This window comes from Bufo gargarizans, chromosome 2 (genome assembly GCF_014858855.1).
Source record: "Bufo gargarizans isolate SCDJY-AF-19 chromosome 2, ASM1485885v1, whole genome shotgun sequence".
Taxonomy (NCBI): Eukaryota; Metazoa; Chordata; class Amphibia; order Anura; family Bufonidae; genus Bufo; species Bufo gargarizans.
Genome location: NC_058081.1, coordinates 456,017,250 through 456,089,338, shown reverse-complemented (window position 1 = coordinate 456,089,338; position 72,089 = coordinate 456,017,250). Strand labels below are relative to the sequence as shown.

Genomic DNA, 72,089 nt, shown 5'->3' with positions numbered 1-72,089 from the left:
AGGTGAGAGAGGCAAAATGTTCTTTTATTCTCTCATTGAGACTCCTTATTGTTTTACCGATATAGAACCTGCCGCATGTGCACAGTATGAGGTAGACTACAAATCTACTTCTACAGGTGATCAGGGTGTCCACCGTATGTTGTAGACCCCCGAATATCAAAGTTTCCCACTGTGGATTAAACCTGCAGCAGGGGCAATTTCCAAAACGGCGGTTTCCCATGGGACGCCATCCCCGCAACCAGGTTTCAGTTTTTTTCTCTAGAAAACGGCTACGAACGAATCTGTCCTTTAGCATATGGCTCTTCCTAAATGTTACTATAGAACGAGTGCCTCTGATGTCCCAAAGACTCTCGTCATTCTCTAACAACTCTCAATTATCCTTTATGGTTTTCTTTATTTGATCAGCTAGAGGACTAAACTTAAAGCAAACCACAAGGATTTTTATTCTTCTGTGTTGTTATCTTTTCAGCCTGTTCTATTTTCAATTTCTTTCTAAAGTTTAGATAAGTGATCTCATAATTGCGTCGTTCAATAGACTACTAGGGTACCCTCTGGATAATAAGCAATTTCTCAAATCCATAGCCTACTTCCTGTAATATTCATCACTTTTGTTGATGCGTCTCAACCTGACAAATTGTCCATAAGGGACTGCTTTTTTCACACTTAGCGGATGGTAACTGGAGTAATGTAACAGCGAGTTGGTGGCTGTGGGTTTGCAATATCCCTCAGTCACCAACTCGCTATCCCTAGCAGATATGAGTACATCTAAAAATTCAAGCTGCAGGCCTCCAAACTTCTATGTAAACACCATATTCATATCATTCGTCTGGTTGAGATGCTCAACAAACTGTTTAAAGGTATTTTCCGTATCCGATCATGTTATGAATATGTCATCTACAAATCTGTGGTATGTTTGTATGTACGAGAGGAAGGGGTTTGTGACTGAATAGATGTATTTGTCCTTGAACCTAGCGAGATACAGATTTGCGAAAGTACATGCGACTGGCTGTGCCAAATTTTTGCCTGTACCACGCATCCCCAAACATGAAGGCATTATGTTTAAGAACTAGGCTAAGGGCATCACTGATGAAATCCCTAAAAGCCTCAACTTTTGTCTGTGTTACCCAGAACCTCTATAGCGGCTTATATGCCTTCATCCTGCGGGATGCACGTGTACAGGCTTTCAATGTCAAGGGACACTAGTCGAAAATTCCCCTGCCACTGCACGGACTGCAGTGCCACAAGTAAATCGGCAGTGTTCCTCAAATAAGACGGTGCATGCCGCACCATGGGTCTGAGCTGCCAGTCGAGGTACTTTGACAGTGGTTTAGTCACTGACTCAATCTCTGAGACAATAGGTCAGCAACTTATGCATGTTGGGCACAAAATACCAAGTGAGTTTCTTTGGAAAGAGGGGTATTAATATTTCAGCTACCGTTGCGTGACAAGACATTTCGCTCTACGTATTTAGCTAGGAGACTCCTTAAGAGGTCCCTGTATTTTAAACGTAGGGTCAGTTCTTCATATGTTTGCACATTCCCCAAGCCATGAGCTTCACCTAGGTAGTACTTCCTGGTCATGGGAACCACGTTATACCCCTTGTCCGCCGGTTCAACAACAATATTATTTTGGCTCTGTGATGTTTTGGGATTGAATGAAAAAATTGATATGGGAGTGTTTCTGTTTTTTGGTTTTAAGAAAATGCGGACAGTCTCTGTATGGTGAGCACACCTTTGACCCCAGTCTGACCTCACAGGTGAGCGCCGCATCTGAGCGCCATCCAGTGACGTCAGACAAGGGGTGTGCGCACAGGTATGTAAGCAGGCATCTTTTTACCGCTGATATGCTGGCCTGACGAAGCGCTGTATGCACAAAACGTCCGTCGCCGTAATTTCTTTGCACTGCAAGCACATTGTCCACCCGCTGCCGTCTGTGTTCTTTTACATTTCACTTCAACTGTGGAATAAATAATAAAGGAGAACTACAACTCATGGTGAGTGCCACTGGATTTTTTTGTTTTTCCTCAAAGCCGCATTAAATACAGCCTTCCCTGACGCATAGATAAATATTTTAATAAAATAACATCTATTTATCTATAAGCCATTTATTTAGCTATCATAGTGTTATATATCTATTTATCAGTGTTATCTAGCTATTTATCATATATATCTATCATATGCCGCTACTTCAACAGGGACGGATTTTTAAGTACACAGCTTTACCGATTACAGAAATTCACAGCCATGTCAGGGCATGTTTTAATATATTTATCTCTATCTATCTATCTATCTATCTATCTATCTACCATAATCTATGTATCACTCCATATATCTAAAAATCCTAATAAATTCCTATAAAATCCCTTTAAAATACCTATCAAGCTATTAACACAACAAATTCTAATAAATTCCTATAAAACCCCTATCAACCTATTAAAAACCTAATAAAAATCTAAATAAATTCCTAAAAAACTCCTATAAACTCCTATCAAGCTATTAAAAAACGAATTAAAAAAAACTAATAAATTCCTATAAAAATCCTATAAAATACCTATCAAGCTATTAAAACTAATAAAAATCCTAATAAATTATTATAAAAATTCTATAAAACTCCTATCAACTAGAGTTGAGCGAACACCTGGATGTTCGGGTTCGAGAAGTTCGGCCGAACATCCCGGAAATGTTCGGGTTCGGGATCCGAACCCGATCCGAACTTCGTCCCGAACCCGAACCCCATTGAAGTCAATGGGGACCCGAACTTTTCGGCACTAAAAAGGCTGTAAAACAGCCCAGGAAAGAGCTAGAGGGCTGCAAAAGGCAGCAACATGTAGGTAAATCCCCTGCAAACAAATGTGGATAGGGAAATGAATTAAAATAAAAATTAAATAAATAAAAATTAACCAAAATCAATTGGAGAGAGGTCCCATAGCAGAGAATCTGGCTTCACGTCACCCACCACTGTAAGAGTCCATTTTCATAAATTTAGGCCCAGCACCCAGGCAGAGGAGAGAGGTCCCGTAACAGAGAATCTGGCTTCATGTCAGCAGAGAATTAGTCTGCATGTCATAGCAGAGAATGAGGCTTCACGTCAGCCACCACTGCAACAGTCCATTGGCATATATTTAGGCCCAGCACCCAGGCAGAGGAGGGAGGTCCCGTAACAGAGAATCTGTCTTCATGTCAGCAGAGAATCAGTCTGCATGTCATAGCAGAGAATGAGGCTTCACGTCAGCCACCACTGCAACAGTCCATTGGCATATATTTAGGCCCAGCACCCAGGCAGAGGAGGGAGGTCCCGTAACAGAGAATCTGTCTTCATGTCAGCAGAGAATCAGTCTGCATGTCATAGCAGAGAATGAGGCTTCACGTCAGCCACCACTGCAACAGTCCATTGGCATATATTTAGGCCCAGCACACACACAGGCAGAGGAGAGAGGTCCCGTAACAGAGAATCTGTCTTCATGTCAGCAGAGAATTAGTCTGCATGTCATAGCAGAGAATGAGGCTTCACGTCAGCCACCACTGCAACAGTCCATTGGCATATATTTAGGCCCAGCACCCAGGCAGAGGAGGGAGGTCCCGTAACAGAGAATCTGGCTTCATGTCAGCAGAGAATGAGTCTGCATGTCATAGCAGAGAATGAGGCTTCACGTCAGCCACCACTGCAACAGTCCATTGGCATATATTTAGGCCCAGCACCCAGGCAGAGGAGGGAGGTCCCGTAACAGAGAATCTGGCTTCATGTCAGCAGAGAATCAGTCTGCATGTCATAGCAGAGAATGAGGCTTCACGTCAGCCACCACTGCAACAGTCCATTGGCATATATTTAGGCCCAGCACACAGGCAGAGGAGAGAGGTCCCGTAACAGAGAATCTGTCTTCATGTCAGCAGAGAATTAGTCTGCATGTCATAGCAGAGAATGAGGCTTCACGTCAGCCACCACTGCAACAGTCCATTGGCATATATTTAGGCCCAGCACACACAGGCAGAGGAGAGAGGTCCGTAACAGAGAATCTGTCTTCATGTCAGCAGAGAATTAGTCTGCATGTCATAGCAGAGAATGAGGCTTCACGTCAGCCACCACTGCAACAGTCCATTGGCATATATTTAGGCCCAGCACACACACAGGCAGAGGAGAGAGGTCCCGTAACAGAGAATCTGGCTTCATGTCAGCAGAGAATCAGTCTGCATGTCATAGCAGAGAATGAGGCTTCACGTCAGCCACCACTGCAACAGTCCATTGGCATATATTTAGGCCCAGCACACACACAGGCAGAGGAGAGAGGTCCCGTAACAGAGAATCTGTCTTCATGTCAGCAGAGAATTAGTCTGCATGTCATAGCAGAGAATGAGGCTTCACGTCAGCCACCACTGCAACAGTCCATTGGCATATATTTAGGCCCAGCACACCAGGCAGAGGAGGAGAGGTCCCGTAACAGAGAATCTGGCTTCATGTCAGCAGAGAATCAGTCTGCATGTCATAGCAGAGAATGAGGCTTCACGTCAGCCACCACTGCAACAGTCCATTGGCATATATTTAGGCCCAGCACACACACAGGCAGAGGAGAGAGGTCCCGTAACAGAGAATCTGTCTTCATGTCAGCAGAGAATTAGTCTGCATGTCATAGCAGAGAATGAGGCTTCACGTCAGCCACCACTGCAACAGTCCATTGGCATATATTTAGGCCCAGCACACACACAGGCAGAGGAGAGAGGTCCCGTAACAGAGAATCTGGCTTCATGTCAGCAGAGAATCAGTCTGCATGTCATAGCAGAGAATGAGGCTTCACGTCAGCCACCACTGCAACAGTCCATTGGCATATATTTAGGCCCAGCACACACACAGGCAGAGGAGAGAGGTCCCGTAACAGAGAATCTGTCTTCATGTCAGCAGAGAATTAGTCTGCATGTCATAGCAGAGAATGAGGCTTCACGTCAGCCACCACTGCAACAGTCCATTGGCATATATTTAGGCCCAGCACCCAGGCAGAGGAGGGAGGTCCCGTAACAGAGAATCTGGCTTCATGTCAGCAGAGAATCAGTCTGCATGTCATAGCAGAGAATGAGGCTTCACGTCAGCCACCACTGCAACAGTCCATTGGCATATATTTAGGCCCAGCACCCAGGCAGAGGAGAGAGGTCCCGTAACAGAGAATCTGTCTTCATGTCAGCAGAGAATTAGTCTGCATGTCATAGCAGAGAATGAGGCTTCACGTCAGCCACCACTGCAACAGTCCATTGGCATATATTTAGGCCCAGCACACAGGCAGAGGAGAGAGGTCCCGTAACAGACAATCTGGCTTCATGTCAGCAGAGAATCATTCTGCATGTCATAGCAGAGAATCAGGCTTCACGTCACCCAACATTGGAACAGTCCATTGGCATATATTTAGGCCCCGGCACCCAGACACAGGAGAGGTTCATTCAACTTTGGGTAGCCTCGCAATATAATGGTAAAATGAAAATAAAAATAGGATTGAATGAGGAAGTGCCCTGGAGTCCAATAATATATGGTTAAGGGGAGGTAGTTAATGTCTAATCTGGACAAGGGACGGACAGATCCTGTGGGATCCATGCCTGGTTCATTTTTATGAACGTCAGCTTGTCCACATTGGCTGTAGACAGGCGGCTGCGTTTGTCTGTAATGACGCCCCCTGCCGTGCTGAATACACGTTCAGACAAAACGCTGGCCGCCGGGCAGGCCAGCACCTCCAAGGCATAAAAGGCTAGCTCTGGCCACGTGGACAATTTAGAGACCCAGAAGTTGAATGGGGCCGAACCATCAGTCAGTACGTGGAGGGGTGTGCACACGTACTGTTCCACCATGTTAGTGAAATGTTGCCTCCTGCTAACACGTTGCGTATCAGGTGGTGGTGCAGTTAGCTGTGGCGTGTTGACAAAAGTTTTCCACATCTCTGCCATGCTAACCCTGCCCTCAAAGGAGCTGGCATTGACACAGCTGCCTTGGCGACCTCTTGCTCCTCCTCTGCCTTGGCCTTGGGCTTCCACTTGTTCCCCTGTGACATTTGGGAATGCTCTCAGTAGCGCGTCTACCAACGTGCGCTTGTACTCGCGCATCTTCCTATCACGCTCCAGTGCAGGAAGTAAGGTGGGCACATTGTCTTTGTAGCGTGGATCCAGCAGGGTGGCAACCCAGTAGTCCGCACAGGTTAAAATGTGGGCAACTCTGCTGTCGTTGCGCAGGCACTGCAGCATGTAGTCGCTCATGTGTGCCAGGCTGCCCAGGGGTAAGGACAAGCTGTCCTCTGTGGGAGGCGTATCGTCATCGTCCTGCCTTTCCCCCCAGCCACGCACCAGTGATGGACCCGAGCTGCGTTGGGTGCCACCCCGCTGTGACCATGCTTCATCCTCATCCTCCTCCACCTCCTCCTCATCCTCGTCCTCCTCGTCCTCCAGTAGTGGGCCCTGTCTGGCCACATTTGTACCTGGCCTCTGCTGTTGCCAAAAACCTCCCTCTGAGTCACTTCGAAGAGACTGGCCTGAAAGTGCTAAAAATGACCCCTCTTCCTCCTCCTCCTCCTCCTCCTCCTGGGCCACCTCCTCTTGCATCATCGCCCTAAGTGTTTTCTCAAGGAGACATAGAAGTGGTATTGTAACGCTGATAACGGCGTCATCGCCACTGGCCATGTTGGTGGAGTACTCGAAACAGCGCAACAGGGCACACAGGTCTCGCATGGAGGCCCAGTCATTGGTGGTGAAGTGGTGCTGTTCTGTAGTGCGACTGACCCGTGCGTGCTGCAGCTGAAACTCCACTATGGCCTGCTGCTGCTCGCACAGTCTGTCCAGCATGTGCAAGGTGGAGTTCCACCTGGTGGGCACGTCGCATATGAGGCGGTGAGCGGGAAGGCCGAAGTTACGCTGTAGCGCAGACAGGCGAGCAGCAGCAGGATGTGAACGCCGGAAGCGCGAACAGACGGCCCGCACTTTATGCAGCAGCTCTGACATGTCGGGGTAGTTGTGAATGAACTTCTGCACCACCAAATTCAGCACATGCGCCAAGCAAGGGATGTGCGTCAAATTGGCTAGTCCCAGAGCTGCAACGAGATTTCGCCCATTATCGCACACCACCAGGCCGGGCTTGAGGCTCACCGGCAGCAACCACTCGTCGGTCTGTTGTTCTATACCCCGCCACAACTCCTGTGCGGTGTGGGGCCTGTCCCCCAAACATATGAGTTTCAGAATGGCCTGCTGACGTTTACCCCGGGCTGTGCTGAAGTTGGTGGTGAAGGTGTGTGGCTGACTGGATGAGCAGGTGGAAGAAGAGGAGGAGGAAGCCGAGAAGGAGGAGGTGGCAACAGGAGGCAAAGAATGTTGCCCTGCGATCCTTGGCGGCGGAAGGACGTGCGCCAAACAGCTCTCCGCCTGGGGCCCAGCTGCCACTACATTTACCCAGTGTGCAGTTAGGGAGATATAGCGTCCCTGGCCGTGCTTACTGGTCCACGTATCTGTGGTTAGGTGGACCTTGCCACAGATGGCGTTGCGCAGTGCACACTTGATTTTATCGGATACTTGGTTGTGCAGGGAAGGCACGGCTCTCTTGGAGAAGTAGTGGCGGCTGGGAACAACATACTGTGGGACAGCAAGCGACATGAGCTGTTTGAAGCTGTCTGTGTCCACCAGCCTAAATGACAGCATTTCATAGGCCAGTAGTTTAGAAATGCTGGCATTCAGGGCCAGGGATCGAGGGTGGCTAGGTGGGAATTTACGCTTTCTCTCAAATGTTTGTGAGATGGAGAGCTGAACGCTGCCGTGTGACATGGTTGAGACGCTTGGTGACGGAGGTGGTGGTGGTGGTGTTGGTGGTACATCCCCTGTTTGCTGGGCGGCAGGTGCCAACGTTCCTCCAGAGGCGGAGGAAGAGGCCGAGGCGGCAGCAGCAGAAGAGGCCGAGGCGGCAGCAGCAGAAGAGGTAGCAGGGGGAGCCTGAGTGACTTCCTTGGTTTTAAGGTGTTTACTCCACTGCAGTTCATGCTTTGCATGCAGGTGCCTGGTCATGCAGGTTGTGCTCAGGTTCAGAACGTTAATGCCTCGCTTAAGGCTCTGATGGCACAGCGTGCAAACCACTCGGGTCTTGTCGTCAGCACATTGTTTGAAGAAGTGCCATGCCAGGGAACTCCTTGAAGCTGCCTTTGGGGTGCTCGGTCCCAGATGGCGGCGGGCAGTAGCAGGCGGAGTCTCTTGGCGGCGGGTGTTCTGCTTTTGCCCACTGCTCCCTCTTTTGCTACGCTGTTGGCTCGGTCTCACCACTGCCTCTTCCTCCGAACTGTGAAAGTCAGTGGCACGACCTTCATTCCATGTGGGGTCTAGGACCTCATCATCCCCTGCATCGTCTTCCACCCAGTCTTGATCCCTGACCTCCTGTTCAGTCTGCACACTGCAGAAAGACGCAGCAGTTGGCACCTGTGTTTCGTCATCATCAGAGACATGCTGAGGTGGTATTCCCATGTCCTCATCATCAGGAAACATAAGTGGTTGTGCGTCAGTGCATTCTATATCTTTCACCGCTGGGGAAGGGCTAGGTGGATGCCCTTGGGAAACCCTGCCAGCGGAGTCTTCAAACAGCATAAGAGACTGCTGCATAACTTGAGGCTGAGACAGTTTCCCTGGTATGCATGGGGGTGATGTGACAGACTGATGGGGTTGGTTTTCAGGCGCCATCTGTGCGCTTTCTGCAGAAGACTGGGTGGGAGATAATGTGAACGTGCTGGATCCACTGTCGGCCACCCAATTGACTAATGCCTGTACCTGCTCAGGCCTTACCATCCTTAGAACGGCATTGGGCCCCACCATATATCGCTGTAAATTCTGGCGGCTACTGGGACCTGAGGTAGTTGGTACACTAGGACGTGTGGATGTGGCAGAACGGCCACGTCCTCTCCCAGCACCAGAGGGTCCACTAACACCACCACGACCATGTCCACGTCCGCGTCCCTTACTAGATGTTTTTCTCATTGTTATGGTTCACCACAACAACAAAAATATTATTTGGCCCAATGTATTGTATTCAAATTCAGCGGGATATAAATTTGAGGCCTAGTATTTAGGCGCTGGGTGACCGGTATGGATTTACTAACAGAATTAGACTTGGAAATGCACAGTAGCGTGTGTGTGAAGTTATTCTGAATGACCCTATGTGCACCTTGAATATTATATACCCTTTTAGGGATAGATTTCAAATAGCTCTGATATAGCAGAAACCACTAAATTATGAAATTGCTAAATTGGGAATTGTATTTCAACCCAGAACAAAAAATGTGCTTTGACGGACACTAAATAACTTTCCCAGCCACAACAGGACAGCGGTAACGAGAGATTTAGCGGGATATAAATTTGAGGCCTAGTATTTAGGCGCTGGGTGACCGGTATGGATTTAGCGACAGAATTAGACTTGGAAATGCACAGTAGCGTGTGTGTGAAGTTATTCTGAATGACCCTATGTGCACCTTGAATATTATATACCCTTTTAGGGATAGATTTCAAATAGCTCTGATATAGCAGGAACCACTAAATTATGAAATTGCTAAATTGGGAATTGTACTTCAACCCAGAACAAAAAATGTGCTTTGACGGACACTAAATAACTTTCCCAGCCACAACAGGACAGCGGTAACGAGAGATTTAGCGGGATATAAATTTGAGGCCTAGTATTTAGGCGCTGGGTGACCGGTATGGATTTAGTGACAGAATTAGACTTGGAAATGCACAGTAGCGTGTGTGTGAAGTTATTCTGAATGACCCTATGTGCACCTTGAATATTATATACCCTTTTAGTGATAGATTTCAAATAGCTCTGATATAGCAGGAACCACTAAATTATGAAATTGCTAAATTGGGAATTGTATTTCAACCCAGAACAAAAAATGTGCTTTGACGGACACTAAATAACTTTCCCAGCCACAACAGGACAGCGGTAACGAGAGATTTAGCGGGATATAAATTTGAGGCCTAGTATTTAGGCGCTGGGTGACCGGTATGGATTTAGCGACAGAATTAGACTTGGAAATGCACAGTAGCGTGTGTGTGAAGTTATTCTGAATGACCCTATGTGCACCTTGAATATTATATACCCTTTTAGGGATAGATTTCAAATAGCTCTGATATAGCAGGAACCACTAAAATTATGAAATTGCTAAATTGGGAATTGTACTTCAACCCAGAACAAAAAATGTGCTTTGACGGACACTAAATAACTTTCCCAGCCACAACAGGACAGCGGTAACGAGAGATTTAGCGGGATATAAATTTGAGGCCTAGTATTTAGGCGCTGGGTGACCGGTATGGATTTAGTGACAGAATTAGACTGGGATATGGCCAAAAAATAACCACACTATTGCTGGTTAAATGCACTTGGTGACGGGCGCAGCTTGCCCCTGATGTAGTATATGGTCAAAAAATGAACAGACTATTGCTGGTTAAATGCACTTGGTGACGGGCGCAGCTTGCCCCTGATTTAGTATATGGCCAAAAAATGAACAGACTATTGCTGGTTAAATGCACTTGGTGTGATAGCTTGACCAACCACACTACTGAGGGTTAAATGCACTTGGTGACGGGCGCAGCTTGCCCCTGATGTAGTATATGGCCAAAAAATGAACAGACTATTGCTGGTTAAATGCACTTGGTGTCACAGCTTGACGAACCACACTACTGAGGGTTAAATGCACTTGGTGACGGGCGCAGCTTGCCCCTGATGTAGTATATGGCCAAAAAATAAACAGACTATTGCTGGTTAAATGCACTTGGTGTGACAGCTTCACCCTGATGTAGGCTTTAGCCAAAAAACAACCACACCATTGAGGGTTAAATGCACTTGGTGACAGGCGCAGCTTGCCCCTGATTTAGTATATGGCCAAAAAATGAACAGACTATTGCTGGTTAAATGCACTTGGTGTGACAGCTTCACCCTGATGTAGGCTTTAGCCAAAAAACAACCACACCATTGAGGGTTAAATGCACTTGGTCGCAGCTTGGATGCACTTGGTCGCAGCACCGCACAAGACACAAAATGGCCGCCGATCACCCCAGAAAAAAGTGACTGACAAACGGTCTGGGCAGCCTAAAAACAGTGAGTGAGCATTTGAATTTCAGCAGCTCAATGATGCACAGCTGCAGATCGATCGATTAATCAAGTGAAGTCCTTTGGAGGAGTTAATCTGCCTAATCTCGCCCTACTGTCGCATCCGCAACCTCTCCCTACGCTAATCAGAGCAGAGTGACGGGCGGCGCTATGTGACTCCAGCTTAAATAGAGGCTGGGTCACATGGTGCTCTGGCCAATCACAGCCATGCCAATAGTAGGCATGGCTGTGACGGCCTCTTGGGGCAAGTAGTATGACGCTTGTTGATTGGCTGCTTTGCAGCCTTTCAAAAAGCGCCAAGAAAGCGTCACAAAAGCGCCAAGAAAGCGACGAACACCGAACCCGGACTTTTACGAAAATGTCCGGGTTCGGGTCCGTGTCACGGACACCCCAAAATTCGGTACGAACCCGAACTATACAGTTCGAGTTCGCTCATCCCTACTATCAACCTATTAAAAACCTAATAAAAATCTTCATAAATTCCTATAAAAATCCTATAAAATACCTATCAAGCTATTAATACTAATAAAAATCCTAATAAATTACTATAAAAATTCTATAAAACCCTATCAACCTATTAAGAACCTAATAAGAATCTTAATAAAGTCCTATAAAAATCCTATAAAACTCCTATCAAGCTATTAAAAACCTAATGAAAAACCTAATAAATTCCTATAAAAATCCTATAAAACCGCTATGAAGCTACTAAAACTAGTTTCTATGGAAATCCTATAAAACTCCTATCAAGCTATTAAAACTAATAAAATCTTAATAAATTACAATAAAAATTCTATAAAACCCCTATCAAGATATTAAAAACCTAATAAAAATCCTAATAAATTCCTATAAAAATCCTATAAAGCTCCTATCAAGTTATTAAAAACCTTATAAAAAAACTAATAAATTCCTATAAAAATCCTATAAAACCACTATCAAGCTATTAAAACTAATAAAAATCCAAATAAATGCCTATCAAATCCTATAAAACCAGTATCAAGCTATTGAAAACTTAATAAAAAAAACTAATACATTCCTATAAAAATCCTATAAAACCGCTATCAAGCTTTTAAAACTAATAAAAATCATAATAAATTCCTATAAAAATCATATAAACTCCTATCAAACTATTAAAATCGTAATAAATCCTAATATCTATCTATGCATCTTTCTCTCTATCAATTATCTATCTATCTTAAGATACTTAGAAATGTTGCTAAAATGACGGCAAACACTAATTTGTGTTAATTGGCGCCGTCACGCAGAGCAATCATCACAACGGGCTCCATGGATGGCGTCGGTAGCATTGATCGCTCGGCGCTCGGGTGCGGTCAGTTTGGCTGGTGGGCGGTGCAGACGGTGTGTGATCATGCCGTCTGCATCACCCACCGCCCCCACCGACTGCACCCAAGGACCAATCGATCAACGCCGCCCACGCCGTTCATGGAGCGTGCTGTGATGATTGTTCTGCATGCCGGCCAATTCTAACATCCGTTATTGTGCCAGGCATAATGTCTAGTTATTTAAAAATATTTAATTGTAGGTACAAACAGCTAACATAAATATTCTTGTGTCAGCCTTGTTATTTCACAAGGAATACAAGTATTCAGTAAAATCTTCATGAGAGATAACAAGGCCTCTTTAACATAAATTCGCATTTGCCGTCATTTTAGCAACATTTTTAAGTATCTGCTATCAACGATATGTCCTAGCGGTTTACGTAATTTTAACTAATTAAGATAGCGTATTAATTGTCAAAAGAAAAACAGCCTACATTTTTATTTGTTTTACATATCTTTGTTACAAAAAGTTTGCTTAACGTTGTAACTTTACTTTGAAGTTTTACATATCTTTTCTACAGAATTCTGTTGTTTCTGTCGCATCTACCGCTGTTGTGATGGGTCAAAAGACGGATATGTCTGCTAGATGTTATCGGATCCCGGAAAAAGTTGTGTGCCGCTGGTCATTTAGTTTTAGGTAGTTAGACGTATCAATTATAAATGTTACATATCTGCTCTAGATGCGGTGATCAAATATTTTGCTTAAATCACTTACTCCTTAGATTTTTATTAAAACATAATTATATAACAATGTAAATTTCCTAATGCTGCAAAAATATTTAGACTGTCGCAGATTCTGTTGTTTATGTTGCAGTTGCTGCTGCTGTGACGGTACAAAAGACAGAGATATCTGCTAGATGTTATTCGATCCACCAAAAAAAGTTGTTTTCCAATGATCATTTAGTTTTAGGAAGTTAGTTGTTTCAATTATAAATGTTATGTATCTGCGGCGATCAAATATTTAGCTTAAATCGCGTACGCCTTCTATTTTTATTAAACATAATTACTTAATGAAGCAAATTTCCTAACGCAACAAAAATGCTTTCGGATCTCTTAAATAACCCTTAGGACATGCCAGAACATGCCTTCGACATGCTCGGCAATATGTAGATAGATAGATAGGTAGGTACGTGGCGCCCACTTATGCAAACATCTATATGGCCCACCTTGAGGATTTGTTGATTTATGGCAGCCACCACTTCAGACATGTTCTGGAGTGGTGGCGCTATATAGACGATATCTTCTTGGTGTGGATGGGCGACACGTTGGGCCTCCTGCGTTCCACGCATACCTCAACGAAGTTGATCCGACCGTGAAATTTACCGTGGTTTATTCCACGGAGAGGCTGCAGTTCCTTGACACCGAGGTCCGGATCATGGGACGAGGTTTGAGTACAGATCTATTTGTGAAACCCACTGATAAAAATACCTTGTTGCGATATGACAGCCATCACCCTTGTTCCATGATCCGGTCCTTGCCTTTCAGCCAGTTCCTCCGTGTTCAGCGGATTGTCAAGGATGAACAAATGAAACAAATTAGATTCAATGAAATGGGTCACAAACTCGAGGATACCCAAAAAAACTGGTCAAGGAATCCATGAACAAAGTGGAGAATTACTCCAATACTGTTAGACCGAAGGTTGCCTCCAAAAATCCTCGTATTTCCTTCATCTCTCATTTTTCCACTGACAGTCTGCAGATTACCACTGTCATTCGGAAACATTGGCGTCTCATAGGGAATAGCTTCCCTCATATTGTAGAATTCAATACACCCCCCTTGTTCTCTTATCGGAGAGGGCGAAATTTGGGAGATAGATTGGTCAGGGCGGATGTGGGTAGTGCCAAAACAAGTGTGAGAGCTATGTGTGGTTCCACTCGTACTGGGTGTTATCCCTGTTATCACTGCATAAACTGCAAACTTATGATTAAAGGAGACACGTTCCACAATCCGGCCACGAATGAAGTGATCAAAATCACTCAATTTCTGACCTGTGACTCATCCTACGTGGTCTACCAACTTGCCTGTCCTTGTGGGAAGTGGTATGTTGGTGAGACCACGTGGGATGTGAAAACACGGCTCAACCAACACCGTTATTCCATTAGGAAAGAGAAAATGGATTTGCCTGTATCCAAACATTTTAAAGAGGCAGGACACACACAGAATGACCTGAGATTCCGCATTTTGGAACAGATTAAGTTGGGGATACGGGGCGGAGATAGACTAGCTCTTCTAAAAAAACGTGAATTATATTGGATATATACTTTGAAAACATTAAGACCCGATGGGTTAAATGTGGATTTTAGGGTGGATTAGTACTGCCTCACTCCGTTATTTGCTTGATCCGTATTCCCTACTGTATGGTGATTGCACATGTATATACTTCAAAGCATTTAACCAAGCGTTATTTCATATGAGAGTTTTTCTAAATATTTCTCTCTCTTTTTGTTTTTAGATTTGTACCATTCTCACAGTCATGATTGTGGTGCTGTATGATATGAAGTTTATCGCAGTTCCAGTCGGCTACCCATATTCTGCATTTGTTATCCACATATACAATATCAATGTGGAGTTTTTCCTATGCTGTACTAGGGGCGTGCCCATACAGTCGTTATATTCATTGTTTTCTGTACCTTTTTAAGGAAGTAGGATCATTAATCTCAGTATTATCATTTTATATAGTCTTGGCCTATATATCACATGCTTGTAGCACATGTGCATTAGGCTTGATAAAGACAGCAATAAGCTGTTGAAACGTCGCTTCATTTTTGGGTCAATAAACCACACGTTTTCTTCAATAATCTGGAGTGCTGCTGGCTGTTTTTCTATTTCTAGGTAGGTAGGTAGATAGATAAATAGATAGCAGATGGATGTCTAGCTACATACAGGTCCTTCTAAAAAAATTTGCATATTGTGATAAAGTTCATTATTTTCTGTAATGTACTGATAAACATTAGACTTTCATATATTTTAGATTCATTACACACAACTGAAGTAGTTCAAGCCTTTTATTGTTTTAATATTGATGATTTTGGCATACAGCTCATGAAAACCCAAAATTCCTATCTAAAAAAATTAGCATATTTCATCCGACCAATAAAAGAAAAGTGTTTTTAATACAAAAAAAGTCAACCTTCAAATAATTATGTTCAGTTATGCACTCAATACTTGGTCGGGAATCCTTTTGCAGAAATGACTGCTTCAATGCGGCGTGGCATGGAGGCAATCAGCCTGTGGCACTGCTGAGGTGTTATGGAGGCCCAGGATGCTTCGATAGCGGCCTTAAGCTCATCCAGAGTGTTGGGTCTTGCGTCTCTCAACTTTCTCTTCCCAATATCCCACAGATTCTCTATGGGGTTCAGGTCAGGAGAGTTGGCAGGCCAATTGAGCACAGTAATGCCATGGTCAGTAAACCATTTACCAGTGGTTTTGGCACTGTGAGCAGGTGCCAGGTCGTGCTGAAAAATGAAATCTTTATCTCCATAAAGCTTTTCAGCAGATGGAAGCATGAAGTGCTCCAAAATCTCCTGATAGCTAGCTGCATTGACCCTGCCCTTGATAAAACACAGTGGACCAACACCAGCAGCTGACACGGCACCCCAGACCATCACTGACTGGATACTTGACACTGGACTTCAGGCATTTTGGCATTTCCCTCTCCCCAGTCTTTCTCCAGACTCTGGCACCTTGATTTCCGAATGACATGCAAAATTTGCTTTCATCTGAAAAAAGTATTTTGGACCACTGAGAAACAGTCCAGTGCTGCTTCTCTGTAGCCCAGGCGCTTTTGCCGCTGTTTCTGGTTCAAAGGTGGCTTGACCTGGGGAATGCAGCACCTGTAGCCCATTTCCTGCACACGCCTGTACACGGTGGCTCTGGATGTTTCTACTCCAGACTCAGTCCACTGCTTCCGCAGGTCCTCCAAGGTCTGTAATCGGTACTTCTCCACAATCTTCCTCCGGGTCCGGTCACCTCTTCTCGTTGTGCAGCGTTTTCTGCCACACTTTTTCCTTCCCACAGACTTCCCACTGAGGTGCCTTGATACAGCACTCTGGGAACAGCCTATTCGTTCAGAAATTTCTTTCTGTGTCTTACCCTCTTGCTTGAGGGTGTCAGTGATGGCCTTCTGGACAGCAGTCAGGTTGGCAGTCTTACCCATGATTGCGGTTTTGAGTAATGAACCAGGCTGGGAGTTTTTAAAAGCCTCAGGAATCTTTTGCAGGTGTTTAGAGTTAATTAGTTGATTCAGATGATTAGGTTAATAGCTCGTTTAGAGAACCTTTTCATGATATGCTAATTTTTTTAGATAGGAATTTTGGGTTTTCATGAGCTGTATGCCAAAATCATCAATATTGAAACAATAAAAGGCTTGAACTACTTCAGTTGTGTGTAATAAATCTAAAATATATGAAAGTCTAATGTTTATCAGCACATTACAGAAAATAATGAACTTTATCACAATATGCTAATTTTTTTAGAAGGACCTGTAGATAGATGGATAGATAGATTGATAGATAGTTGATAGATAGATAAATAGATAGAAAGATAGATAATTAATAGAAAGATAAATGATTGATAGAAAGATGTATAATTGTAGAAAAATATAGATAGATAATTGGGAGAGAGAAAGATAGATAATTGATAGATAGAAAGATAATTGATAGATAAAGATAGATAGAAAGATAGATAATTGTAGAAAAATATAGATAGATAATTGATAGAAAGATATATAGATAGATAGATATTAGGATTTATTAGGATTTTAATAGTTTGATAGGTGTTTTATAGGATTTTTATAGGAATTTATTAGGATTTTTATTAGGTTTTTAATATCTTGATAGGGGTTTTATATAATTTGTATTGTAATTTATTAAGATTTTATTAGTTGTAAAAGCTTGATAGGAGTTTTATAGGATTTTATAGGAATTTATTAGGATTGTAATTAGGTTTTTTAATATTTTGATATGGGTTTTATAGAATTTTTAATAGCTTGATCGGAGTTTTATAGGATTTATATAGTAATTATTTTTAGTAGCTTGATAACGGTTTTATAGGATTTTTATAGGTATTAAATAGATTTTTTTTATTAGTTTTGATAGCTTGATAGAAGTTTTATAGAATTTATATAGTAATTTATTAGGATTTTTATTAGGTTTTTAAAAGCTTGATAGGGGTTTTATAGAATTTTTATAGTAAGCTATTAGGATTTTTATTAGTTTTAATAGCTTAATAGTTTTTCTTAAGGATTTTTAAAGGAATTTATTAGGAATTGTTATTAGTTTTAATAGCTTGATATGAGTTTTATAGAATTTTTATAGGAATTTATTAGGATTTTTATTAGGTTTTAATATTTCAATAGAAGTTTTAGAGAATTTTTATAGTAATTTGTTAGGATTTTTATTAGTTTTAATGGCTTGATAGGTATTTTATAGGATTATTATAGTAATTTATTAGAATGTTTGTTATATTTTTTTAATATCTTGATGTATATAATTTTTATATTAATTTATTATGATTTTATTAGTTTTAATAGCTTGGTAGGAGTTTTATAGAATGTTTATAGCAATTTATTAGGATTTTTATTAGCTTTTTAATAGCTTGATAGGGGTTTTATAGAATGTTCATAGTAATTTATTAGGATTTTTATTAGTTTTAATAGCTTGATAGGTATTTTATAGAATTTTTATAGGAATTTATTAGGAGTTTTAGATAGATGGAGTGATACATACTCTGACACTTTATGTATTGATGTTAAGCTTAATATAAGCTTGATATCATTTATGATTTTATTTTTAAACATGTTAAAACTTATTTAAATTATAGTTATAAACTAAAGGGGAACGTCTGATTCTGTGAAAATCACAGAAAGTCATCTGACCGGCTGTGGCTCTGAACAGCTGCGCATACTGTATCCTAGCTATTTTAGGACCTGCCCGTGCTCTGTTTACACGGTAAACAATCGTCTTAGCTGTGGACTATTGACAAATCCTGGAGAACTCAGCTGTTCTAAACATGTGAAGTTCTACTTTAGTCAAATTAAAAACCTAAAATTAAATGCAGGAACAGATATTTAGATAGAAGCATGAATTAGCTATTGTAAATTAAAGAATGTGACCTGCTGATACAAGCTTAATATAAGCTTATTACTATTTTATTTTTAAACATGCTAAAATGTAGTTATATTACTGTTATAATCTGTAAGAGAATGGCTGATTCTGTGAAAATCACAGAAAGTCATTTGACCGGCTGTGGCTCTGAATAGCTGCGCATAAAGTATCCTAGCTATTTTAGGACCTGACCTAAGGTCACTGGGAACAGGTGTCAATGACTGAAAAGGGAACTTGGTATCTGTCACTTTTGAGTTTGACAAATGCTGTATACCCATACTACTACATTGAAAGGCAAAGCTAACATTTGCTACAACTGTATAACAATTTTTATTTTCGGTGCAGTAACATAAATATGGACATTGACTTTAAGCATTATTGTTTTGGCAGTACATGCTGATATTGAAAGTACACTAATCTTTATGTACTATAAATTGGAGATTGTAGTGGGATTACTAGGATGTTACACCGTTTTTTCTTAATGGCCAAAATAAAAGCCCATTTGGGTTTGCACTGCTATGGATGCAGCCAAGCTAAACTTGATGGTTGATGCATTAAGTAAAACAATTCACAAAAAGGTTACTAAATCTTTCAATGTATCTCAATGACTTTTGTTACAAGATGACATGATATAACACTGTGACTTGTATTGCCAAAGTTATCACAGTCAATTTTAGCTTGGCTATATGTGTATTTGCATTATGATCTACTGTAGTCAGAGTGCCATGGCTGTGTTAAACATTTGGTGCTTAGCTCACAGTTCTCAATTACTCATGCAAAGTGTAGATAATAAACAGTGGCACTCACCATATTAACGTTAAATGCTTTATTTAAAATGCGGCCTGAGGTGTGTGTCACATACACAGCTTGGCAACGGCTGGTTTGTGTGTACTGCTCTTCGTCAGGCCTCCCATGTTATGACGTCAGCATGCACACCAATATATGTCCCTTACACTGCTATCACCATATTTACAATATACAACTTAAAAACCAAATGCAAGTTATAGGAACATTGCTAGTTCATTCTTGTCATTTATGCCCATAGGACCCATAGCATTGGTCTTTATTATGCATTGCTAAACAACTTTTGTTTTAGTTGCAGTAACACAAAGATGGCATTGACTTTAAGCATTATTATTTTGGAAGTATATGTTGATATTGAAAGTACACTATGTATTAATACTCTTTAGGCACAGTAAATTGGAGATTGTAGTGGAATTACACTATATGTATATATACAAACCGGATTCCAAAAAAGTTGGGACACTAAACAAATTGTTAATAAAAACTGAATGCAATGATGTGGAGATGGCAAATGTCAATATTTTATTTGTAATAGAACGTAGATGACAGATCAAACGTTTAATCCGAGTAAATGTATCATTTTAAAGGAAAAATACGTTGATTCAAATTTTCACGGTGTCAACAAATCCCAAAAAAGTTGGGACAAGTAGCAATAATAGGCTGGAAAAAGTAAATTTGAGCATAACGAAGAGCTGGAAGACCAATTAACACTAATTAGGTCAATTGGCAATATGATTGGGTATAAAAAGAGCTTCTCAGAGTGGCAGTGTCTCTCAGAAGCCAAGATGGGTAGAGGATCACCAATTCCCACAATGTTGCGCAGAAAGATAGTGGAGCAATATCAGAAAGGTGTTACCCAGCGAAAAATTGCAAAGACTTTGCATCTATCATCATCAACTGTGCATAACATCATCCGAAGATTCAGAGAATCTGGAACAATCTCTGTGCGTAAGGGTCAATGCCGTAAAACCATACTGGATGCCCATGATCTCCGGGCCCTTAAACGACACTGCACCAGAAAACAGGAATGCTACTGTAAAGGAAATCACAGAATGGGCTCAGGAATACTTCCAGAAACCATTGTCAGTGAACACAATCCACCGTGCCATCCGGCGTTGCCAGCTGAAACTCTACAGTGCAAAGAAGAAGCCATTTCTAAGCAAAATCCACAAGCTCAGGTGTTTTCACTGTGCCAGGGATCATTTAAAATGGAGTGTGGCAAAATGGACTGTTCTGTGGTCAGACGAGTCACGATTCAAAGTTCTTTTTGGAAATCTGGGACGCCGTGTCATCCGGACCAAAGAGGACAAGGACAACCCAAGTTGTTATCAACGCTCAGTTCAGAAGCCTGCATCTCTGATGGTATGGAGTTGCATGAGTGCCTGTGGCATGGGCAGCTTGCATGTCTGGAAAGGCACCATCAATGCAGAAAAATATATTCAGGTTCTAGAACAACATATGCTCCCATCCAGACGTCATCTCTTTCAGGGAAGACCCTGCATTTTTCAACAAGATAATGCCAGACCACATTCTGCATCAATCACAACATCATGGCTGCGTAGGAGAAGGATCCAGGTACTGAAATGGCCAGTCTGCAGTCCAGATCTTTCACCTATAGAAAACATTTGGCGCATCATAAAGAGGAAGGTGCAACAAAGAAGGCCCAAGACGATTGAACAGTTAGAGGCCTGTATTAGACAAGAGAGGGAGAGCATTCCTATTTCTAAACTTGAGAAACTGGTCTCCTCGGTCCCCAGACGTCTGTTGAGTGTTGTAAGAAGAAGGGGAGATGCCACACAGTGGTGAAAATTGCCTTGTCCCAACTTTTTGGGGATTTGTTGACACCATGAAATTCTGATTCAACATATTTTTCCCTTAAAATGGTACATTTTCACAGTTTAAACTTTTGTTCTGTGATTTATGTTCTATTCTGAATAAAATATTAGAAGTTGGCACCTCCACATCATTGCATTCAGTTTTTAGTCACGATTTGTATAGTGTCCCAACTTTTTGGGAATCCGGTTTGTAGCTTGATAGTGGTTTAATAGGATTTTTATAGGAATTGAATTGATTTTTTATTAGTTTTAATAGCTTGATAGGAGTTTTATAGAATTTTATTGGAATTTATTAGGCTTTTTATTAGGTTTTTAAAAGCTTGATAGGGGTTTTATAGAATTTTTATAGTACTTTATTAGGATTTTTATTTGTTTTAATGGCTTGATAGGTATTTTATAGGATTTTTATAGCATTTTATTAGAATGTTTGTTATTTTTTTTAATATCTTGATAAGGATGTATATAATTTTTATATTAATTTATTAAGATTTTATTAGTTTTAATAGCTTGATAGGTATTTTATAGAATTTTTATAGAAATGTATTAGGATTTTTAGATATATGGAGTGATAGATTACAGTAGATAGATAGAGATAAATATATTAGAACATGACTTGACATGCCTGTGAACCTCTGTAATCAGTAAAGCTGTGTACTTAAAAATCCGTCGCTGTTGAAGTTGCGGCATTTGGTAGTATGCAAGTTATAGGAACATTGCTAGTTCATTCTTGTCATTTATGCCCATAGGACCCATAGCATTGGTCTTTATTATGCATTGCAAAACAACTTTTGTTTTAGTTGCAGTAACACAAAGATGGCATTGACTGTAAGCATTATTATTTTGGAAGTATATGTTGATATTCAAAGTACACTACGTATTAATATTCTTTAGGCACTGTAAATTGAAGATTGTAGTGGAATTACACTATATATATATATATATATATATATAGGTGAAACTCAAAAAATTTGAATATAATGCAAAAGTTCATTTATTTCAGTAATGCAACTTAAAAGGAGTTGCATTAATGCAACTTAAAATTAGAATATTGTGAAAAGGTTCAATATTCTAGGCTCAAAGTGTCACACTCTAGTCAGCTAATTAATCCATACCACCTGAGCAAAGGGTAACTGAGATTGTGACTTTGGGGTTTTTATCTAAATTATAACACATAAAGGCTTGAAATATCTTGCTTTGCATGTAATCTCATATATTAGTTTCACCTTTTAAGTTGCATTACTGAAATAAACATTATTGTTATGTATAGAATAGTTTTATTACAGATACATTGTAAAAATAATTGTCTGTATTAAAATATATTTAATTGATAATATAGTATAATAACAATGGGTGGCTCACCTGATTCAGAAAGGAAAAAAAAAAATTCAGATTGGAATGTGACTTAATTTTTATCATCTTTATTTTGTGTTACCTTATGGATTTGCACTACTAAAAATAAAGAACCACGAATGATACCAAAGAAAGAGACATCTGTTCTGAAGCCGGCAATCCATAGCACTATAAAGTACAGCATTGTGAGTTTGTAGTACTGCAAGTCACAGCTGACCTTCTGTGTTTGGCTCAAGTGGAATTACACTACAGGTGCAGGGGAGTACAGCGCCCCTGATGAGGCCGTAAGTGTGTATCGTCAATATTGCAGATCATGAAGCAGAGAACCGAGAGTGCACGACACAGCGGTAACTAAAAGCCGCATAAAGATCACGTGATATTTAATTCATCCACGGGGCTACCATTCTTGTATTTCTAGCCACCTGATATTTTTTATGTTATTGCGAGTCCAAAACTATTTGACATTATCGACTGCCTAAATACTGCACAATAATACTATACAACTATAAAGCTTTCTTTGGACTATGTATGAGCCATAGATTTGGTGTTTTATCGTTATGTTTTAACTGACATGCTGCATTTATTATTATATATAATTTTTGACACTCTTTCTGTCTGGATTGGAATAGTTAGATGAAATTCTGTTAATATCTTTATAATTTTACATTGATATTCTATGTATATTTATTGTAGTTTTTATTTTTATGTTCATTAAATGTAGTATAGAAATATTTGTTTGGAGCACCTGCTCATTATTATTCAATATAATTAATAATGTAGCTTTGATTTCCTTTATCATGTGATTGCATGTTAGCTGATAATATGATGAATTAAAAGAGTATGCTGAATATTGTAAGTATACTCTTGCAGTTCTTACATTTGTCCTCATGATGTCAGTGTTGGATAAGATGGTAGACAAGCTGAATATTGTGTGTGTATAGCTGGTGATACTTAGAATAACCAGATATTGGAGTTCTTCAAGAAGGATACCCTCCTCTTTGAATTTGTATAATTTTCCTGCTATGATTCAGGATCATACAGTATATTGCAGCTTTCTTTGGATTTTAAAGGACAATACAAGACCTTTCTTCTATAGACATCATGGCATGGCAAGTAATATTTTTGTGCTTTACTTTGTGTTCTGTGGCTGTTTCTAATCCACTTCATTATTCAATTCTAGAAGAGATGAAGATAAATGCTGTAGTTGGGAATTTGGTGAAGGATTTAGGATTGAATACTAATGAATTAGAAATAAGAAAATTAAGGATTGTCTCCCATGCCAGCAGGAATTATTTCAATGTAAGCACAGAAAATGGCAACTTATATGTCAGTGACAGGATAGATAGGGAAGAGCTTTGTGGATCAGAGCAGATCTGCTTTATGGACCTTGAGATTCTGGCTGAAAATCCTATGAATGTTTATCCTGTCAAGGTGGAAATCCAGGATATAAATGACAATTCACCAATATTTTTTCACACTATTTTTGAGCTAGGAATAAGTGAATCTGCTTCCCCAGGTGCACGTTTTATTCTGGGAAATGCACTTGATCTGGATATCGGGACTAATTCTTTACAAAGTTATACTTTGAGCCAAAATCCACATTTTACCTTAGGGGAAAAAACTGACAGTGAAGGGATAAAACATCCAGAGCTGATCTTGGAGCAAAGCCTAGATCGAGAGAAGCAACAAATATATACTTTAATTCTGACTGCATCTGATGGAGGAAATCCTCAGAGAATTGGAACTGCTGTTATCAAAATCTCAATTCAAGATGTCAATGACAATTATCCAGTATTTAGTCAGGACACCTATAGAATCAATTTAAATGAAAATTCACCAGTAGGTTCCCTTGTTCTTCAACTTAATGCTACTGACAAAGACGAAGGATCCAATGCCAAAGTTATATACTTATTTAGTCATATCCCAGAAAAAGCATATGATGTCTTTATTTTGGACTCTAAATCTGGAATTATTACAACAAAAGGAGAATTGGATTATGAGTTAACAAAAACATACCAGATGACTGTGAAAGCTACAGATGGTGGAGGTCTTGTTGCTAAATGTACTATAATAATACAAATAGAGGATGTCAATGATAATGCACCTGAAATAATGCTTGCTTCACTGACGACACCTATTCCAGAGGATTCTGCACCTGGGACACCTGTTGCATTAATTCATATAAAAGATTTAGATTCTGGGAAAAATGGTGAAGTTTCATGCCAAATATCAGAAACCAGTACATTTATATTAATTCCATCGTCTAACAATTACTACAAACTTGTGACTGCAAGTTACATGGATAGAGAGAAAAATTCTACTTATAATGTCACCATTATAGCTGAGGATGGAGGCATCCCTCAAATGGTTACTACGAAGGAAATTTATATAAGCATTTTTGATATAAACGACAATTGTCCACTGTTCAATAAGCCTATCTATGTTGCTTATATTCAAGAACATACTCCTGCTGGAACTTCATTGCACACTGTCCATGCCTCAGACCCAGATGATAATGAGAATGCTCAGATAATTTACTCTATAATAGGCTCAACTATTGACAATATTCCAGTCACATCATATATTTCCATTAATTCAATAAGTGGAGTGATCTATGCCCAGAGGTCATTTGACTATGAACAGTTGCGGGAATTTCAGTTCCAGGTGATGGCTAAAGACAGTGGATCTCCTCCTCTAAGCAGTAATGTCACAGTGAGGATATGTATCATTGATAAGAATGATAATGCTCCTAAGATTCTCTACCCATCACCAGACCCTGAGGGATCAGCATTATTTGAATTTATTCCTCACTTTGCTAAGAAAGGTTATCTAGTCACCAAAGTTATTGCAGTGGATGCTGACTCTGGACACAATGCCTGGCTCTCCTATCACTTTTTACAAGTTCAAGAACCATCTTTATTTACCATTGACCAATATACTGGAGAAATCAGAATAGGAAGAGATCTTCCAGATATGGAATCTTTGAGGCAAAAGATTGTGGTTCTGGTAAAAGATAATGGTGTCCCATCTTTGTCATCTACAGTCACAATAAATATGGTTGTAGCAGAAAACTTTCAGCAGGTTTTACCAGAGATAAAACACCATCCAAGTAAATCAGAAATTTCTTCTAATGCAACCTTTTACCTTGTAATCGCCATAGCTCTGATTTCCTTATTGTTCATTATAACAGTATTGATTACATTAATTTTTAAGTGCCAAAAGTCAAGTGTACCACCTTCTTTTGGAACATATAGTAGAAATATGTACCCTCAGTTCACCCTGGGATGTCCTTCTGAGATCAGTGATACAAGTTTACCTTTCCCATTCTCATATGATGTGTGTGTGACTCTGGACTCAAAGCAGAATGAAATTGCTTATCTGAAACCAATGCAGAATGTCCCCACAGAGAATCTCATAGACACCAGTGAGTCTGCTGTTGTTGACGAAAATGTGTCCACTGAACAAGTTACTCTGGTAAGGTGTACATTTCCATAGATTGTAAAAGCTATAGAATCTTTTTGTTCAGTATACAGAATGTTTTTTGAGAATGTGAGAAATTTATGATGCTGACAAATTGGGGGATATTTCTGAAAAGTAGTGAAAAGGAAAAGTACCGTAGCTTAGTTGCCAATCAGATTCTATCTCTTATTTTTCAGAGCTTCTTTGGAAAAAAATAAATAAATCATCTGATCGATTGCTATTGGGACCTAAGCCACTTTTCTTTTTCACCAGTTTTGATAAATTTACCACAACAGTTTTTTTTCCCATTGCAGCGTGTTATTGCAGCTTACATTTTTTTAAGTGGTCCTGGAAAATTAAATCTAAAATATAATTTGTTAACAACATATTTTTTTCTTTTGAACTTAAATATTTTTCAACGTGCTCATGAAATTTGTTATGACTGTACCGCTTATTAAAGTAGTTATATCCTTTTGAAAACCATTGTCATTAGAGATAAGTGAACCTTTCACGATTCATTTCATGATAAAAAAAAAATTTGGTTAAAAAGCTTTGTTGTCCTCACTGTTTACCTGCTTACTATGCTCAGGTATAAGCAGTGATTACCATTCTGCTGTCCCCATTTGCGTCAACTGCTTCTTATTCACCTTCCTATTCTGTACAGCAAATCAGACAATCCCTTTAAGAATTATTTATTCCATTTCACCATTTTAGATTAGCTTCAAATGAACAAGAGAAACCTTGAAGCAACAATTACATGAAAATAGAAGAGAAAGAGACTATCCCAAAATAAATTTGCCTTAGTTGGTTGACTGGCCTTGTGGGGTACTCTTCGGGGTGCTTTGTATCATTAGTGAGACCAAAAATATACATGAGTATTGTATGCCAGGCAACATTACTCTTGGTTTCTATAAAGAGTATATGCAGATTGCCTATCTTAAAGGGATTCTGTCACCTCCCCTAAGGCAAAAAACGATTTAAAACCAGCCATGCAGCACAGCTTACCTGGATTAGGCTGTGCTGTTCAATCTTGAAATCCGTCCAGCAGTTAGTTCAAAAAACGAGTTTGATCAATAAGGAAATGCGTCCTGAAGGTGCCCAGAGGGGCGTTTTTTTCTTCTGAGAGAGCCCAGTCCCGCCCCTTTTTCAGTGCCCAGCCCGCCTTCCTTTTACTTCCTAACCGCCGCCCCCAGCCTGCCACAGCCTCCCCTTCCTCTCCTCCCCCTCCCTCTTGCCGAACGAAGTCTCGCACAGGCGCAGTACCCACTGAGGGCTGCGCCTGTGCGATCATCAGGAGACTGAGGGCGGCAGCTTCATCTTCGTCACTGGGCATGCGCCGAGCCCAGTGACGTCCGATGCTCTCTCTTCCCTGCTGACTGAGGGAAGAGCGAGCATCGGACGTCACTGGGCTCGGCGCATGCCCAGTGACGAAGATGAAGCTGCCGCCCTCAGTCTCCTGATGATCGCACAGGCGCAGCCCTCAGTGGGTACTGCGCCTGTGCGAGACTTCGTTCGGCAAGAGGGAGGGGGAGGAGAGGAAGGGGAGGCTGTGGCAGGCTGGGGGCGGCGGTTAGGAAGTAAAAGGAAGGCGGGCTGGGCACTGAAAAAGGGGCGGGACTGGGCTCTCTCAGAAGAAAAAAACGCCCCTCTGGGCACCTTCAGGACGCATTTCCTTATTGATCAAACTCGTTTTTTGAACTAACTGCTGGACGGATTTCAAGATTGAACAGCACAGCCTAATCCAGGTAAGCTGTGCTGCATGGCTGGTTTTAAATCGTTTTTTGCCTTAGGGGAGGTGACAGAATCCCTTTAATTTGTCTGGCATGAGAAAAGATTAGCATTCTTTTCTATATTAGCATTCTTTTCTATTTAGGGAGAAAAGCCAATTTGAATATTTTTCCCAGAAAGCCAAAGGTATGCAAATTAGCTTGCCTGATAAAAAAAGAAAAGAGGTGATATCCTATCTATTGCCAGAAAAATTAAGATATGCGATTTGCATATACTCTTCCTAGAAACCAAGAGTAATGTCGCCTAGTATACAATACTTATGCATATTTTTTAGTCTCCCTTATGATAATGAGCACCCTTAAAAAATGTATCTTGTGGCCATACTAGAGAGCAGTTACAAAGAAAATCTTACTCTAGTGTGCCTGTTTTGTTCTGTATTGCTGTGTGTTGTACTAGGTAGGACTGGCCTTCCCCGCACCCTGCTCTGCACATCCTAACTTTGTATAAGAAAAACAGTCACATGACTATCTCCTAGCTCACACAGGCAGAAGATCTGCTAAGATCTAAGCTATATGACAGCTATATGTATCTAAGCTATATGACAGCTATGTCTATCTAAGCTATATGATGGCTATATGTATCTAAGCTCTATGGCAGCTATATGTATCTAAGCTATATGACAGCTACAGTTGCAAGAAAAAGTATGTGAACCCTTTGGAATTACAGGGAGTGCAGAATTATTAGGCAAGTTGTATTTTTGAGGATTGATTTTATTATTGAACAACAACCATGTTCTCAATGAACCCAAAAAACTCATTAATATCAAAGCTGAATATTTTTGGAAGTAGTTTTTAGTTTGTTTTTAGTTTTAGCTATTTTAGGGGGATATCTGTGTGTGCAGGTGACTATTACTGTACATAATTATTAGGCAACTTAACAAATAACAAATATATACCCATTTCAATTATTTATTTTTACCAGTGAAACCAATATAACATCTCAACATTCACAAATATACATTTCTGACATTCAAAAACAAAACAAAAACAAATCAGTGACCAATATAGCCACCTTTCTTTGCAAGGACACTCAAAAGCCTGCCATCCATGGATTCTGTCAGTGTTTTGATCTGTTCACTATCAACATTGCGTGCAGCAGCAACCACAGCCTCCCAGACACTGTTCAGAAAGGTGTACTGTTTTCCCTCCTTGTAAATCTCACATTTGATGATGGACCACAGGTTCTCAATGGGGTTCAGATCAGGTGAACAAGGAGGCCATGTCATTAGATTTTCTTCTTTTATACCCTTTCTTGCCAGCCATGCTGTGGAGTACTTGGACGCGTGTGATGGAGCATTGTCCTGCATGAAAATCATGTTTTTCTTGAAGGATGCAGACTTCTTCCTGTACCACTGCTTGAAGAAGGTGTCTTCCAGAAACTGGCAGTAGGACTGGGAGTTGAGCTTGACTCCGTCCTCAACCAGAAAAGACCCCACAAGCTCATCTTTAATGATACCAGCCCAAACCAGTACTCCACCTCCACCTTGCTGGCGTCTGAGTCGGACTGGAGCTCTCTGCCCTTTACCAATTCAGCCACGGGCCCATCCATCTGGCCCATCAAGACTCACTCTCATTTCATCAGTCCATAAAACCTTAGAAAAATCAGTCTTGAGATATTTCTTGGCCCAGTCTTGACGTTTCAGCTTGTGTGTCTTGTTCAGTGGTGGTCGTCTTTCAGCCTTTCTTACCTTGGCCATGTCTCTGAGTATTGCACACCTTGTGCTTTTGGGCACTCCAGTGATGTTGCAGCTCTGAAATATGGCCAAACTGGTGACTTTTCTCAGTTCATGGGCAGTTATTTTGCGCCTTGGTTTTTCCACACGCTTCTTGCGACCCTGTTGACTATTTTGAATGAAACGCTTGATTGTTCGATGATCACGCTTCAGAAGCTTTGCAATTTTAAGAGTGCTGCATCCCTCTGCAAGATATCTCACAATTTTTGACTTTTCTGAGCCTGTCAAGTCCTTCTTTTGACCCATTTTGCCAAAGGAAAGGAAGTTGCCTAATAATTATGCACACCTGATATAGGGTGTTGATGTCATTAGACCACACCCTTTCTCATTACAGAGATGCACATCACCTAATATGCTTAATTGGTAGTAGGCTTTCGAGCCTATACAGCTTGGAGTAAGACAACATGCATAAAGAGGATGATGTGGTCAAAATACTCATTTGCCTAATAATTCTGCACTCCCTGTATATGGATTTCTGCACAAATTGGTCATAAAATGTGATCTGATCTTCATCTAAGTCACAACAATAGACAATCACAGTCTGCTTGACCTAATAACAAACAAAGAATTAAATGTTACCATGTTTTTATAGAACACACCATGCAAACATTCACAGTGCATGTGGAAAAAGTATGTGAACCCTTGGATTTAATAACTGGTTGAACCTCCTTTGGCAGCAATAACTTCAACCAAACGTTTCCTGTATTTACAGATCAGACATGCACAACGGTCAGGAGTAATTCTTGACCATGCCTCTTTACAGAACTGTTTCAATTCAGCAATATTCTTGGGATGTCTGGTGTGAATTGCTTTCTTGAGGTCATGCCACAGCATCTAAATCAGGTTGAGGTCAGTACTCTGACTGGGCCGCTCCAGAAGGTGTATTTTCTTCTGTTTAAGCCATTCTGTTGTTGCTTTACTTCTATGCTTTGGGTCGTTGTCCTATTGCAACACCCATCTTCTGTTGAGCTTCAGCTAGTGGACAGATGGCCTTAAGTTCTCCTGCTAAATGTCTTGATAAACTTGGGAATTCATTTTTCCTTCGATGATAGCAATCCGTCCAGGCCCTGATGTAGCAAAGCAGCCCCAAACCATAATGCCCCCATCACCATACTTTACAGTTGGGATGAGGTTTTGATGTTGGTGTGCTGTGCCTCTTTTTCTCCACACAGTGTTGCGTGTTTCTTCCAAACAACTCAACTTTGGTTTCATCTGTCCACAGAATATTTTGCCAGTACTGCTGTGGAACATCCAGGTGCTCTTGTGCAAACTGTAAACGTGCAGCAATGTTTTTTTTGGACAGCAGTGGCTTCCTTTGTGGTATCCTCCCATGAAATCCATTCTTGTTTAGTGTTTTATGTATCGTAGACTCGCTAACAGGGATGTCAGCATATGCCAGAGACCTTTGTAAGTCTTTAGCTGACACTCTAGGATTCTTCCTCACCTCATTGAGCAGTCTGCGCTCTGCTCTTGCAGTCATCTTTACAGGATGGCCACTCCTAGGGAGAGTAGCAGCAGTGCTGAACTTTCTCCATTTATAGACAATTTGTCTTTCCGTGGACTGATGAACAGAAAGGCTTTTATGGATACTTTTATAACCCTTTCCAGCTTCATGCAAGTCAACAATTCTTAATCGTAGGTCTTCTGAGAGCTCTTTTGTGAGAGGCATCATTCACATCAGGCAATGCTTCTTGTGAAAAGCAAACCTAGAACTGGTGTGTGTTTTTTATAGGGCAGGGCAGCTGTAACTAACACCTCTAATCTCATCTCATTGATTGGACTTCAGTTGGCTGACACCTCACTCCAATTAGCTCTTGAGAAATAATTAGTCTAGGGGTTCACATACTTTTTCCACCTGCACTGTGACTATTTACATGGTGTGTCAATAAAAACCACATGGTAACATTTAATTCTTTGTGTGTTATTATTTAAGCAGACTGTGATTGTCTATTGTTATGACTTAGATGAAGATCAGATCACATTTTGATGACCAATTTGTGCAGAAATCCATATCATTCCAAAGGGTTCACATACTTTTTATTGCAACTGTATGTCTATCTAAGCTATATGACAGCTATATCTATCTAAGCTATATGATGGCTATATGTATCTAAGCCACATGGCAGCTATATGTTTCTAAGCTATATGACACCTATATGTATCTAAGCTCTATGGCAGCTACATGTATCTAAGCTATATGACAGCTGTATGTATCTAAGCTATATGAAAGCTATGTCTATCTAAGCTATATGATAGCTATGTCTATTGTCAGCACAATTCATGCGCTTCTCATCTTGTTTGTGTGGTGCCAAATCAATTAAAAGTATAAGCATGTACATATCATACTGCTTTCATAGTGAGACCAGACACACTAGGTGGTTTCATGAAAGCATCTTCTCAACCCCCTGAGCCATGGTAGAAGAAAGCTTTATTCACATTACAGTGACTTAAATAGCAGACATGACATCACAAAAGGGGTGTTCCTAAAGAAAATACTATTGGCTCCTTAACCTGATAGGAGTGGTTTCAGCAACTTCAACTATGAGTTCATAGGTATATTTGAAAACTGTAATGTAATCCCCATTTTCCCCCTCCCTTATTGACCTTCTAATACATATGGTTTGTGTACTACAGAATTTTCACACCACATTTTATAGAGATATAAAGCCCATCTCTCACACTATCTAAGCTATATGATGGCTATATGTATCTAAGCTATATGATGGCTATATGTATCTAATCTCTATGGCAGCTATATGTATCTAAGCTATATGACACCTATATCTATCTAAGCTATTTGATGGCTATATGTATCTAAGCCACATGACAGCTATATGCATTTAAGCTATATGACGGCTATATGTATCTAAGCTATATGACACCTATATGTATCTAAGCTCTATGGCAGCTATATGTATCTAAGCTATATGACAGCTGTATGTATCTAAGCTATATGGCAGCTATGTCTATCTAAGCTGTATGATGGTTATATGTATCTAAGCTATATGGCAGCTATGTATATCTAAGCTGTATGATGGCTATATGTATCTAAGCTATATGACGGCTATATGTATCTAAGCCACATGGCAAATGTGAAATGTGGAATCTGGTTGCTCTGGTCAACTAAGCTATTTCTACTTTATACCAGTTTGGTAAATCTCCCCCAGGTCTTTATATATGGCATCAGTTCATGAGCTCAACAAGCACCACAGCTGCAGTTTTTTTGCTTTTTTTTAAACAGCATACATCCAGGGCTAATGTCTAACCCCTCAGATATGATGAAAAATTGTGACCATGGCATCTAAGACAGCTTCATCTGGAAGCGCTAAGCTTCTGGGGCTTGAAAATAGCTTTTCCATGGGGAACGGGGAAGCCGCTCTTGGTGGTGGTAACTCCAAGCCTATTTGAGGTTATCACACCCGCCACAGGCATTTTTCTGTGGAAGCCTGGAGGAGGCAATGCTACATAGAAATATATTGAATCTCCCATAGGCTGCATTCTTAAATACATGAAGGCTATGAGAGAAGTGATTCAATGATCCAAGAGAAAAAAAAAAAGGAAAAATTAAATTAAATTTTAAACAAAAAACAAATCACCATGTTAAAAAAAGATACATTTCACTGCTGTGTCCAAAAATGCTATGTCTCAAAATGCTATATTATATAAACTATAAAATGCAATTATCCTGTATGGTGAACTACATAACGAAAAAATTTCAAAATGGCTGATTTGCTGTTTTTTTGCCACGTCACCTCCAAAACAAATGGTATAAAAAGTTATCATAAAGTCAACCACGTTCCAAAATGGTATGAATGAAAGTAGAGATTTCCCTGTAAAAAACTAACTATAATTTTTTTTCTAAAGTTTTAGTTTTTTTAATAGTAATAAAACACTCGAAAACAATATAAATATGGTATTGCTTTCATCATACTGACCCACAGAATTAAGCTGACATGTCAGTTTCACTGCATAGAGACTGCTATAAAAAGAAAACCTATAAAACTGTGAAGGAATTTTGTTTTGTTTTCCACCCCTTTAGCATTTTTTTTCCATTTTCCCACTACATTGTATGCAATAGTAAATGGTGCTATTAGAAAGTGCAATTTTTCCCACAAAAACAAGTCCTAATAAGCTATGTGAGTGAAAAAATATAATAGGATATGGGTTTGGGAAGGCAGGGAGTGACAAAAAAAAAAAAACGAATAAACTGAAAGTCACCTGGTGAACATTTTTCATAAAAAGCGATCAACATTCATACTTCAAAATTATATTAATAAATTCTACGGATCACATAGCTTCATAGAAAATTAAAAAGGTTATGGGGATACAAATAAAAAAGAAAAACGATATAAAGAAAACACAAGAAAAACTATATATATGTAGTATCACTGCAATTATATTGACTGGTGCAATGAAGGTAACAGAACATTTTTACCTCATAGTGACCCTAAACATATTTCTAAAGCTATACTAAAGTGGTGTAAGGAGAAAAATATAAATGTCTTGGAATGGCCTACTCATAGCTCAGAGCTCAATCCATTTGAGAATCTGGCATACGTTGAAGACTGCTGTACAGCAACGCAACTCATCTAATATAAAGGAGTTGGAGCAGTTTTGCCAAGATATATTGGAAGAAATTCCAATGTCTACATGTATGTACTAAGCAAATAGAGACATAGGTCTCTACAAAACATTGGCACATCCACCACCAGTCTGAATCTACAGCTGCATCCTTGCTGGTGTAGATTTAGAACCTTTCTATGGTTGTAAATAATGCAACTAAACAGGAAAACACTAAATGGGTGAAATTACTGTCTTTTTTGTAAGTTACTGCATTTTCTGAAGTGAAGCAGAAGCTTTAAAACTGTATGAAAGTAATTTATCAAAGTATTTATACCTGTTATGCATTGTAAATACCGTACATTGAGAGATATGGTGTCCCAAATCAGCTCTACAGAGCAGCTGTTCTACTTTAGCAACATAGATGTAGGATAAAGTGGCTAAGATGGAGATGTTTAAAATGGATGATTTTTTTTGCTAAGTTTTTTTACTACATAAAAAATCATACATTTATCAGAAATCTCATAGTGCAGGCCACCAACAGTCTTAACCAAAAGAAAAGCATACAGTAGCCTTCAGTAAAGCAAAAAAAAAGAAGCTGTGCAGTCCTTCAGGAGCTGTGTACCAATGACTCTTTAGTGGAGCAAAATAAAGACATGGAGGCAGCGCCAATAAAGTAGTGGAGGAAAAAAGGTTCTTTTAATCCATGTTGTGGCAGTGCAAACACATGCTTTTGAATCTCTTCTGTTAGCTATAGAATGACTGTAAGTCATTATTAGGCTTAGTTCACACTTAACGTATTTAGTCAGCAATTCTCATCAGTTATTGTCAGCCCAAAGCAGGTGCGGGTCAAAACCACAGAGCAGATGCAGATCTATTCATGATACTTAATCTGAGAGTAGGTTTGGATCCTGAATTTGGCTCACAATAAGTGATGGAAATAACTGACCAAATAACAGAAGTATAAACAGCATTACAGATAAATGTTAGCATCAGATCTAATTTATCAGCATGGACTTAACCACGCAGTTGCCAAAGAGTCTAGTAGTGGCCCCATGACAGTGGGAAGGGTGTCGACAGTAGGGCTCTGTTCACATTACTGTTTATTTTTCCATTCTTCTGATCCGTCAGAAGAACAACCCCAAAAAAGTTAATCCTGTATTTTGAGCATCTACCTTCAGACCATCTGTATTTGGTCAGTATTTGATCATTATATGTAAGGCATTTTGCATTGAAAGGCGAGTTCTCTTTGTGTATAACTATGCCACTCATCGTGCTAAACACACACTTTGATGCCATACTACTGACCGGGCAGGCTTTCCCAGGGGGAATTGAGCTAGTTGCAGCCACAATTCAAGGGCCTGAGAAAACAGTAGGTGTCACTAATGAGCTGCCACTGTCTAATGTCAAAGTTTCACCGGGGAGTAGTCCTGTCCATCTGCCTCATCAAGAAATCTGTCATGGGTTTCCTCTGCTCAAACAGTTGATCCAACATGTGGAGCATGGAGTTCCTACATGTGGAAACTTTGGATATGAGGCAATGTAGGGGAACACCATTCTGCCTTTTTAGGTCAAGGAGGGCATGTTTTGCGTAAAAGTGGCTGAAGTGCATACATAGTTTCCTTGATATTTTCAAGATGTTTTGCAGTTGGGTGGAAGACTTCAGGACTGAGGTGACAACCAGCTTAAAGACGTGAGCCATGCAGAGTGCATGGGTTAGCCCTCTCTGATACAGTGCAGAAAGAATAATCTTCCCATTGTTGGTGACCATGGTTCTAATCCTTAATTGATGAGGAGAGCCAGGAATTGATTTCTTGGTTGAGGAGAAGTTCCTCCCCGGTGTGACTCTAGACTACAGATCCACGTGACAATGCTGTGCTTTGCATAAGTGGTATGCTAGCGGACCACTCAGAACTGTGCCTATGGTGGAGGCTGAGGACAGGGTGGAGGATGAGGAGGCAGAGGAGGACATTGGCACAGAATTCACACAATTACAACCTTGAGGCGGCATTCCCATCACCTGACCAAGTTTCTGGTATGTCTGGGCCAGAACCACATATACCCAGTGGGCTGTAAAGAATAGTGATGAGCGGCAGGGGTCATATTTGAATTTGCGATATTTCGCGAATATTTTGTAGAATATTTGTAGAATATTGCGAATTTGAATATTACTTAAGCAGGGGGAAATCATGACTTCAGATGGAAAAAAATGACGAATATATTTATCGCCGCCCCCAAAAATTTGCATCATGAAAATTCGCATTATGAAAATTCGCAATCAACACTACTCCTAGTCAAAGATATTGCAGCCTTCTCATTGGCCCACAAGCTAGAAGCAGGGAGGGATCATGTGTGCTGATTTAAAAAATCTTGAATATTCAAAATTACGAATTTGTATCACTATATTCTAAAAATTTGCGAATTCTTAAAGTGCCGATATTCACGATAAAAATTCACAATTCTAATATTCGTAATCAACACTAGTAAAGAACATATATTGTCTTTAACCGTAGTTATAGCTCCACAAGTCAGCATTGGCATGAAGAGGCTCAAGGATTGGCCCACCTTCAGCACAACATATGTTTGCAGGGCTGGTACAGCTCTTTTAGGACTCTCCACCTTGGGTGTGCACAAGCCATCAGTTCTCTGAAATGTCCACAATATGGAAATTGGGGGACTGTAGTCCCATCAACTTGACCTGGTGCATGATCAGCTTCTGTGCCATTGGATGCGCAAACTGTTTTCTCTTTGCCTCGCTGATCGATTGCTGGTGAAACATGTGATAAGTAGTAGTAGGAGGAGCATCAGGAGCAATAGACTAAGGGAACGAACGAAAGTTTCTTTCTGCAGAGGTTGAGGAGCCCTGATTGCTGGAGAAGGTGTGTGGGCCACTGGGAGATGCAGTGGTTGCTGCATCAGGCTGTACCACTACATTTGTTTCCCAGTTTTCCCAGACCACTTTATGGTGAAACGCCATGGGCCAGATTTATCATTAGCTCAAGTCAAAATAATGGAGTGAAAAAGTCGCAAATGTTTGCGCAATCGCTAAAACTGCTAAAATGTGTGGCTTTTATTGACTCTGCGCTATACTTGCAAGTTTTCTGAAAGTGGGCGTGTTTTCTTATGTAAATTAATCTCTAGACAGATTTACTATAGCGATTATTTAAAAATTAAAAAAAATTGCGCAAGTTCACTCCAGCGAGGACCATAATTATTTTATGCGACTTTTTAATAGAACATGCAACTTTTTAATAGAACATGCGACTTTTTCATAAAGATGTGCGACTTTTGTAAAGCCGCTTACTGAAGGATAAATTGCTGCCGTCAAACCACATTTATCACAGTATTAAAGGACCATTAATAAATCTGACTTAACCAAAAGTGACTTTGGACATATGCAAAAGTGGAGTAAGATGTAAGTGTAATTATAAATCTGGCCCCATGTTTTGACGCATGGCCATGATGCCAACATTAGCACCCTGACCTTTCCTCAACTTCTGCCCACATATTCTGCATACCTCCATACTAACCTCCTCCAGTGACTTCATAAAAAATTCCCACACTGCCAAGTATGGCATTTTACCCCAACACTCGATGCTGACTGCCTGACACTAGCATTGAGCGCGAATATTCGAATTACGAATATTTATTCCGAATATCGCAACTTCGAGAATTTGAGAATATTTAGAATATAGTGCTTTTAACATCTATAGTGCTTTAACATCTGAAAACATGATTTTTGGTCACTTGTTAGCGGAAAATGATGATTTTTTTGTCTTTTTTTTCTTACAAAGTCTTATATTCCACTAACTTGTGACAAAAAATAAAAACTTCCATGAACTCACTATGCCCATCACGAAATACCTTGGGGTGTCTTCTTTCCAAAATGGGGTCACTTGTGGGGTATTTATACTGCCCTGGCATTTTAGGGGCCCTAATGTGTGAGAAGTAGTTTGAAATCCAAATGTGTAAAAAATGCCCTGTGAAATCCTAAAGGTGCTCTTTAGAATTTGGTCCCCTTTGCCCACCTAGGCTGCAAAAAAGTGTCACACATGTGGTATCACCGTACTCAGAAGAAGTAGGGAAATGTGTTTTGGGGTGTATTTTTACATATACCCATGCTGGGTGAGAGAAATATCCCTCTAAAAGTCAACTTTTCCCATTTTTTTATACAAATATCTCTCTAAAATGACAACTTTGTATAAAAAAATTGGAAAAGTTGACTTTTAGAGAGATATTTCTCTCACCCAGTATGGGTATATGTAAATATACACCCCAAAACACATTGCCCTACTTCTTCTGAGTACGGCGATACCACATGTGTGACACTTTTTTGCAGCCTAGGTGGGCAAAGGAGCCCAAATTCTAAAGAGCACCTTTAGGATTTCACAGGGTATTTTTTACACATTTGGATTTCAAACTACTTCTCACGCATTAGGGCCCCTAAAATGCCAGGGCAGTATAAATACCCCACAAGTGACCCCATTTTGGAAAGAAGACACCCCAAGGTATTCTGTGAGGGGCATACCCGTCCAAGTTTCCAAATTTAAAAATTTTTTGGGCCTTCTCCTCAACATGGGCCTGACAAAAAAGCATGAATTGGAAAAAGCATGAAAAGCATGAGTTCTGATCACTTATAGATACTATAAAAGTACCAATGCTGATTAGCGATACGCTAATCAGCGAATCAGTGACTGCGGTGCGGTGGGATGGGCGCTAACTGACGCTAACTACCTAAAAAAGGGGCCTAAACTAACCTAAAACCTAACTGTCAATACTAGTGAAAAAAAAGTGACAGTTTACACTGATCACTTTTTTTCCCTTTCACTTGTGATTAACAGGGGTGATCAAGGGGTTAATTGGGGTGATGGGGGCGTGATCTGGGGCTAAATATGTGGTGTTTGTGCACTTACAGTGATCTGTGCTCCTCTGCTGGGACCAACCGACGAAAAGGACCAGCAGAGGAGCACAGAAGCCATTTAACACATTATATTTATAAATATGTGTTAACTGGCTTGTGATTCATTTTTTTGAAAATCACCAGCCTGCCAGCGACGATCATTGGCTGGCAGGCTGGTGACGAACTCTTCCTGCGACTTTTGCCGGCCCACAATGCGCAATGCGCAGATGTTCAGAAAAAGCATGAATGATGCAGCAGATGAACTAGTTAAACACACCTATATATTAGACCGCCTGTTAATAGTGAATCTGATACACAGTAAGTCTATGTTTAACAAAACAGATTAACTATTAATGGTGCAGAAAATGTACTAGATAAACACGCCTATAAATTAGACCGCCTGTTGACAATGAGTCTGATTTACAGTAAGTCTATGTTTAACAAAACATATTAAAGAGGACCTTTCACCGATTATGACAATGTGAACTCACTATACAGACACGGAGAGCGGCGCCCGGGGATCTCACTGCACTTACTATTATCCCTGGGCGCCACTTCATTCTCCCGCTATGCCCTCTGGTATCTTCGCTCACTAAGTTATAGTAGGCGGAGATTTCAGTCACTAAGTTATGGTAGGTGGAATCTGCTGTAGCGCTGGCCAATTGCATTGCAGAGCTCAAAGCCTGGGAGAAAATAACCTCCCAGGCTGTGAGCTCTGCGCTGCGATTGGCCAGCGCTACAGCAGAACAAGAGCAGACTCCGCCTACCATAACTTTGTGACCGAAGATACCAGAGGGCATAGCGGGAGAATGAAGTGGCGCCCAGGGATAATAGTAAGTGCAGTGAGATCCCCGGGCGCCGCTCTCCGTGTCTGTATAGTGAGTTCACATTGTCATAATCAGTGAAAGGTCCTCTTTAAGTATTAATGGTGCAGCAAGTGTACCTGTTGACAATGATTCTGATGTATAGTTAGTGTATGTCTAACACAACAGATTAAGTACTAATGGTGCAGCAAGTGTACTAGATAAGCGTGCCTATATATTAGACCACCTGTTGACAGAGTCTGATATACAGTAAGTGTATGTATAACTGAACAGATTATTAATAGCAAAGTAGATGAACTAGGTAAATGAGCTTATATATTAGACTGCCTATGTAGACTAAGTTTGATGCACAGTAAGTTTATGTATCCCAGAACAGATAAAGTATGATAATGCAGCAGATGAACTATGAATAATAATAGTAATCTTTATTTATATAATGCCAACATATTCTGCAGCGCTTTACAGTTCAGGGAAAAATAACCTTGCTTATAAGAGCTTACAATCTATGAGGAGATAGGGGTGATACAAAAGGTAAAAGTGCTTGTTTTGTACAATGGTCCGCCCATCTTGGGAAAATAGGCGAGCAGATATAAAGCATGAGCCCATCAGCAGCCGATATGTGAACTGTTTCTGGGTGCATGTGTATGGTGGAGAGTTTGGTGGAGGATCAGGTTCAGGAAATGATAAATGGGCTATGTACGGAGACAAGTTAGATGAGGGGATGTAATAGGTTATGTATTTTTAGGGAGTGCCTAAAACTGTGTATATTGTAGTTTAACTTAATTTCTTGAGGTAGGGCATTCCAGAGTACTGGTGCAGCTCGGGAAAAGTCTTGGAGCCAGGAGTCAAATGTTTGAATTATGGTGGAAGTCAGTCGTAAGTCATTGGCTGAACAGAGAGCATGGGTAGGGTGGTAGAAAGAAATTAGGGAAGAGATATAGCACTGGTTTCAGCACTGTGGAGGGCTTTGTGGGTGAGGACAAGCAGTTTAAATTGGATTCTATACTGTATGGGCAACCAATGTAACGACTGACACAGAGTGGCATCGGAGTAGCGGTTGGACAGATAGGTGACCCTGGGTGCTGTGTTAAGAATAGATTAGAGAGGGGAAAGTCTGGTGAGGGGGTGGCCAATTAATAGTGAGTTACAGTAATTGAGCCGGGAATGGATAAGGGCAACAATTGGAGTTCTTGTTGTTACCATGGTGAGAAAGGGGCAGATTCTACAGATGTTTTTGAGGTGCAGGTGACATGAGCGGGTGAGAGAGTGAATATAGGGGGTGAAGGAAAGATCAGTGTCAAATGTCATCCCAAGACAGCAGGTGTGCTACCTAGCAGTGATGATGCTGTCACACACTGAAAGAGAGATATCAAGTTTGGGTAGGTTAGTAGATGGAGAGAAACACAAGAAGTTCCGTTTTTTAAAGATTCAGTTTTAGGTAGAGAGAGGACATGATGTTAGAGACAGCGGACGGACAGCCACTGGTGTTCTGTAGCACAGCAGGGGTGATGTCGGGGAATGAAGTGTATAGTTGTGTATCATCAGCATAGAGATGGTACTGGAAACCAAATGGGGCTGTGTAAAGAGAGAAGAGGACATGGCCTAGGACTAAACCCTGAGAAACCCCAACAGTGAGAGGGAGAGGTAAAGAAGTGGAGCATGGTGAGTAGGAGATGGTGGTCTACAGTGTCAAAAGCTTCAGAGAGTTCAAGGAGAATCAGCAGAGAGTAGTGATTGTTGTATGAACTAAATAAACACGCCTGTATTTTAGGCCACCTGTTGATAATAAGGGAGATTGCACTGAGTCTGCATTGTTCCTGCACTGTCTCTGCAGTCTCCCTATACTTTCCCTATAACGTCCAAACACTCCCCTATGATCTCCCTACACTGTCCCTGCACTGTCCCTATCCAGTCTTCTATAGTTTTCTAACACACTGTCCAGTTTACAGTGAAATTGCGGCAACTGTGCAGGATGAGGCTTTTATAGGGGGTGGCTATCTATTGATTGGCTGGCTGCACTGCATTATGGGTCATATAATTTCTGGGCTTCTTAATCTCGCTTTGTAACACATGTAGCCGCCATTTTGGGAAAAAATTTATTTGTTACCACGAAGCCCAAGGAAATTCAGATTCATGGCAAATCAAATCTTTCCTGAAATTCAGATCAAATTCAATTTGTTTAATTTCAATTCACTCAACACTAATATATATGACAATTGTTAACTTTGTATTAATAAACAAGTGCAGTAAACTTTAGCTCGACTTTTAAGTTTCAATTTAAAGTTTTCTAAATCATTAAGTTATAGAATACTAAAGAATGCTAAAAATGTTGAATCAACAAGTTACAGTTGAAATATATTCCAGCCCAAACTTGGTATAGATTTTAATATGTGGCATACAGCCAAATGTATATATTTGGTGAATTTTTCAATGACTAGCTGAAAGCTCTGAGTTAAAGAAATGTGACTGGTCATAGCAGTGACACTAGACTGTATGTCCCTGCACAGTATAATGCTCATTCCTATAGTTTTAGCTATTGTGTTACTAGCCATTTCTTTCTGTGAGTTCTGAACCTGAATGTGGGGTAGCAGTCTTATGACAGATCTGTCATCTGTAATTTAACACCTACTGTAGTCTTCTAATTAATTGTCCTGTTTATATATGAAATTGATAAATCAGCTGCTACAAACAGGATGGAAGCTTAGTGTGTATGCTACAGTAGGCAGTGTAAAAACTGGAATAATTTAGAATTCTTCATACATTTTTAGGACTATGGATTAATAAAGCTTTTTAAATTCATGTTTTTAATTAAAAAATCAAATTTCAATTTAATACAAAGCTAGAAGTATATTTAACTGTACAGTATAATGTCAATAAATTCTATTGTGCATCTGCAAAATATCTGTGTACCTATAAAATGTTTTTATGCTGTTTTATTCTATACCTTGTAGAGAATTCTAAAATCTGAGAAGTGACATATTACCATGAAAAACTTGTGAGTGAAATTATGCAATTTTTATTGATATCGGGCAATATCACAACAAGATCAGACTACACAAAGGTTGTGGTCTGTTATCATGGAGGCAGCAGTAGACACACGATCATTTGTATAATTGAATTGTTTTTATTTTATATACATTACAGTAAAATAAATATATGGTTGCAAATAGTGATCCTAATTCTGAAGTCGCTCGCTCAAAACTTTGAATTAATGTTGTGAGGAGATTTATCTCCATACAGTATTAAAAGGTTCGGCCTTCGATGAGGCGAAGTTAGATTTAAGATAGGCTTTGGTTCGGATTGGCACCTCGGAACCGAATTCGAGTTCCGTACCAAGTTTTAAAGTGATTTTTCACTTTAAAAATCAAACACCTAAAGTTATTCAACAAAGTTTTGCATGATTTCTACGAATAACTAACTTCACCTCATCGGAGGCCATACATTTTAATGCTATACGGAGACAGATCTCTGTACAGCATTAATCTAAAGTTTTGAGCAAAGCGACCGGATTTAAGATCCAAAGCTCAAAGCTCGCTTTGCTCATCACGAGTTACAAGGTTTGAGTGATCTTTTAAGACTTAAAATCTAAATATTTAGATTGCAATTTATATTTTATAATTTTGTAGTTTTATAAATGTTTGCTTTTTCAAAATAATACGTTTTCAAAAAAATCAAATACCAAACTTATTCACTGAAGTCTCCTGCGACTTTGCAAATAACTAACTTCACCTCATCGGAGGCTGTACATTTTAATGCTGTATGGAGAAGGATCTCCGTACAGCATTAATCCGACAGTTTTAAGCAAAGCGATTTCGGATCTAGGATCCAAAGTTCACTTGGCTTATCGCTAGTTACAAAGTTACAGTGACCTTTTTAGAATTAGAGGGCCATTTACTATACTGAAATAAGCCTAAATTAGACATATTTCAGGTGCAGATGATGGTGCAATGTTTAGTTGCGCTGCCATCTGTGACTTCGCCCTGTGCACACCAGTTCTAATATTGTGGGCGTGGTTTGGGCGGGGAAGGGCAGGCAAGGCTCATCTCATTCATCATTCTTGACACCTGTTTTATGCATAGAAAATGGGCTAAATGAAAGACAGCTCAGAAGCTGTCTTACATTTAGAACTGGCACTTGATGCACCGAAGTTATGGAGAAGCCAGTGCCTCTTTATAGCATCCAGCAGAACCGCTGGAGTCTCTTAAATTTAAATCTAAATAAATGTGTCTCTTAAAATCTAAATATTTACATTGCAATTTATATTAAATAATTTAGCAGTTTTATAAATGTGTTACTTTTTCAAAATAATATAAAGTAAGTTGTTTATTAAGTTGTATAAACTGCCTTCTTTTAAAATAAAGGAATACCTAAGAGAATTGAAGTAAGAATGTTTTAATAAGTTAGCTAAAACATGTATATATATGCAAAGCAAGCGGCTTTTCTTGATTTGAAATCAAAGGAAAAAAAATTAAGTTACAGCAATTTTTCTCCCTAACTTTGTAAAACCCTTTATTTACTATTTAAAGTTATACAATTTATTTCATTTCTTCTCTTTCTTTTTTATTTTATTTATATTTTAATTGTATATGTAATTTTTTTTTTTTTGTTAACATTGGATTAACCCCTTAGGAGATAAATGTGGTTATAAGATGTGATCAGCATTGAATGCTCATCTGAGGGGATAAATAATGGGGATGGTGCAAACGCCGTTCCCTGTCATTGCGCCTGTTCCATTCATGAAAAGATATTCATGACAAAGTAATTTGTAACTAATTGATTTTCTTGACAAAGTTTGGCAAAGCTGCCAAATCAATTTCTAAACATAGACTTTAGAAAATAATTGCAATATTTCAAAATTAAAAGTTTTCAGTGGGAAAACATTAACATTAGTCTTGAATAAATTGAGCTTTGGATAATGGAGCTGAAGCCTATGCGCAGCCTATAAATTTTGATGCTATAGGAAGATAGCATTAAAATTGAAGTTTCGGAATGAATTGACTTTGGATCTATGATCTGAAGCTCAATTAGCTTAAGGGTCCATTCACACGTCTGTAAGTGTTTTGCGGATCCGCACATCGCCGGCACTATAATAGAAAATGCCTAATCTTGTCCGCAATTGTGGACAAGAATAGGACATGTTCTATTTTTTTTTTTCGGAAATGGAAGCACGGATGTGCAAGTGTGGATGCGGACAGCACATTCCGGCCCCATTGAAAATTAATTGGTCTGCAGACGTGTGAATGGACCCTTAGACTAGTAATTATAATAAAATTATTATAAAAATGTTTAAAAATAATAATGTTTATTATGTATAGTTTGTCTGTGTCTTTATGTTTCTGTACATTTAAATAAGTGTCTTTGGGCATCCATAACTAATGCTTTAGTCTTGGGCCACATATATGTCTGAGCTTAAACCATATAATCAAAATGGAGTACAAAGTCATAAAAATTGATAAAATAAAATGTTCAAAACCATCTCCTATATTAAAGGGAAAAAATACATATTTATATAACTAAAATCAGAAAAGATTGCTTAAAAATATTTAGAATAAAGTTTTTTGTAGTACCTAAATTAGTCCTCATGATGGTGCTGTTACCTAATATAACAGAAAAGCTCTCTGAACAGCATGTGGAGCTAGTGATTTTTGCTTTATATACAGATATTTAAGATCTGAATAAGAAACCAGACTGTATTTCTGTATTCCTTCCTTACAATTCCTCAGTTTTTATCTGTTTTTGGATCCTAAAAGAACAGTTAGAAGCATTCAGCATTTTATTATACACAGGATACACAGGACATGGAATGGCAAGTATTATGTTTCTACTTTTCATTTTTTGCTATGGCTGCTTGTAATGAACTCCACTACTCCATTCTAGAGGAGCTGAAGCTAAATTCTGTTGTTGGGAATGTTGGTGAAGATTTAGGATTGAATGGCAGCAACCTAAAAATGAGAAAATTAAGGATTGTTTCTCAGCATAGCAGGAATTTATTCAATATCAGCACAGAAAATGGCAATTTATATGTCAGTGACCGGATAGACAGAGAGGAGATCTGTGGGCCAGAGCAAAACTGCCTTCTAGATCTTGAAATTTTGGCAGAAAATCCAGTAAATGTTTATTCAGTAAAAGTTGAAATCCAAGACATAAATGATAACCCACCAAGTTTTTCTAAAGATATTTTTTATATTGTGATTAGTGAATCCACTTTACCAGGAGCACGATTTGTTCTTGAGCATGCCAGAGATCCAGATTTAGGTATCAATTCTTTACAGAGTTATAGGCTAAGTCCCAACCCACATTTCTCTTTAGTGGAAAAACTTGATATTGGAGTGGAATATCCTGAACTCACTTTAGTGCAGTCTGTAGATCGTGAAAAGCAACAACAATATGAATTAATTTTGACTGCTTCTGATGGAGGAAAACCAATAAAAAGTGCAACTGCTATTATCATGATTGATGTTCAGGATGCTAATGACAACTATCCAGTATTTAGTCAAAAAACTTATAAAATTAGTTTAAATGAAAATTTGCCAATTGGAAATATAGCTTTACATTTGAATGCCAGCGATAAAGATGAAGGATCAAATTCAGAAATCTCATATTCATTTAGCCATATTCTTGAAAATGCAAAACAAGCATTTACTATTGATTCTCAGACAGGAGTCATTAAAACCATCGGAAAACTAGACTATGAAATAACTCAGGCTTATGAGATAACTGTCGAAGCAGTTGATGGTGGAGGCCTAGTTGCTAAATGTACTGTCTTCATACAAATTATGGATGTTAATGACAATGCTCCTGAGATAACAATTGCATCACTGTCTACACCAATTCCAGAGGATTCTGTTCCTGGGACTTCTTATAGCATTAATTAATGTAAAGGATTTGGATTCTGGGAAATATGGAGAAGTGAACTGCCACTTAACAGATATAAAGCCACTTAAATTAGTTCCATCATCTAATAATTATTACAAACTTGTAACTGTAGGTCCACTTGACAGAGAAACAACCCCAGCATATAACATCACAATCATAGCAGAAGATGAAGGCTCTCCTCCAATGGTAACTAAAAAAAACTGTTCATATTACTGTCTCAGATGTAAATGACAATATACCAGATTTTGGAAAACTTCTTTATATTTTCTATATTCCTGAAAATACCCCAACTGGAACATCAATACAGGGTGTCCACGCATCTGACCTGGATGAAAACTGAGAATGCTAGAGTCACTTATTCTATCATTAATGGAAATATTGATGACATTCCAGTCTCATCATATGTTTCCATAAATTCAGTGACTGGAGTTCTTTATGCCCAGAGATCTTTTGACTATGAACAGTTGCAGGAATTTAAGTTCCAGGTGATGGCTAAAGACAGTGGATCTCCTCCTCTAAGCAGTAATGTCACAGTGAGGATATGTATCATTGATAAGAATGATAATGCTCCTAAGATTCTCTACCCATCGCCAGACACTGAGGGATCAGCCTTATTTGAGTTTATTCCTCACTCTGCTGAGAAAGGCTATCTAGTCACCAAAGTCATTGCAGTGGATGCCGACTCTGGACACAATGCCTGGCTCACCTATCATTTACTACAAGTTCCTGAACCTTCTTTATTCACCATTGGCGAATATACTGGTGAAGTCAGAATTAGACGAGACCTTCCAGATATGGAATCTTTGAGACAAAAACTTGTGCTTCTAGTGAAGGATAATGGAGTCCCATCTCTGTCATCTACAGTTACATTGAACTTGGTTGTGGCTGAGAATTTTCAACAAGTTGCTCCAGAGATAACACGCCAACCCAATAACTCATCAACCTCTTCTAATGCAACATTCTACCTTATAGTAGCTATAGCATTCATCTCTCTGTTATTTATTGTGACAGTGCTAATCACTGTAATTTTTAAATGCAAGAAAAATCATAACCCAACATCTTTTGGAACTTATAATAGAAATGTGTATCCTCAGTTCACCCTGGGATGTCCTTCTGAGATCAGTGATACAAGTTTACCTTTCCCATTCTCATATGATGTGTGTGTGACTCTGGACTCAAAGCAGAATGAAATTGCTTATCTGAAGCCAGTACAGAATGTACCTACAGAGAACCTTATTGATACAGAAAATCCAACTGTTGCAGAGAATTCTATGATGGTTAACATGCCTACTGAGAGTAATACACAAGTAAGTAAAATATTGAACTGCTTGAATTTGAGTTCCACAAAAAGCTACTGCTAGGTGTCCAAACCAATAAGGCTACTTTCACACTAATGTTTTGGCTTTCCTGTTTCGTCATGGGCTCTCACAAGTGTTCCAAAACTGATCAGTTTTGCCCTAATGTATTCTGCATGGAAAATGATCCACTCAGAATGCATCAGTTTGCCTCCGTTCAGTCACCATTACGCTCTGGATGCGGACACCAAAACACTGCCTGCAGCGTTTTGCTGTCTGCTTGACGAAACTGAGCTGAACTGATGAGTTCTGGCACACAATGTACAGTAAGTCAATGGGGACGGATCCGTTTTCTCTGACAAAATCAGGCACAATATAAAACAGATCTGTCTCCCATTGACTTTCAGTGGAGTTCATGACGGATCCGTTTTGGATATGTTACAGATAATACAAACGGATCCGTTTATGATGGATGCATGTGGTTGTATTATTTTAACAGATCGGTTTTTGCAGATCCATGACGGATCCGCCCAAAACGCGAGTGTGAAATTAGCCTAACTCTTTCTATTTTTATTAGGTAAATAGTACAATCTACATTAGTGGCCCTATACTGGTAGGTAGGCTTCAGGTGATTACTGTGACTAACACTTTATACTCTATTGGTAGATTGCAGTGAAGCTGTATTGCCTTATAATTTAAAGCAACTTCCTTACTGTAATTACAATTCCTTTCTGCTTTTTCTTGTCTGAAATCATAAGCATTAGAGAATTATATAAAATGCACTACTTTGATGAAAGTACAGTTTTTAGCATAAATCAGTACCATATGTGACTAGAAGACATATTATATCATATATAGGGTCTTGATTAAATATTCTCTATTAATATTCAGAAACCTCACCAAAAATTTGAAGGGCGGGGGGGGGGGGGGGGTAGCAAGATTTGTATTTCAATGTCTGTGTGAGATATAGGCTGTGAGAGGAAAGAAAGAAAACCAAATTACAATTAGGGTACTTTCACACTTGCGTTTTTCTTTTCCGGCATAGGGTTCCGTAACAGGGGCTCTATACCAGAAAATAACTAATCAGGCATATCCCCATGCATTTTGAATGGAGAGTAATCTGTTCAGTTTGCATCAGGATGTCTTCAGTCGTTTTCACTGATCAGGCAAAAGATAAAACCGTAGCATGCTACGGTTTTATCTCCGGTGAAAAAAACTGAAGACATGCCTGAATGACATTTTTTCCCATAGAAATGTATTAGTGCCGGATCCGGCATTCAAAATACCAGAATGCCGGATCCGTCCTTCCGGCCTGCGCATGTGCAGACCGGTAAAAATGTAAAAAAATATACAAGACGGGTCCGTCTGTCCGCATGACAAGCGGAGAGACGGATCCGTCCTTGCAATGCATTTGTCAGACGGATCCGGATCCATCTCACAAATGCTTTCAGTCAGCTGCAGATCGGCGGATACGGTGGGCAGTTCCGACGCAAGTGTGAAAGTACCCTTACTCTGCCCAACCTGTGTTTGAGATTTCCGGCTGTGAGAGAGGAGATATACTGTAGATATGTTTGCTAAGGTTTGCTGATATCATCTAGACTGGGTAAGACAAAATGAAATTGCTTATCTGAAACCAGTGCAGAACGTCCCCACAGATAATATCATAGATACTGAGGATTCTATAATTGTGGATAAAACTGAGTCCATTGAAAAAACTACACAGTTCAGATACAGTTTGTTTCTTAGATTTTTAAAACTATTGGAATATATTTAGAGTAGAGAGGAGTGAATAGATAATAACAAATCAATTTGTCTCATCAGGAGGACTTCGATAAGGCCTAGTTCACATGAACGTATGGCTTTTATAGTTTTTTGCGGTCCGTTTTTCCCCGATACGTTGTTCCATTTTTGAGTTCTGTTGTGTTTCCGTTTCTGTTCAGTTTTTCCGGTCCGTTTTTCCATATGGCATATACAGTAATTACATACAATAAATACAGTAATTACATACAGTATTTATTGTATTTACTGTAATTACATACAGTAAATACAGTAATTGGGCTGGGCATAACATTTACAATAGATGGTTCAGCAAAAACGGAACAGATACGGAAGACATACGGATGCATTTCCGTATGTGTTCCATTTTTTTGCAGAACCATTGAAATTAATGGTTCCGTATACGGACCGTATACAGAACACAAAAAAACGGCACGTACACTCGCAAAAAAACGTTTGTGTGAACTTGTCACAACCAGACAGCTGAGAAGCTTTGACAGAAGCCTTTCAGAACCTCCTCCTTGAGTTTTCTTTGTTGTGGTGTTCAGTTCCTCATCTCGTTAGCCTCTCTCAGCTGTCATGTAGTTGGACTGATTGCTTCCCTTTAAATTTCTCCCCATAATGCATTACTGGGCGGCTTATACTTCTTCCTGGAGTGTGTGTGCATGCTGATCCTATTTCCCAGTCTGCTACTAAGTTAAGTGCTGTACATTTATCAGTTATTTTCTGTTTGCTGGCTCCCAGGTGACCCTGACTCCCTCCGTGTCTGGTGTAGGGAGCCGGTGGTCGTGTCCCCTCACTATTGTAGGGTGTTCAGGTGTTATATAGTCGAGGTACGTGGATATGCAACCATCCACCTTTGGGATTTTTGCATAGGCTGAGCAGCCACGGAAAGTGCCAGGTCTTGTGCAGGGGTCTCCCTTTTGGTTCCTTAGCTTTGGATCCAGTGAGTCATATATGCATGTTGCATTGTCTTGTTTCCTGAACACCGTCCGTGACAGAACTGGGCCTAACTATGGGAAGCTGCCCCGACTAGTGAAGAAGTGGCCACCTCCTGACAGATTGACAAGGCAGGACATTTAGCCCAGCCCTGACAATTTGCTACCTGGGCCGTTTTTCTGATTAGCAGAGTGAGGGCCCGGGCTCTGCTTTGGCTTCAGAGCCTGAAGAGTGTCAGAGAAGATATAATTTAAAAACTAGCCAGGAACATCAAGAACAAACCCAATATACTACCTGGCTGACCTGACATTTGATGGACCTGCCCAATGTACAAATAGAACAAGTTATGTCATTCACACAAGTATAATGGGGATGAGAATCTGGCAAGGACTCTCTTAACTCTTCTTTCCATTCTTGACTTATATTTTAAATGATGTTTTGAAATGTAGCATAATTTCAGAGCAAAACTATTGCTTTTTCTAACCAAGCTAAGATTAAGATAGTATGAAACTCCTGGTTAAGTATGTCTATCTATCTATTTATCTATTTATCTACGGATGTAGCAGGGTTAACACTCATGCTTTATGAGACATGTTATCTAAACTAAATGCAACTAAATGCGTTAAGCAATTGCTTTTCAATGGCTTTTGTTTCAAGATAATGCGATGAGTTAAGAAATTTGAGTTAAGAGTGTGAGTGTTACCCCTGCTACATCTGTATCTATCTATTATCAATCAATTATCTATCTATCTATCTATCTATCTATCTTTCTATTTATCTATCTTCATCATATTTGCTTTTAAGACAATAATAATTAGAGATTAACACATTTCTTAAAATCCAAATGAAAAGTGCTCTTATAGTCTGGAAAAGTCCCACTCTGTCTCTTTTTCTCTCTTTGATTCTCCCAAATGAAATCATGTAAAATGTATAATTATCAAAACTTTCAGGTTGATTTCAGATTTTTTAGAATCCATTCATTCATCTGTAGTAATAATGTTTTCTCATAGCAATGATCACCTTTATATAGTGATCTCGTTGGTAAACTAATTCAGACTTTAATTATGGTATAAATGTGCATTTATAGTCCTTTAACCACTTTCTGACCACTTTATGTAAGTATATGGCAGCTAGCCATGTGCAAATCTGCAAAGCTGCAAAATGTTTACTGTTCCAATATCCCTTAGGATTGCAAGGTTTCCTATCAGGTGGCATTCTGATCTGGTAGTAATTAACAGTCTTTAATATTGGTGTTTTATTTGGAATTGAGATGGAAATACCCCTTAATAGGGGTGTCCCATGTAAATATTTGCAGCATATTGCTAGACCTCTGGAACCTGCAAAGTGAAGGAGAGCACACATCACTATGTGCAACATGTTCTCTATTCACTGCTAAGGCTTCCAGAAGTAACCGAGCGAGCATGCTTAGCTATTTTAGGACATCCCATAGCAGTAAATGGAGAGCAAGCTGTGCAAACAAGATTACCTGTTCATTCACCATTACAGGACTGCTGAAAATAGCCAACCCTGCTCTTGGCTATTTTTGTTACTCTCACGGTAGTGAATGGAATCCCTGGATAGGAGTATGTCTCAAGGATGGGACCCATACCTATCTGACATTTGTGGCATTTCCTAGCAATATGGCAAAAATGTTTAGATAGGAATAGAACATGTCTGTAGATTAGAAACATCATTCGCTTTTGTATATATTATACCTCTATATTTAAAATTGTCATATATGTGTTATATATTATGAAAAACGTGGTATATTAGGAAACACTGATATTATGCAACAATTTCCCTCTACTGGTTTCTTAAAATGTACATTTTCTTTCATTATGCTTATTAAAGAAACACTCTAAAATGTTTTTTTTTATCTAAATAGTGGAACCTAAGGTATTATTGAAGAATATTATCAAGACGCTTGTTCATGCAATGTGTATATCTGTTTTAGCAACTGTAATTTATGGGTTGTCTTTGCCTACTTCTCCTATGGTATAGTATCAGTATTACCATTATGCTACTGGCTTTGCTAGGAAACAGTGGGGGAGTCTTATCATCCTATATAAGGGTTGCAAGTTATAGATACATTTCGTAGAAAGTTTGTCCCTTAAAGGGATTCTGTCACCACATTTTACCCTCTACAGTAAAACATAGCTACTTGTAGGTCTCCCTGAGCTGTATTAAATGATGCCCTTATTAACTAATAGTCTTGATTTATTTCTTCATAAAATCGATTTAAGTGATATGCTAATGACTTATATAAGGTGCCCAAGGGGATGTCATTCCCTAACTTGGTGCCCAGCCGCACCCCTCGGTCCGGTGCCCAGCGCCGCCTTCCTATTATATTAGAGGTGGCGCTGGACTCAGAAAGGCTGCGCTGGGCACCGGACCGAGGGGTGCGGCTGGGCACCAAGTTAGGAAAGGACATCCCCTTGGGCACCTTATCTAAGTCATTAGCATATCACTAAAATCGATTTTATAAAAAATAAATCAAGACTATTAGTTAATAAGGGCATCATTTAATAAGGCTCAGGGAGACCTACAAGTAGCTATGTTTCACTGTAGGGGGTAAAATGTAGTGACAGAATCCCTTTAAATCTAAAGAGTCTTAGTGCATTTATATGTGATGTAGCTTCAGGGGCGGACTGAGAGGTCGGGCACTTCGGACGTGGTCCGAGGGCCCAGCTGGGAAGGGGGCCCGCCAGCCGGCCTTTTGGGGTGTGCAGAGGGCGGAAAAAAAAGTGAATGACTACTTGAACCTGCCGCCCGCCCTGCGTGTGCCGGCCAGCGGCCGCGGCGCTCATCGTAGACTCGTAGACGTAGTCAGGGCAACAGTCACAGATACCTCCCGCCGTCTTGTTTAGCGAGCCGAAGGTAGAAGAAGATTCCGGCCCACTGCGCATGCGTGAAAAAGGACGGCTTGGCTCAGGCGCAGTAGCGCCGAGTCAGTTAACAATAAAGGTTAACAAAATGCTAATATCTAGACCTCTTCAGCACCTCTGTGACGTTTACTTGACAGTATTATGTCTATATTGTGGAAGATAGTTTTAAGGAAATGAAATAAAGATTTAAAATGTTATATTAGTCAGCACTTCAAGCTAGACATAATGTGGTCTGAGTGACCAATTAATAAAAATACTGTCAAGTAAACGTCACAGATGCTGAAGAGGTCTAGATATTAGCATTTTGTTAACCTTTATTGTTAACTGACTTGGCGCTACTGCGCCTGAGCCAAGCCGCCTTTTTTCGTGCATGCGCAGTAAGCCGGACTCTTCTGCTACCTTCGGCTCGCTAAACAAGACGGCTCGGCGCAGGCGCAGTAGGAGCCAAAGGTAGCAGAAAATAACGGTCCACTGCGCATGCGCGAGGCCGGAATTTTCTGCTACCTTCGGCCGTCTTCTTCGCGCATGCACAGTGGCCCGGAATTATATGCTACCTTCGGCGCGTTCACGCTATGGGTGAATCTTCCGCGCCTGCGCCGACAAACTCCCGGCAGAGCCAATGAGAATCCGAGGAGAGAGACACACCTCCCACGTCACTACCGGAAGTGACGTGGGTAGCAAAAAATTCCGGGTAGCAGAAAATTCCGGAACACCGGCCGTCGTAGTCAGGGCAACATAGCTAGGCAGAGTCTGAGATTTATTCATTGGCTCAGCCGGGGGTAACCGGGCACACTCAGTATAATGGGATCATATAGAATGGGATCAAATTCTATATGATCCCATTATACTGAGTGTGCCCGGTTACCTTACGACATTTTATTGCAGTGAATTGCTGGCATCCATATTGGCCTTGGGATGCCTGTATTAACCCGCAATCGCGTGCTTCCATGTTTCTCACTGTTTAGAGGTCGTGATCACACTTGATTATGGCATCTAAGGGCTGTATTAACCGTGACCTGCATTATTGCCAGTCGTGGCCATTAGACGCCGGTCTCTACTGTTTGAGCCAGCAGAGACCCACTGGCTATGGTGCCTGCTGCAGGTGCGAGCGGTCGTCATATTTACATATTGGTCCAGCACCCTAAATGTATGGTCCTGATAGTAAAAGGAAATTAGCATTTAAACAGTTATCCCTTAAAATAAGAATTAATAGTCTTTTAAAACCAGAAATTTTCCATGAAAACGTAACCCACAGGTCATTTACTGATCACAGATTCCTTTTAATGTTTTGGAGTAAAACAATTTGCATATTTTGGAATAATCTGAGAAATGTGAAATATGATCGAATTTTATGAAAAATTCTAAGACAAGGCAATATATCTGATTACTACACTCCTAAACATTGAGATTTTTACACTTCAGAAGGAAAAACCACAAGTAAAGTTGAGCGGACACCTGAGAGTTCGGGTTCGACGGTTCGGCCGAACTTCACAAAAAAGTTCGAGTTCGGGACCCCCACCAAGTCCAGCTACTTCACACTAGCGTAGAACAGTCGGGAGTCCTCACTAGATCACTGGAGGTCACAGAGCCATCAGAGTGACAAAGTCCTGACGCATGCGCAGTAGGATATTATAGTATGTCAATACACTATCACCCGACGCCAGCGCAGATTGGTAGGATTCCAACCAGAAAATATCTAAGTAGCCAGACATGCATGTCAGAGGCTATACAAAGCCATTTTACAATCATCCGACGCAAGCGCAGATCGGGAGGAACCCCCCCCGTCAGCACCTAAGTGTTTAGACATGCGCAGTGGAGGCTGACACTTAGCCATTTAACAAATTATAAGGCTTATGCACGCATGCGGGAGAGAAGATCCTAACTATAACCATTAACGCATGCGCAGTAATATTGATGACTGCTATGAGCATGAAGTGCCCAGACATGAGCAGTAGTGACCACTAATCCCGATATGCACTAAGTGCGAACGCAAGCGCAGTAGCATAGTCGACACTCATTGGATGATTTATATGTGGGAGGCACTAATCGTTAGCAAAATCCAAATAAGTGGAGATTGATTGGTCGAAATACATAGCTAGTAACAAAAGAGCTACACATTAGCCAACAGCATCATGATGCAGAAAGGCAGGTTTTAAAAGCCCGGTCCCGCCCCCTTCACAGTTCACTGCCCAAACCCCTGAACACGCCAAATGTTTGGCGAAACATGTCGGGGGCAGACTGTAATTAATACGTTTTAGCCAGCTAGTGTCCTGCCAAGCTATGACCAAGCAATGAGTAGTAGTGTATAGAGAGTGCTAGGAGGTGCACTCACCGATCTGAGGGTAGCGGTCTGTGAACAAACAGCAGGCACCACATTGTACACGGCTGATGCCGTGTGTTTACTGAGGAGACAATCAGGTAGATCTGGATGTAGTGCAGTCCTCCAGCCAGCTACATAGCCAAATTAAGCCATTTAAAGCGATAGTGCAGACGCAGCTGATAATTTTAACAAGTTTAGTTCTAGGTAGGTAATACATTTTACTAAATGTTATATTTTAAATAAATAGTCCTAACACGTGTCAACCCAGAGACAACCACTGGTCCCTAGTGACCAATTGTAAATAAATCGGGACCCGAACTTGACCCCGAACTCGAACCCCATTGAAGTCAATGGGGACCCAAACTTTTGAGCACTAAAATGGCTGTAAAAATGTCATGGAGGTCTGCAAATGGCATAAAAATGTGGTTAAGAGCATGGCAAGTGCTCTGCAAACAAATGTGGATAGGGAAATGACTTTAAATAACATAAAATACATAAAAATAAAAAATATGAATCTTGATTTAGGAGGACGAGGTCCATATGAAGTAGGAGGTTGAGGAGGCGGTGGATGTGGCAGTGTAGGTGGAAGCGGCAAGGAGGAGGAGGAGGTAGCTTACACTGCTTTTTGGTTTTAAATTTATTTATATATTTTTAAATTTGGGTACACCCCAAAACATTGGGAAATATAACCTGTGATAACCCCCTCCAGTTGTGCTAAACACACATTCAGACAATAAACTAGCTGTAGGGCAGGCCAGCACCTCCAAGGCGTAAAGGGCAAGCTCAGACCATGTGCCCAATTTGGAGACCCAGAAGTTGAAGGGGGCAGACCCATCATTCAGTATGTGTAGGCATGTGCACACATACTGCTCCACCATGTCGCACGTCCCGGTGATGTCCATGATCCACTCAACTTTCTATGTTATTTTATGCGCCTACCATGGTGATCACGGGTAGCTGGGAATAAGGGTTCATCACCAGAAATGGGTTAATGTCACCCACCAATAGAACAGATTATTTAAAAAAAATTCGGTCCCTGTCACCTATGCAGAGCAGGGGTTTATTCACGGCAAAAATTGTAAAATGTCAACCCAAGAATGTAACTGAAAAATTAGGGAAATGTATTAACATGTCTACTAGGTAGAGCAGGGGAATATCACAGCCAAAAATTGTTGAATGTCACCCGAAAATATAACAGACAAATTAGTGAATTTTTTTTAACCTGTCTACTAGGTATAGCAGTGGTATATCACACCCAAAAATTGGTGAAATTCACCAGAAAATGTAACAGACAAATTAGTGATTTTTTTTTTACCTGTCTACTAGGTATAGCAGTGGTATATTACACCAAAAAATTGGTGAATTTCACCCGAAAATGTAACAGACAAATTAGTGTTTTTTTTTACCTGTCTACTAGGTATAGGAGTGGTATATCACACCCAAAAATTGGTGAATTTCACCCAAAAATGTAACAAATTAGTGAAATGACATAAAATAAAATGCGTACAAATAAAATAAAATAAAAACTTGATTTATGAGATGGAGGTCCATATGGAGTAGGAGTTTGAGGAGGCGGTGGACGTAGCAATTTAGGTGGAAGCAGTGGTGAAGGAGGACGAGGTAGCCAACACTATTTTTTGGTTTTAATTTAAATGTTTATTTTTTTAATTAGGGTACACTCCAAAAGAGTGTGAAATATCCAAAATACAAGAATGAGCAATTGCGTTATACTGTACAGTCATGGCCAAAAGTTTTGAGAATTACATAAATATTGGAAATTGGAAAAGTTGCTGCTTAAGTTTTTATAATAGCAATTTGCATATACTCCAGATTGTTACGAAGAGTGATCAGATGAATTGCATAGTCCTTCTTTGCCATGAAAATTAACTTAATCCCCCAAAAAACTTTACACTGCATTTCATTGCTGTCATTAAAGGATCTGCTGAGATAATTTCAGTAATCGTCTTGTTAACTCAGGTGAGAATGTTGACGAGCACAAGGCTGGAGATCATTATGTCAGGCTGATTGGGTTAAAATGGCAGACTTGACCATCATGTTAACCATGATGACCTGCAAAGAAACGCGTGCAGCCATCATTGCGTTGCATAAAAATGGCTTCACAGGCAAGGATATTGTGGCTACTAAGTATGCACCTCAATCAACAATTTATAGGATCATCAAAAACTTCAAGGAAAGAGGTTAATTTCTTGTTAAGAAGGCTTCAGGGTGTCCAAGAAAGTCCAGCAAGCGCCAGGATCGTCTGAAAGGCGAAGACTTTTGGAAGATGGCCTGGTGTCAAGAAGTGCAGCAAAGAAGCCACTTCTCTAAAAAAAAAAAAAAAAACATCAGGGACAGATTGATCTTCTGCAGAAAATATGGTGAATGGACTGCTAAGGACTGGGGCAAAGTCATATTCTCCGATGAAGCCTCTTTCCGATTGTTTGGGGCATTAAGAAAAAGGATTGTCCGGAGAAGAAAAGGTGAGCGTGACCATCAGTCCTGTGTCATGCCAACAATAAAGCATCCTGAGACCATTCATGTGTGGGGTTGCTTCTCATCCAAGGGAGTGGGCTCACTCACAATTTTGGCCAAAAACACAGCAATGAATAAAGAATGGTACCAAAACACCCTCCAACAGCAACTTCTTCCAACAATCCAACAACAGTTTGGTGAAGAACAATGCATTTTCCAGCACGATGGAGCACTGCTAGCCGCCTGAGGCCCAGCTGCCACTGCATTTACCCAGTGTGCTGTTAGGGAGATATAACATCCCTGACCGTGCTTACTAGTCCACGTATCCGTAGTCAGGTGCACCTTGCCACAGATGGCATTGCGCAGTGCACACCTGAATTTGTCCCCCACTTGATTGTGCAGGGAAGGGATGGCATGCCTGGAAAAGTAGTGGCAGCTGGGCACGACGTACTGTGGGACAGCCATTGCCAAAAGGCTTTTAAAGCTCTCTGTCTTCACCAGACGGAATTACAGCATTTCGAAGGCCAGTCATTTAGAAATGCTGGCATTCAGGGCCAGAGATCGTGGGTGGGTGGGTAGGAGGGGGGGTACTTTCTCTTCCGCTCCAGTGTTTGGGAGATGGAGAGCTTAACGCTTCTGTAGGACATTGTAGAGATGCTTAGTGACCCAGGTGGTGGTGTTGCTGGCAGATCCTCTGTTTGTGGGGTGGCAGGTGGCACTGTCACTCCAGAGGTGGATGACTGCAGCAGAAGAGGAAGCAGGAGGAGTTTTTGAGGTATCTACTCCACTGCAACTCGTGCTTTGCACTTAGATGCCTAGTCATGCAGGTTGTGGTCAGGTTGAGAACGTTTATACCTCGCTTCAGGATCTGATTGCACAGCATGCAAACCACTTGTGTCTTGTCGTCAGCACATTGTATGAAAAACTGCCATGCTAGGGAATTCCTTGGAGCTGGCTTTGGTGTGCTCGGTCCTTTGCTGCGTTGGGCAGTAGCAGGCGTACTGTCTAGAGGTCGGCCACTATGCTTTTGCACCCTGCTCCCTCTTCTGCTGTGCTGGTGGCTCTGTGTGACCACCGCCTCTTCCTCCGAACTACACGGGTCACTTGCATGACCTTGATTCCATGTGGGGTCGAGGACCTGATCGTCCTCCTCATCATCTTCCACCCAGTCTTCACCCCTGCCCTCCTTGTCGGTCTGCACACTTTCAAAAGATTCAGCAGTTGGCATCTGTGTTTTCTCATCATCTGAGACGTGCTGCGATGGTCCTCCTATGTACTCATCTTAAAACATAAGTGGCTGGGCATCGGTGCACTCAATCTCTTCAACTTCTGGGGCAGGGCTAGGTGGATGGTCCTGGGAAACCCTGCTAACAGAGTCATCAAAAAGCAGAAGAGACTGCAGCATGACTTGGGGCTCAGACTGCTTGGCTGATTTGCAAGGGGTGAGGTGAAAGACTGATGGACATCGGCTGCAGGTGTTAACTGTGGTCTTTCAGCAGGAGACTGGGTGGGAGACAATGTGAAGGAACTGAATCCACTGTCAGCAACCCAATCTACTATCGCTTGTACTTGTTCAGGCCTCACCATTCGTAGAGCAGCATTAGGCCCGACCAAATACCGCTGCAGGTTTTGTCGCCTACTGGCACCTGAGGACGGTGTTTCACTTATGCCTGTAGCTGGCACAGATCGACCACGTCCTCTCCCTGCAACAGAAGCTCCACCAGCAGCACCACGACCGGGGCCACGTCCCTTATTTGATGCTCTTCACATATTTCTCAATATTGCTCAAAATGGGTGTTTTTTTAATAACAGAATAGAACAACAGTATCTAACACGTGTATCTCACAATGAAAGATGCCGCAAAGGCTGCAAAATTAAGTTTTTTGCCCTAAATGGGTGGTTTTTTTATACCAGAATAGCACAGTAGTATCTAAAGGGTGTATCTCACACGTACAGATGCAGACAAGGCCGTAAATTAAGATTTTAGCCCTAAATGGGTGTTTTTTTTAAATAGCAGAATAGAACAACAGTTTCTAAAGGGTGTATCTCACAATGACATATGCTGCAAAGGCTGAAAAATTTTGTTTTTTGCCCTAAATAGGTGTTTTTGTAATAGCAGAATAGAACAACAGTATCTGAAGGGTGTATCTCAACGCTTGAATTTCACATGTAAAGATGCAAACAAGGCCGCAAATTAAGTATTTTGCCCAAAATGGGTGTTTTTTGAATAACAGAATATGACAGCAGTATATAACGCTTGAATTGAATTGACCAAGCGTTTTTCTTCCTTTTTTCATGGTCTCGTTCCAAGAGCTATAACTTTTTTATTTTTTCATCTATATAGCTTTATGAGGGCTTTTTTTTACGGGACAAGTTGTACTTTTTAATGGCACTATTTTGGGGTACACATAACGTTCTGATTAACTTTTATTTAATGGGAGGGAGATGGGGAAAAATAGCAATACTGCCACTGCGTTTTTACATTATAAATTTTACGGCGTTCATTTTTCGGTACAAATAACATAATATCTTTATTCTCTTATAATTTCTTATAATATTTTTTAAGTTTTACTACTTTTTTATTCCAATAAAACTCCTTTTTTTAACCCAAAAAATAATTTTGCATTGCCACTTCACAAGACTCATAACTTTTTTTTTTTTTTTCTATGGAGTTGTGTGAGGGCTTGATTTTTGAGGGACAACTTGTATTTTTCATTGGTATCATTTTGGAGTATTTGCCGCTTTTTAATCGCTTGCTATTACGTTTTTTTCGGTTGAAGCTAAGAATAAATTAGTAATTCTGTCTTTTTTTATTTATTTTTTATGGCGTTCACCATAGGGGATAATTTATGTAATATTGATGTAGTATAAAGCAATACATTTCAATAGCAATGCTATTCAAAGATTGACCAACAGGCTGCGCCAGAGAGGCACAGCCTGCTGGAGATAACTGCAGACAGGCTTGGGGCCCTGATCAGAAGCAAGGTAAGCTTTCCAACACATCAGCACCCCGCAATCACATTTTGCTGATGGGAGACAGAGGGAGTCCGCTCCGTCTGTCACCACTTTACATGCAGCGGGCGCCACTTCTGCCGGTCAGGGCCGTTAGAGCAGGGCCCCGGCTCTCATGTGAGAGCCGGGTCCGCGCTCCCCTCAGCACGGTGGAGCCGCGCAGCGCTTAGACTGGGCTGCCATAAAAACACAGCGGCCCAGCCTAAGGCCCCTTAGTAACCGCCGTAAAAAGGCATATGGCTGGTCACTAAGGGGTTAAGCACTTTGCCCAAAAAGGGTGTTTTTTTAATAACAGAATATGACAGTGTCACGGAAGGTGTACAGTAAACAAGACGATGCAAAATGAATATATGACTCACTGGATCCAAAACTAAGGAACAAAAGGGAGACCCCTGCATGAGACCTGGCACTCTCCCTGACTGCTCAGCTTATGCGAACACCCCAATGGTGGATGATCTCATATCCTCGTACCTCGACTATATAACACCTGAACAACCTACAATAGTGGGGGACATGACCACCGGCTCCCTACACTAGACACGGAGGGAGTCAGGGTCACCTGGGATCCAGCAAACATAAAATCACAAATGAATGTACAACACTTATCTTGTAGAAGACTGGGAAATAGGATCAGCATGCACACACACTCCAGGAAGTTGTATAAACCGCACACTAATGCATTATGGGGAGGAATTTAAAGGGATGCAATCAGTCCAACTACAAGACAGCTGAAAGAGGCTAACGAGATGAGGAACTGAAAACCAAAGCAAAGCTCAAGGAGGAGGTTCTGAAAGGCATCTGTCAGAGCTTCTCAGATGTCTGGTTGTGACAGTACCCCTCCCTCTATGAGTGAACTCCGGACACTCAGAGCCCACCTTCTCAGGATGGGACCTATGGAAAGCCCTGATGAGACGAGTGGCCTTAATGTCCATCACTGGGACCCACATCCTCTCCTCAGGACCATAACCCTCCCAATGAACGAGGTACTGGAGAGAACCGCGGACAACACGAGAATCCACAATCCTAGAGACCTGAAATTCAAGATTACCATCAACCATAAAATCACAAATGAATGTACAACACTTATCTTGTAGAAGACTGGGAAATAGGATCAGCATGCACACACACTCCAGGAAGTTGTATAAACCGCACACTAATGCATTATGGGGAGGAATTTAAAGGGATGCAATCAGTCCAACTACAAGACAGCTGAAAGAGGCTAATGTGATGAGGAACTGAAAACCAAAACAACGCTCAAGGAGGAGGTTCTGAAAGGCATCTGTCAGAGCTTCTCAGATGTCTGGTTGTGACAGACAGCAGTATATAACACTTGTATTTCACACTGACAGATGCAGACAAGGCCGCAAAGTACCTGTAATTATTTTGCCCAAAATGGGTGTTTTTTTACTAACAGAATATGGCAGCAGTATATATCGCTTGAATTTCACACGTACAGATGCAGCAAGGGCTGTAAAATTAAGTATTTTGCCCAAAAAGGGTGTTTTTTAAAACCCAGAAAAATAAAACGGTATTTCTAGCCTAAATTGCACACTGACTAATGCGGCAGAGGCCCAAGATGGAGGGTATTGCCAAAAATTGGTGTTTTTTTAAAGCCTGAAAATTATTGAAGTATTTCAAGCTTGTTTTAACAATAACAGATGCAGCAAATACTGCAATATTAAGTACTTTGCCCAAAATTAGTGTTTTGTTTACTAACAGAATATGACTGCAGTATATAACGCTTGAATTTCACATCTACAGATGCAGCAAGGGCTGTAAAATTTAGTATTTTGCCCAAAAATGGTATTTTTAAAACCCAGAAAATTAGAGCTGTATGTCTAGCTTAAATTGCACACTGACTAATGCGGCAGAGGCCCAAGATGAAGGTTATTGCTAAAAATGGGTGTTTTTTTAAATCCAGAAAATTATTGAAGTATTTCAAGCTTCTTTTTAACAATCACAGATGCAGCAAAGGCTGCAATATAAAGTATTTTGCCCAAAATGGGTGTTTTTTTTACTAACAGAATATGACAGCAGTATATAACACTTGAATTTCACGCGTACAGATACAGCAATGGCTGTAAAATTGAGTATTTTGCCAAAAAAGGGTGTTTTTTAAAACCGACAAAATTATAGCTGTATTTCTAGCTTAAGTTGCACACTGACTAATGCTGCAAAGTCACTAGATGTAGGATATTGTCAAAAATTGGTGTTTTTTTAAACCCAGATTATTATTGCAGTATTTCAAGCTTGGATTTCAATGTCACAAAAGCACATATGCAGTGCTGGTGCACTGAGCTTGCATAAAATGGCCGCCGCCCTCGACCTAACTAACAGATGGATAAAAGTTATTTTTCTCTATCACTGGGCTCAGGGCAGGGTAAAAAGATTGTGCACTGCACCCACACAACTAAATCTATGTAGATCGCTGAGTTCAATTGCAGTTCTGATTAAAGTTTCTTTTCTAGTCTCTCTAAAATATCAACACCACTTACATAACGCATTTAAAATAAAATTAAAAATACATATCTAAAAATATTGTCAGACAAGTGCTAATTTTCTAAAAATATAGCAAAATATGAAACAATGTATCTTAGTAAACATAATTTGTAGTACTTAAATTATTCCTCATGATGGTGCTGTTGCCTAAAAATACAGATAGGCTCTTATAACAGCATGTGGAGCTGGTGATTCTTTAATGCATACAACCACAGATCTGGACAAGAAGCAGGCTATATTTCTGTAATTCTCCCTTAAACTGTGTTGCGGATATTACTCCAATTTTATCTTTACTTGAATGCTGCAAGGATTCAGCATTTTACTATACACAGGATATGGCATGGCAAGTACTATTTTTCTACTTTTCTTTATTTTCTATTGCTGCTTCCAATGAATTCCACTACTCAATTTTAGAGGAGCTGAAGCTAAATTCTGTTGTTGGTAATGTTGCAGAAGATTTGGGACTGAACAGCAGCAATCTCAAAATGAGAAAATTAAGAATTGTCTCTCAACACAATAGAAATTATTTTAATATAAGCATAGAAAATGGCAATTTATATGTCAATGAAAGGATAGACAGGGAGGAGATATGTGGGTCAGAGCAGAGTTGCTTTCTGGATCTTGAAATTTTGGCAGAAAATCCAGTTAACATTTATTCAGTAAAACTTGAAATCCAAGATATAAATGATAACCCACCAAATTTTCCAAATGAAGTAGTGAATATACAAGTAAGTGAATCCACTTTGCCTGGAGCACGATTTGTTCTTGAACATGCAAAAGATCTAGATTTAGGCATAAATTCTTTACAGAGTTATAATCTAAGCCCAAATCCATACTTCTCATTGGTGGAAAAAAATGAGATCAACATGGTATATCCTGAACTCACTTTAGTGCAGTCTTTGGATCGTGAAAAGCAACAAAAATATGAATTAATTTTGACTGCTTTTGATGGAGGAAAACCAATAAAAAGTGCAACTGCTATTATCAAAATTGATGTTCAGGATGCAAATGACAATTATCCAGAATTTAGTAAAACTATTTATAAAATTAGTTTAAATGAAAATGTACCAATTAATTCTGTAGTTATAAATTTGAATGCCAGTGATAACGATGAAGGATCCAATGCTAAAATTTCATATTCTTTTAGTCATATTACTGAAAATGCGAAACAAGTACTTAATATTGATTCTAAGAGTGGCGTTATTAAAACGATAGGAAAACTGGATTATGAAGCAACACAAACTTATGAGATGACTGTAAAATCTGCTGACGGTGGAGGCCTAGTCACACAATGTACTGTTTCAATACAAATTGTGGATGTTAATGACAACGCTCCTGAGATAACAATTGCATCACTGTATACACCAATTTCAGAGGATTCTACACCTGGAACTCTTGTGGCTTTAATTAACATAAAGGATTTGGATTCTGGGGAATATGGAGAAGTGAACTGCCAAATTACAGATATAAATCCACTTAAATTAATTCCATCATCCAATAATTATTACAAACTTGTAACTGCAGGTCCACTTGACAGAGAAACAACCCCAGAATATAACATCACAATCATAGCAGAAGATGAAGGCTCTCCTCCAATGATAACTAAGAAAACTATTTATATTATTGTTTCAGATATGAATGACAATGCACCAGATTTTGGAAAACCCTTTTATATTTCTTATATTCCTGAGCATACCCCAGCAGGAACGTCAATACAGAATGTCCACGCATCTGACATAGATCAAAATGAGAATGCTAGGGTCATTTATTCTATCATTACAGAAATATTGATGATATTCCAGTCACATCATATGTTTCCATAAACTCAATAAGTGGGGTGATCTATGCCCAGAGATCTTTTGACTATGAACAGTTGCGGGAATTTCAGTTCCAGGTGATGGCTAAAGACAGTGGATCTCCTCCTCTAAGCAGTAATGTCACAGTGAGGATATGTATCATTGATAAGAATGATAATGCTCCTAAGATTCTCTACCCATCACCAGCCTCTGAGGGATCAGCATTGTTTGAGTTTATTCCTCCTTCTGCTGAAAAAGGTAATCTAGTCACCAAAGTGATTGCAGTGGATGCTGACTCTGGCCACAATGCCTGGCTCTCCTATCACTTACTACAAGTTCCTGAACCATCATTATTCACCATTGGCCAGTATACTGGTGAAATTAGAATTGGAAGAGATCTTCCAGATATGGAATCTTTGAGACAAAAACTTGTGGTTCTAGTGAAGGATAATGGTGTCCCATCTCTGTCATCTACAGTTACTTTGAACTTGGTTGTGGCTGAGAATTTTCAACAAGTTGCTCCAAAAATAAGAAGACAACCCAGTAACCCATTACCTGCTTCTAATGCAACACTCTATCTTGTCACAGCTATAGCCCTCATCTCTTTTTTGTTTATTGTGACAGTTTTCATTGCAATGTTATATAAGTGCAGAAAACCAAGCACTGCAACACACTTTGAAGCTTTTAGTAGAAATGTGTATCCTCAGTTCACCTTAGGATGTCCTTCTGAGATCAGTGATACAAGTTTACCTTTCCCATTCTCATATGATGTTTGTGTGACTTTGGACTCAAAACAGAATGAAATTGCTTATTTGAAACCAGTGCAGAATGTCCCGACAGACAATCTTATAGACACTGAGGATTCTGCTGTTGGAACAGAGTTGACAAATGTTAACTTTAACACAAGCATCAATACACAGGTATGCAAGATATATTTGTAGTATTTTGATTATTAATTATATTAATGTTGTGAGTCACTAGATTATTAGCAGAAAATCGTTTTTTTTTTCGGCTTTTGTTTAAACATGCAAGTGCTATGTTTTTTAAATTTGTCATCTGGAAGCATTATCACATTGAGAAGAATATTGCTTTAACCCCTTGAGGACTTGGCCATTTTTTGCAAATCTGACCAGTGTCACTTTAAGTGCTGATAACTTTAAAACACTTTGACTTATCCAGGCCATTCTGAGATTGTTTTTTCGTCACATATTGTACTTCATGACACTGCTAAAATGAAGTAAAAAAAAAAAAAAAAAAGACCTAATTTACAAAAAATTTGCAAATTTCAAAGTTTCAGTTTCTCTACTTCTGTAATACATAGTAATACCCCCCAAAATTGTGATGACTTAACATTCCCCATATGTCTACTTCATGTTTGAATTATTTTGGGAATGATATTTTATTTTTTGGGGATGTTACAAGGCTTAGAAGTTTAGAAGCAAATCTTGAAATTTTTCCGAAATTTAAAAAAACCCAGTTTTTAGGGACCACTACAGGTCTGAGGTCAATTTGCGAGGCTTACATAATAGAAACCGCCCAAAAATATAATTCTATAAACTACACCCCTCAAGGTATTCAAAACTGATTTTACAAACTTCGTTAACCCTTTAGGTGTTGCACAAGAGTTATTGGCAAATGGGGATGAAATTAGAGAATTTCATTTTTTTGCCTAATTTTCCATTTTAACCCATTTTGTCTACTAACAAAGCAAGGGTTAACAGCCAAACAAGACTGTATCTTTATTGCCCTGACTCTGCCGTTTACAGAAACACCCAATATGTGGCCGTAAACTACTGTACGGCCACACAGCGGGGCGTAGAGTGAAAGGTGCGCTGTATGGTTTTTGGAAGCCAGATTTTGCTGGACTGGTTTTTTGACACCATGTCCCATTTGAAGCCCCCCTGATGCACCCCTAGAGTAGCAACTCCCTAAAAGTGACCCCATCTCAGAAACTACACCCCTCAAGGTATTCAAAACTGATTTTACAAAGTTTGTTAACCCTTTAGGTGTTGCACAAGATTTAATGGAAAATAAAGATACAGTTTCAAAATTTCACTTTTATGGCAGATTTTCCATTTTAATATTTTTTTTCCAGTTACAAAGCAAGGGTTAACAGCCAAACAAAACTCATTATTTATGGCCCTAATTCTGTAGTTTACAGAAACACCCCATTTGTGGTCGTAAACTGCTGTACGGGCACACGGCAGGGCGCAGAAGGAAAGAAATGCCATACGGTTTTTGGAAGGCAGATTTTGCTGGACTGTTTTTTTTGACACCATGTCCCATTTGAAGCCCCCCTGATGCACCCCTAGAGTAGAAACTCCAAAAAAGTGACCCCATTTTAGAAAGTACGGAATAGGGTGGCAGTATTGTTGGTACTAGTTTAGGGTACATATGATTTTTGGTTGCTCTATATTACACTTTTTGTGCGGCAAGGTAACAAGAAATAGCTTTTTTGGCATGTTTTTTTTTGTTATTTACAACATTCATCTGACAGGTTAGATCATGTGGTAATTTTATAGAGCAGGTTGTCACGGACGCGGCAATACCTAATATGTATACAATTTTTTTATTCATGTAAGTTTTATATAATAACTTTAAAACCCAAAACATGTTTTAGTGTCTCCATAGTCTAAGAGCCATAGTGTTTTCAGTTTTTGGGCGATTATCTTGAAGTAGGGTCTCATTTTTTGGGGTGCATATGACTTTTTGATCAGCTTGCTATTATACTTTTTGTGATTTTTTTTTTTTTTTTTTACGGTGGTCACCTGAGGGGTTAGGTCATGTGATATTTTTATATAGCCGGTCGATACGGACGCGGCGATACCTAATATGTATACTTTATTTTTATTTATGTAAGTTTTACACAAAGATTTCATTTTTGAAACAAAAAAAATCATGTTTTAGTGTTTCCATAGTCTAAGAGCCATAGTTTTTTCAGTTTTTGGGCGATTATCTTTAGTAGGGTCTCATTTTTTGCGGGATGAGATGATGGTATGATTGGTACTATTTTGGCGTACATGCAACATTTTTGATCACTTTTATTACCTTTTTTGGGAAGTAAGGTGGGCAAAATTTCAATTTTCTCATAGTTTTTATTTTTTTATTTTTATGTGTAGTGTATTTTTTATTTAATTTTTTTATTCAGTGCTAAATGTTTTTTTTTATCTTAACTTTTTTCACATTTATTTTTATTTTTTTGACCCAGACCCACTTGGTTCTTGAAGATCCAGTGGGTCTGATATCTACAGTACTCTATATAGTGTTTTGTACTGTATTTTACTTACACTTTGTCTGAACAGATCTATGCCTTTAGCACAGATCTGTTCAGCACCATGGACAGCAGGATGCCTGAGAAGGCGTCCTGTTGCCATGGGAACCTTCCCCATCTGCCACAACTTCGCAGACGGGGAAGGGTAAGCACAGGGCTGAGGGGGGCTGTCGGGGGGCTCTCTCCCTCTCCATTGGGAGGCTACAAAGGCACAGCAGCCCCCCGATGGGAGAGGGAGGGAGCTTTATGGACCGCGGTATAGAAAGGGTTAAACGGCTGACATCTGCACAGATGTCAGCCATTTATACCAGGGTGTCAGCAATGTGCTGACACCCTGATATGACCACTAGAAGCCAACGAATTTTCAAGGGGAGGTGGGCGGTGCGGCAGGCGGGATCGCGATCCCCCGCCCGCCTCCCCTTGAAAATTCGTTGGCTTCTAGTGGTCATATCAGGGTGTCAGCACATTGCTGACTCCCTGGTATAAACGGCTGACATCTGTGCAGATGTCAGCCGTTTAGCCCTTTCCATACCCGCAACGCCCCCACCGCCTGCGACCTCCCCTGCACCACCCGCCGGCATAAAATCATGCAGGGGTGCAGAGGGGGGTGAAAAATCTTTATTTTAGGCACTCAAAACTGCAAAAAGCGCAGCAAACCGCAGGTCTGAATTGACCTGCGGTTTGCTGCGATCGCCGACACGGGGGGGGTCACATGACCCCCCCCTGGCGTTGTGACAGGATGCCGGCTGAATGATTTCAGCCGGCATCCTGTTCAGATTAACCCCTGGGGCGCCGGAATGCCTATTTAAAGTTAGGACTCGGGAAATAGGGCGTACCGGTACGCCCTGCGTCCTTAAGGGGTTAAGTACATAACATAGTTTTCAAGTCACTCCTTGCTGTCACCACTTCGTTTTGCTGACACTTTTACTTGGCACTGTGGCAATAGAACTATATGTGTCTAGTAAGAACAGTAGTTAACTTTGATGAATCTGTGTACGTATGTACACTTTTTAATTAATTGGCCATTGTTGTAATGTATTTTGTTTGGTCTGCAGCCTACTCCCATAGGATGCAATGGAGTAGGCTGCACACGCGAGCATGTCTTTATTCTGTGATTGGAAAGTATAGCAACCGGCAACTGGTGAGCGATAATTAACAGAACCCAATTGTGCTGAAAAGGTGATGGTTCCAAAGGTTGGACTGCACTTATGAGGCATTTAATCATATCAAATGTCTAGCATCAGAATACCTTTATAGAATAATCTTTAGTACTAATTTTCTTTTTAAATAATGCTTTATTAGCCAACTTTGGACAGGACTTTGCAGTTCCAGAACATTTTTTGATCTTATTCCAGACATGTGAGGCTTAGTTTAATTCTATGCAAATGAGGTGGTAGCTTTTAAGTAACATGATGGGGCACATTTTTTAAGACGGGCGTTTTAGACATAATTCTTAAGAAATCCCTAAGCTGTCTGTGGTTCCGCCGAAGTTTTGAAGAGGCACCATTTCTCAATATAAGACACCTTCCTAGCTGTCTTACATTTAGATCTTTTTCTACTAACTTTTGCACCACAATCTGCGCCTGAATTATGCCTGATTAGGCATATTTCCGATTAATAAGTGACCACTGATGTTTGTAGAAAGCATTTTCCAAATATTTAATTTAATTTGATTAGGGTGTACTGACTTTAATTTTTTTTTTTTTTATATATCATATAGATATAACAAAAGTTTGAATTAGTGGAGGTCTGAGGACTGAGACCCCCATTGATTGCTAGAATGACATAGAAGAAGCGCTAACACATAACGTTGTCTCTCTTTGCTGCAGAAGATGAGCTTAATAGAAAGTCTATAGACTGATTTTGTCCTCTGCAGCAAGGAAAGACAGCACTATATGCGAGCATTTTTCATGTCTAATTCTATGATCAGTGGAGTCTCAGCACTCAGACCCCGACTGACCAAACTTTGAAAATCAGATACCCTTTAAAGAGTTCTATTTGAATCAGAAAATGTTTTTTTTTTATTTGAACCATCATTTTACATAGGACTCTGGGTAACACATAGAACATTTAGTAGTGTTTTTCCAGAACATACATTATGAATTACTAGCTTTTGGACACACTCTTGTAATTCTTTCTTTTTACTTGAATAGTATTTGTTATCACTAGTGTTGGGTGCGAATATTCGAATAGTGAATATTAATCACCAATATTGGCACTTCGAAAATTCTCAAAAATATTTAGAATATAGTGATATATATTCGTAATTTCGAATATTCTAGATTTTTTTTCATCAGTAACCTCCCTTCTTGCTTGTGGGCCAATGAGAAGGCTGCAATGTCTTTGTCTAAGGTTAGCAACATCCCTAGCAACCAATAGGGAAGTTGCCTGCAGCCTACCCCTTACTATATAAGAACCTCCCCAGCATCCATTGTATGCAGTATTTTGCAGATCTGAGAGAGAAAGCAGTGTTATTGCTGTGCTCTCTGCTTTCCTGTGTCATTACATTAGATAGTTAGTTAGTTAGTTAGCTTATATATATAATACAGATAGTTAGTGGGAGGTAGTCAGTGTAGGTTAGATAGTGATACATACATAGTGCTGTGATGTCACAAGTTCCCAGCAATACTTAGTGTACCAATCACTAATAAGTAGTCAGACCTGTTAAAATGTGAAGCTGCATGTATTGCGCCAAAATATTTGCATCGTTAGTGCCGATTTTGCAATCACAAATAAATTGGAGCACTATAGCATATAAAGCTATTGTAATGTTCTGCCGTACCAACCATTTTCTCCAATCTCAGGAAACTTCTAATAGCTTGAAAAATGTAGCTAAAGTAACAAACTAACATAGTATATAAGGCCGAAAAAACACATTTGTCTATCCAGTTCATCCTGTTATCCTGCAAGCTGATCCAGAGGAAGGCAAAAAAAAAAAAAACTGTGAGGTAGAAGCCAATTTCCCCCACTTAAGGGGAAAAAAATTCCTTCCCGACTCTATTCAGGCAATCAGATAACTTCCTGGATCAACGACCCCTCTCTAGTAGCTATAGCCTGTAATATTATTACGCTCCAGAAATACATCCAGGCCCCTCTTGAATTCCTTTATTGTACTCACCATCACCACCTCCTCAGGCAGAGAGTTCCATAGTTTCACT

At 40.0% G+C, this 72,089-nt stretch overlaps 2 protein-coding genes and 1 pseudogene across 2 annotated transcripts; all 3 read left to right on the top strand.

Annotated features, from left to right (window-relative positions):
• Positions 1-23,628: 23,628 nt before the first annotated feature.
• LOC122926021 (protocadherin gamma-B2-like) lies at positions 23,629-26,022 on the top strand. The gene has a single exon (XM_044277411.1). It carries the CDS (start codon positions 23,629-23,631, stop codon positions 26,020-26,022), a length of 2,394 nt encoding a protein of 797 aa, XP_044133346.1.
• Positions 26,023-45,630: 19,608 nt separating this feature from the next.
• On the top strand, positions 45,631-48,027 carry LOC122926020 (annotated as a pseudogene).
• A 16,172-nt stretch (positions 48,028-64,199) lies between these two features.
• LOC122926019 (protocadherin gamma-B5-like) lies at positions 64,200-66,601 on the top strand. Its single transcript, XM_044277410.1, is given in 2 exon segments — positions 64,200-65,640; positions 65,643-66,601. Coding segments are annotated over 2 exon segments (2,400 nt in total).
• Positions 66,602-72,089: the final 5,488 nt, after the last annotated feature.

Bases quoted from the DNA above. Each gene is read 5' to 3' on its own strand.
- LOC122926021 (XM_044277411.1), top strand. From the start codon at position 23,629: ATGGCATGGCAAGTAATATTTTTGTGCTTTACTTTGTGTTCTGTGGCT.